The following is a 72,089-nucleotide window of genomic DNA, read 5'->3' on the forward strand; positions in this document are numbered from 1 at the left end:
TTCATCAGATCAATTTCATCAAGCAATAGAACAGATAAGACAGTATGAGGACGTGAGAAATGAGGATTCATTTCTTCATGATTAGCCTGCGTCCTATCAGGCACTTTCAGGTCTCCAGCAAATTCTTCAGACGTTTGAGCACGTCTGGAGACCTGACCCTGCATAAGAGATTAGTTCTTTTTCTTCACCACCTACATCTGAAGGGGTGGCAAAGAGTTCATCACTCTGCGAGCTCCATACGAGAAAGGTGACATAGAAGCCAGTCCACTTCGTTTCACATAAGAGGAGTTAGGATAAGCATATGAATAAGCAGAGAAATTCTTCGAGGACTTATGAATATAATGGTTAGAAGAATAATGCTCATATTCATAGCCCTTAAATCTTCCCTGCGAGACAGAAGTGTTAGCACGATGATGTTCATATGAGGACTTTGATCCTTTTGAGGAATTTTAACCATGTGAGGAATTCGGTCCGTATGAGGACTTGGATCCATATGAAGAATTTTGTCCGTATGAAGAATTTGATCCAGGGTTCCTATTCTTCACAGGTGGTGTCATGATGACATTCACCTGAAGACGTTCAAGGCACCTTTTAGGAACCCAGATTTTCTTCATAGGGGAACCTTTCCTGCAGTTAGTGCCAACATATCTAGCAAATACTTCACCATTCTGATTTTTGAACAGTTTATAGTTGGAGTCAAATGACTCATCAGTAGAATGAGGAGATTCACATGTAAAGCCAGATAAATTAGATGGATTTACTGGAGGTCCCTTCGCAGCAACCCATGAGGTTTTAGGATACTGCTCAGGCTTCCAGTAAGTCACATCAGCGTTGAGTTTCCTCTCAAAGGCAATACCCTCTTTCCTAGGGTTCCTGTTGAGGATCTGCTTTTTAAGCACATCACAAAGAGCATGATGCCCTTTGAGGCTTTTGTACATGCCTGTCATGTACAATTCCTTCAGCCCTGCATCATCAATGATACTAGCATTATCCTCAGATGAGGAATTAGTGATAGCAGAGACATGTGAAGAATTTATAGCAGAAGAAGCATTTGAACATTCAGGTGAAGAATTAGCAGATTCACGTTCAATGCACTTCAAACATGGAGGAACAAATTCTTCCTGAGCAGCGCTGATTTGTTGAGCAAGTAATGAATCACGCTCCTTCTGAAGATCTTCATAACTCACCCTTAGCTTTTCAAGATCTTGCTTTATTTGAAGAAATTCATAAGAAAGCTTCTCATGATCAGATAAGAGAGTGTTATGATGACTTTGAAGGTTGTCAAACTTGGACTGAAGTCTCTGAAGACTTTCAGCCAAAGCTTTTGACTGATCCATTTCTTCACCCAACATATCATCGCTCTTGTTTAGCATGTATTGAACTTTTTCCAAAACTCTTTGTTGTTTAGTGGCAAGGGAAGCAAGTTTGACATAACTGGGTCCAAATTCATCATCACTGGATTCGGATAGGTAGCATTCAGTTACCTTAGCACCTTTTGCCATAAGGCATGGTGTAGAAGATGATGATTCTGGTTCGAATGCCATCGCTTTGAGAGATTCCTTGAAATCCTCAAACCAAGGATCATGACGGGTTCGATGACCTTCATAGACCTCAGAGAGACGGTCCCAGATAAGCTTTGCATGATCGAGATGCATGATATTCCTGAACTGATTTTGAGACAGATAGGAGCTGATGACGTCCTTCACCGTGAGGTTGAGAAGAGTGTACTTACGAATGTCATCAGCTTCCGCCATCTTGCACAGATCGGTAAGACCAGTCTCAGTGACGGTCCACAGCTCGCTGTTCATCGCCATGAGGCGCTTCTTCATCATGGCCTTCCACTTGGGATACTCATGACCGTCAAAGATGGGGCATGACACGGTCTTCATTCCTGTGGTCGACATAACTAAAACTCTAGGCGGTTAAACCAAAATCACACAGAGCAAGGGAGTACCTTGCTCTGATACCAATTGAAAGTGCGTTATATCGACTAGAAGGGGGTGAATAGGCGATTTTTATGAAATCTTCATTAAAGAATTTCAGGGTGAGGAAATTCCTAAGCGAAGAACTACTTGCAGCAGAATAAGTACTCAGATGCATACATGGCAGAACATAAACATGGTCATCATGATGAAATGAAAACAAGCACAGAGTACAGAAAGCGTAAGCACAGGATAACACAGGATGAAGACAAACAGACTGAAGAAATTGAACTGAGGAAATTGAGAAAGTCTTCAGTCAAAGTCTTCAAACAGATATGAACAAGCACACAACACTATAATGAGGAAATGAAAGAGTTGAGGAAATAGAACCAGTAGGCTTGGTGAAGGCAATGATTTGGTAGAGCAGTTCCAACTGCTGTGACAGTTGTACGTCTGGTTGGAGCGGCTAGGTATTTAAACCTGAGGACACACAGTCCTCACCGTATTCTCCTTGAACTAAGGTCACACAGACCTCGTCCAATCACTCGTGGCAAGTCTTCAAGTGACTTCCAAACCTTCACAAACTCGGTCACTCGGCGATCCACAATTTCCTCTTGGATGCTCTAGACCATGACGCCTAACCGTCTGGAAGACGCACAGTCTTCAAAGGTAACAAGCGTCGGATCCACGCAGGATCAATCTCTTCAGTGATGCTCAATCACTTTGGGTTTGTAGGTGTTTGGGTTTGGTTTCCTCACTTGATGATTTTCGCTCAAAGTCCTCGGAGGATGGGATGCTCTCGAATGACAAGTGTCAGTTTCTCTCGGAGCAGCCAACCAGCTAGTGGTTGTAGGGGGGCGGCTATTTATAGCCTAGGGAGCAGCCCGACATGATAAGACATAAATGCCCTTCAATGATATGACCGTTAGGTGGGTAGATATTTTGGGATAGCTGGCGCGTAGCACAGCAACGGTCGGAAATTTGACTATCAAATTCCTCAGAGCTATCATGTTCCTCACTTGTAGGCAATCCGCACTGGCGAATTCCTAACTCCTCAGTCAGAACAAATTCCTTAGAGACCAGAAGAACTTCGTCTCTGTCACTGAAGAAATTGACTGAACTGTATGAGATTTCCAATGGCTTCACTCGAAGGGATTGGTAGGTGTAGGATTTTGAGTTGAGCATCACATGGAAATTTTTCCTTAGTATTTCCTCAACCCCCTTTAACAGTACGGTGTTTCCTATGACTCAAGAAAGAGAAAATGAAACTACGAAAACAAAAGTCTTCATGCTTCATGTTCCTCGAATGAATACCAAGTCTTCAAGGTCACACCAATTTCTTCACTTTCAAAGTCTTCAGAAAGTCTTCAGAAATCCAAAGTCTTCAGTCGAAGACATTCATTTTTAGGGGTCGACATTCTCTGTAAATATCAAACTCCTCATAGACTTATAGTCATGTGTACACTCACAAACGCATCAGTCCCTTAACATATAAGTCTACAATACACCAAAATCACTAAGGGGCACTAGATGCACTTACATTTACGATCCATCTTGGTGAGATATATGCCTCTCTGGCCCGCCGACTGAAAGTGTGTGTGTGGGGGGGGTGCTACATCGCACTTTGCTAGGTGAACCCAGTTGGGGGCATGCATTCATAGCTTAATTAGGATTCCCTTCGTAGCGACACGAGGGGGGTGGGGAGCTGCTAGCTACTTCGCACTTCGCTAGGTGAACCTCATTTGGGGGGAGGGGGCATGCTCATAGCTTAGGATTCCCTTCGTGCCGACACGAGGGGGGCTGCTAGCTACTTCGCACTTTGCTAGGTGAACCTCGGTTGGGGGGGGCATGTGCATTCATAGCTTAGGATTCCCTTCGTGCCGACACGAGGGAGGGGTGGCTGCTAGCTACTTCGCACTTTGCTAGGGTGAACCTCAGTTGGGGGGGAGGGCATGCATTCATAGCTTAGGATTCCCTTCGTGCCGACACGAGGGAGGGGGTCTGCTAGCTACTTCACACTTTGCTAGGTGAACCTCGGTTGGGGGGCATGTGCATTCATAGCTTAGGATTCCCTTCGTGCCGACACGAGGGAGGGGTGGCTGCTAGCTACTTCGCACTTTGCTAGGGTCAACCTCGGTTGGGGGGAAGGTCATGCATTCATAGCTTAGCTAGGATTCCCTTCGTGCCGACACGAGGGAGGGGGGCTGCTAGCTACTTCGCACTTTTCTAGGTGAACCTCGGTTTGGGGGCATGCATTGATAGCTTAGGAATCCCTTCGTGCCGACACGAGGGATGGGGGGTTGCTAGCTCTACTTCACACTTTGCTAGGTAAACCTCGGTTGGGGGCATGCATTCATAGCTTAGGATTCCCTTCGTGCCGACACGAGGGAGGGGGGCTACTAGCTACTTCGCACTTTGCTACGGTGAACCTCGGTTTGGGGGGGGGGCATGCATTCATAGCTTAGGATTCCCTTCATGCCGACACGAGGGAGGAGGGGGGCTGCTAGCTACTTCGCACTTTGCTAGGTGAACCTCGGTTGAGGGGGAGGGGGCATGCATTCATAGCTTAGGATTCCCTTCATGCCGACACGAGGGGGGTGGGGGCAAGCAATACTGTGCGCTTCGCGAGAGAGGTGCCACATCGAAGTTGCATTTGGTATTTGAAAATCAAATCACCCTCTTGATACATAAATTTGGTCCACATGCAAGTGTGTTCGTGTTCTGACCCTCTCCCGCGTCATTTTTCGCCAAATTTATGAACATTAGACAAGTCGAAGGACACAACAGACACGGTTCACTCAAACTAACCGTGTGCCACGCCGATGCACCTGTCACACACACATCCGCACAGTACATTGGGCTCCACGAGGCCCCCCCTCTCAAAAATATCTGCCCGCCTCGAGGGTTTTTCTGTTTCATAACACACGGTTGCTATCTCCGGACCGTGTGCGATGTTTCTTGTTCCCAATCCCGCCTGCATCCCTAGAAAATATCTGCCCGCCTCGAGGGTTTTTTTGTTTCATAACACACGGTTGTTATCTCTGGACCGTGTGCGATGCACTATCATCAAAATTTTCAATAGCCCGTCATTTCACTCCCGCGTTTGACTCCTGTGTAGTAAAAGTTTCAGTACCCGCGTCATTTCCTCAAACACCCCACGCCCCCCTCCACACACACACACACACACCAAAACCTCCTCGGGCGTGCGCGCGCGCACACACACACACACACACCATCCCTCCCTTCCTTGAAACCCTAGCAAAGTCCCCATCATCGTCGTCGCCGCCGCCGCAAGGCCTCCATTGTCAACATCTGCCGGTTTGCCCGTGCAGCTTACCCACCGATCTCCATACCCAGGCCGCCCTGAGTTTCTTAGATGACGCCTACCAAACGCCCCCTTTCCCACAGATCCCCATCCCCCACTCCAGAGCGTCGCAGCCTAAGCCCGGCTACGCTTCCCGTGGAGCTCGAGGAGCGACTGGCCCAAAAGAGGTGTATAGCGGTCTCTTCGCCCGACGTCGCCGAGGAAGCTGACGACCATTACTGGCGGCAGGCACTCAAGCAGTGGGCTAGTGTATGCGGGCATGTCTCGTCCGCCGGCTACGACATCGAGGTCATCGACAGCGATGCCCCGAGGTGGGTTGTGTCACAGGTTAAGTGGCCCACCCCCCACCCCTCGGGTTCAACCGCCGTCGATCTCATCCATGGCCCCGCTGCTGATCTCCTCTGGCTCGCTATCAACAATTTGCCATTCTACATCGCCATCGAGCCCCTTTTGTCATTTCTGAAGGACACGTTCTGCGACGCTGGCTTGGGATCCACAGCTTCCAAGTCATACCTCATCGACGGCGACCACGAGGAGGGCACCCTCTCCGGCTCTTCCAAGGGGAAAGGGCCCATCTGCTCTTCCAAGGGGAAAGCGCCCGTCTGCGACATCAGCGAGGGCACCCTACAGCCGTCCTCTTCCAAGGGGAAGGAGCCCGTCTGCGACAACATGGAGCGCATCCAGGGTCCATGCATTTCCCACGGGAACGAGCCCATCCGTGACAAGTGAGGAAACCCATGATTTGTTTTGTCGTGCCTCTTCACAAGGGGAAACCCATGATTTGTTTTGTCGAGTCCCTTTTGTAGTGTAGTGAGAATATGTCCAGTTTTAATTGCTATATCTGGTTGTTTGCAGTATGCCTTGTTTATTTCAGTTGTTCACAATGTGATGTTCTATATGTGCAATTATTTACTATGCAGTACATTTCATCAATCCAGTTTTAAACATACCGATAGGAATGCATATATTTGCTTGTTGTTAAGCTTGTTATAGCTAGCATATGCCTCTTTTAATTTTTTTTTTGATTGTTTGGTTGTTTGTAGTTAGCATATGTTCGGTTTCAAATGCTATCTTTGGTTGTTCGTAGTATGCCTTGTTTATTCCAGTTATTCACAACGTGATGTTCTATATGTGCAAGTATGAACTGTGCAGTTCAATTTCATCAGTACCAGTTTCAACAATACCACTATGAATGACTACATTTGGTTGCTGCATCTTGTAGTTAACACGCCTTTCCATTTTTATTTAACCATAACCAGTGTACTTAGACCGGCACAATACCAGTTTGAATGACCATGTTTGCTTGTTGTTAAATGTTAGGCATGTTGCAGTTAGCACATCTGTCCACTTGTTTTGCTTTACTAGCGTGCTTAAACCTGCACACTGAAGCTATCTTTTGGAGATTATTTTGTCTGCCATGTGTAATTTTGGTTGATGTTTAGCCTGTTGTGCTTAACATGCTTCTTGATGTACCTACACAGGACAATTTTGGGAACGACTGTTGTTTTCCATCGAGGTTAGTTTCATCCCATGGCTTATATCTGCTCACTGTTCAGGATATTGGTAGCTGGTACCATATAGGCCGGCGGCTGATAAGGGACTAATCGGTGAATCGGACTTTTAACTGAATATATCTGCAACCCATTTTTCCTTAGGTTAACTAGGGCCATATGTAATATATCTGAGGCTACATAGCAACATGCACTGTACTTAATGTCTAAATATGCAATCCTAGGCTACATAGCAACAAGGAAGAGTGTTACATTAATGTTCTAATGATGTCTAGATATACGTAGAAGAGCAGCAGCAACAACAGCAACAACACAACCCTGTTTGGATACTCAACTTAGCTAGAGGTTAGAGTTAGTTTCTAGCTCATTACTAACCCTGAACTAAATCCATCCAAAGAGTTGTTTGGATGGCTGGGTGATTGACAATAAATGCACTAGGAGAACTAGCTCCAAGTAGCACCTCTTGGGTTGGATTCTAGTTTTTTTGGGTGGGTTATAGATGCAACTAGCTCAAACTAGCCCTCATGTTTAGATATACTTTAGGGCTATTTGAGCCCGAACTAGCTCAAACTAACTCTAACCCGTGGATACAGCAGCAGATAATTTATAAGAATGAACTAAACTCCTTCCAGCCCATAATATAAGATGTTAATTCATCTAATATGTGAGTATATTGGATGTTATAAGATACTCCCTCCGTTCCTAAATATTTGTCTTTTTAGAGATTTCAAATGGACTACCACATACGGATGTATATAGGCATATTATAAAAGAGTGTTGTACTACATCACTGTGCAATTGCTGTTTAGCTTCTAATATTAACTTGGTGCTTTTAGGTACATATGTCATTGGTAAAGATCCGCGTTTCGACCCTTTCTGCGTATGGGGCAATGAGATATCGATGAACCAGCATCAAGTGAGGAAGCTGATAAAGATTGTTAGTAAAATGGGTCCAAATATAGCAATTAAACTATTTGTTTACACTTTATCCAAGACAACAGCGAACTGCAGGATGGTAAGTAAGAACTCTGCAGCCTTCTTTTTATTGCCGATAATGAGTTGTGTTAGATGACAATGTCTGAATCTTTTTCCTTTGCAGTGGTTGCCAAAGTAGTTTACTCAAGATTACCTCCCAAACTACATGATTGGTGGGCATGCAAAGGTTAAAGTATTTCTACTAGAACACGATGATTATCTAGATGTTTTCATGAAGACCGTGAAGGATGGGCGGTTGGCCATCACAAGGGGTTGGACTAGAGTCGTGCATGCTTTCTGCATGGAGGAGGGCACAATATGGGCATTCCGCTTCACCTTGTTCAGCAACCAGAATATATTTTGCCTCTTTCTTTACCGTCTTTAATAGTACAAGTATACAATTGTGGTTCATCATTCTTTATTTGGTTCTTATGTAATTCTTGAACATATGTACCTATGAATCGAATAATGCATTGGTTGTTTGAACCTGATGGATATGAATAAAGCTGTAGCATACATTCAAATTCAAATCCAAATCCGGTACAATTTGGAAAAGCAGCAATTAAATTACGGTGAAATTACGCTCTCCAGGTTGTTACGGCACTCCAGGTTGTTACGGCACACACGGTTGGTAAAACACAAACGTTTGCGATATGCACCATAATCCGAGATGGTTCACAGAGAGGAAACGTGTGCAAGCATGCACACGGTTGCCGTTTGCAAAGCGTGTGCGATGTCAAACAATATCACAAATGGTGCGGGCAAACTAAACGTTTGTGTTAGTTGCCTTATCATACACGATTCGCAACCATGAATTGTTTCTGATGAAGTATGCATTGTAAACGTTGCACCATAGAATAGCGTGTACGATAGTTGTCGTGTACGACGATGTTACGACGGCCCGACGTTTGGTAATCCAGTCCGACACTCGTACGACGATTAGCTAATCTTCTTAACGGTGAACCGTTTGTGATGGGCCGCACATCATACACGTTCTATAATAGTGAACCGTTTGTGATGGGTCGCGCATCGTAAACGTAGCACCACAGAATACCGACTGCGATGGCAATGCGAGCAGAAACGAGTAGGAGTACTGCAGGGGCCTTATCCCCGACGGTTTCTGGGTCATGTGGGAAGGACCCCCCTATTGCCCACACTCACTTGGCGACGGTTCCAAATGCCATCGCGGAAAGGGGTTAAAAACCGTTTGTTTGGGACTAACGCGCACCAGTGGCACACGTGAAGGATTCCCGCTGTAGGGTGTTGCAATACGTTCATGATTCGCTTATGGTGGGTTGCTAGAGTGACAGAAGCTTAAACCCGAGTAAGGGGATTGTTGCGTATGGGATAAAGGGGACTTGATACTTTAATGCTATGGTTGGGTTTTACCTTAATGATCTTTAGTAGTTGTGGATGCTTGCTAGAGTTCCAATCATAAGTGCATATGATCCAAGGAGAGAAAGTATGTTAGCTTATGCCTCTCCCTCATATAAAATTGCAATGACGACTACCGATCTTGTTAACAATTGCCTAGGACAATTCCGCACACCGACCCATCATTATTCCACACTCGCTATTTATAATATATAGTAATATATTCTACATTTATGTTAACATCACCTACTTTTATATTTTAGTTCTCCGATATCAAGCAAAGTTATCCTCTTCATACCCACAATGTAGTTTTATTTCTCGTTTCCAGTTGGAAGCAAACGTTCGGTGTATGTAGAGTCGTATTAGTGGCAGATAGGATTTGAGAGAATATTGATCTTACCTTTAGCTCCTTGTGGGTTTGACACTCCATACTTATCACTTCCGCCATTGGAAATTGCTACAATGATTCCTTGCACTTGGGGATTATCAGCCCCCGAGGGGCAGGAGCCCCCTAGATTGGATCTCTCTCTCTGTTTCTTCTTTGTTTTGCATTCCTAATTTTTAGCCGAACACCATTTCTTAAATATCCGGAGATCTGTAACTCCGATTAGGCTGAAATTTTGAGGGGATTTTTCTCCGAATATTAGCTTCCTTGCACAAGAAGGACACCCCCAACTGACTCACAAGATGGCCACAAGTGCAGGGGTGTGTTCCTTGAGCTTGTGGGGCATGTGGGCCACCTCTTTTGTTGATTATTGCGCCAAAAAATCCCACATATTCCATAAAAATTCATTGTAGCTTTTTATCGCAATTCGACTTCGTTGGATATGGATTTTCTACGAAATACAAAAACATGCAAAAAATAGGAACTAGCACTGGGCACTAGATTAACCTAAAAATCATATAAATTGTTGCCGAAAGTATGTGAAAATAGTAGAATAAGGGCATGAAACAATCAAAAATATAGATACGTTAGAGACGTATCAATGAGCCACTAGATTTCCTCGTACAAGAGATATATGTGACCCAATTCAACCATTACATGTAATATTCAAATATTTCGTGGTGCGATCTGATGCGTCATCGAGATGGTCCAATGTGTCTAACTTCTATAAGGAACCATGCATTTGTAGAGTAGATTCCTCAGATTATTGATCTAAGAGCAAATCATCGTGAGGATAGGATAAAATCCATCGAAATGTATAATGCCATGGAATTTAGTTCATGACCATTTGATGATTCCTGCCTAGATTGTGGCTTACCCGTGGAGCTTTTTAGCACTTACTGTACATACCAAAAATGGTCTTGCGGAAGCACTTATCAAAAGGATAAAGTTTATAGCAAGATAGCTCCTATATAACCAAAATCTCCCAACTCCTTGTTGGGGACATGCAATTTTACATACTGCACTGTTGATACAAATTCGTCCAACTACAGATTATATGCCCCCCTCGTTGCAGTTAGTACGTGGAAATCTACAAGTATTTCCCATCTGCGATAATTCAGTTGCGTTGGATACATACCGATTTACCACCGCAATGTACATCTATGTGCTCTCATAGAGAAATAGGGATTTATGTGAGGTACAATTCTCCGTCAAACATAAAGTACCTAAAGTCTCTGGAAGAGGACTTGTTTATGACCTAGTACGCTGGTTGTATTTTGATGAGGGCATTTTTCGGCATTAGGGGGAGATAAGAACCACATTGAATGCTGGGAAATAGAATGAGATGTGAATAGACATCCAGTCCTTAGTTCCACGTACAAATGAATCTGAACCGGAGGTTCAGAAGATTACCAATTTGCAAAGTATCGCAAATAATCTATTAGTTGCATTTAGTGAGTATAAAGGTGTCACCAAGTTAAATATTCCCATAATGAATGTGCCTAAGAGAGTGGATGTGACCCATAGGTCCACTCGGCCACCCAAGAGGGGGAGAAATATGGACACGAGAGGATAAAGCTTTATGGAAGCGTCCGCGGGGAATGAGGAATCCTCAAACACAGTAAATGCAAGTCAACTTCATGTTGACATTGAACCTAGGGTTGAAGGACACCTGAAGGATGTTGGACACATCCAGGATCCAACACGAGTGTGCACACAAATTTTGGTGTTGGGACATCGGAAGAACTTGACTCAATTGTTGTGGAAAATCATGAAAAGTCAAAAGGTAATGATGAAATCTCCACTATGTATATGGATTTGGGAGAATCATATAATAAATACTACATTATGTCGACATTTATTTCTCCTCAAGAATTGTAAAAGACCATGAATTGGATCTAGAACTTAAGTCCACGCATGGTTGAGTGTCTTGAACGCTCATCAATTGAGGAGGCGTCCGCTCTCAAGAAGAGGGGGTATTGACCTGATCAGTATTACCCACTCATCTGAATGTGTTCCCGGGGGGAGCATAATGAGTTTTTGTTCATGAGAGGAATGAAAACAATGAGGTGGTGAGACAAGAAGCGAGGCTTGTAGCACAAGGTTTCACGCAGAGACCCGTCATCTATTAAGATATGAAATATATTCTCCTATTATAAGTGGATAGCATTATGATATTTCATATCACTGGCAATGAATAATGAATTTGTATATCCTACTGATGGATGTTGTGACTGCATAGTTGTATGAGACACTTGATTCAGATATCTTTATGATAGTTCCGAGGGAATAAAGATTCTAGATTTAGTCGCAACATGTATTGCATAAAGCTTCGAAAGTCATTTTATGACTTGAAGTAGTTGGCAAGGATCTAGTATAACCAACTGAGTGAGTTCCTTTGTTAGAAGGATTACTCAAACAATGATGATTGCTCACGTATGTTCATCAAGAAATCCAAAGAAAGATTGTGTATTATTTATGTGTATATTGTTGATTTGAATATCATTAGAACTACATCAAAATTACATGGGATGAGCACATCATCTTAAGACAGAGTGTAAGATGAAAGATTTGGTTAAGACCAAAACTTCGCTTGAGTTTGGAACTTGAGTGTATTCCTTCGGGAATACTTGTTCACCGGTCTACATTTATCCATGAGACTGTTGAAAATTTCAACATGGATAAGTTATGTCCATTAAACAACTATGGTTGTGAGATCTCTTGCAACAGAGATTAAAACCCATTTAGACCTAAGGGCGGTCATGAAAAGATATTGGGATATGAGTTTCCATATCTTGGTGCACTGGAGCACTAGTGTATCTAGTAAACTGCATCAGGCACGGACCATAGACTGGTTTTCTGTTCTAGAATGGAGGTACAACCTTCTCTTGAAAGTCGAATAGACAAACTTTAGTGACTACATCTGCTAATCATTCTAAAATCATTGATTTGTATGAAGCACCATGCAAATTTTTTCACAGAATGATGAACTTTGTTGAAAGTTCAAGTAGGGTTGATTAGTAGGAATCACCCACTATTATCTAAGAAGACAGTGTTGTTAGTATTACGCAGATGCAAATAGGTTATAAAGAGCAACATTAGAATGTGTATTGCTGTTAGAGTATTTTCTTCCCTACGAGTTGAAAAGAGAGAAGATAAATATTTTGCAAAGCAAAGTCATGTGTGATCTTGATTTGATGAAATATGTTAATGGAATTGGCATGAGATGACTTTTTATTGCAAGGCTCAGGGGAAGTGTACTCCTCAACGATAACCTCTTCGAGATGTCTGGATCTTTGATATTGCACTCTTTTCCTGTATGAGTTTTCTCCTATATGGTTTCTCATAGAAGGTTTTTAATGAAGCAATAATAATACAAGCATTGTGATATATCATTTTCTCCTTATTTTCCCATTGGGTTTTTCAAAGGTGTTTTCATGGCATAGACTCTTTCAAGATAATACTGCATGGAAAAGCATGGATTAGGGAAAGTGTTAGGATTAATTATCTATCTAGTTAAGGGATTAATCCCTGCTTGTTATCAACTGTCATGTTGGTTCCATCCCAAACCGAGCCCCCCCCCCCCCCCCCCGCGTACGGGCGCCTGTCCAAGTGCTATATATAACACTTCATCTAATAGAGAGAAGATGACTGTTCATTTATTCTTTCACTTGTTTTTAATAGTTCTGTCACAACCATGACCCTAGGTACATACACTCTCTAGTGTGGTCAAATATACACATAGATTTGAAAAAACTCATAGAAAATCATGTCATAATGCAAATGGAATGTTATGGATATACCACCTTCGTATTAAAATATAAGATGGTTTTGTAGGCAAGGTAATACTAATTAAATTGCGCATTTCATATCATTAGAGATGTCATGAACTCGTGATGCACCGATGACTACGATGCCGCTTGCTCCCCGTCTTCCAATCGGAGTTTAGTTTTTTTAGAACTCGTCTGACTTCATGTGTGCGCTTGATCTAAGAAGAAAGGGGAATCCCATAAGCAGTATACTTAGAGCAAGTCCAATGCGCTGACCCAAATGGTCTGCGCGTGTCCGTTTGCATTGGAACAGACCAAAACAATGGCCCAAACCCAAAAAACGTCTGCTCGTTGTCCGTCTGGACGCACTTCAGGCCCAAATTTGCACCCATTCGTGTCCATGCGGATGCGAGACGGATGTGTTGCATTTTCGTTCGGTGTCTGCCACGGCCCCACCTGTCGGCGGCACAACCACCACCCGCGGTTGTATTAAACTTGACCACCTACCTCGGGCCCGCTTGGTAGTGTGTGGAAGCACCGAGTCACCGTCCTTTTTAATGCAAGCTTGCGGGGGCGGGCGGCCTCATCCACTTCCCATCCCCTCTCCATATCTGGCCACGCTTGCCCCCTCGTCGGGAACAACAAAACCCTAGCCATGGGTTTCTTTGGCAAGAGCAACGGGGAGCTCCACGCCAGCTCCAGCTCGTTCCGTGCGCCTCCTCCTCCGCCGCCATCGGCTCCTCCATGCTGCGGGCCACGGGTCAGGTTGTACATCCCGGTGCACCAAGCGCACTGGCACTAGCAGTACCGCCCATCGCTACCATATCCGGATGTTAACCTGCCCCATAAATGGCATTTGGACACACCGCATCCTGGTGCCGGCGGTGCCGCGGTCTCCGCCGGCGCACGCAGAGGAGGTCCGCAAGCGTTGCGCCTTTCTTATGTCGGAGTAGTGGCGTCTCCATGCCTACACGTCGGACTCCCCTAATTGGGAGGTCTGATTCGCGACAGAGCACGCCATGGCCCGCCGTGGCGGCGTGTAGCTCAACCCCGGCTTCGTGTCGCCGCCCCTAGAGGTCACGCCGGAGGAGGAGGAGGCGGCCTACCAGGCCGCACTGGAGGCGGCGCTGCAGTGCACTCTGGAGGAGAGCCAACACGAGGAGGACGCGCAATGTCAGCGACAGGGGACTGTGTCCACCCCCCGCCACCGCCGCCTACCGTCGAGCCCAAGCCCGAGCCTAAGCGCACGTCCACAGTGCCCACGGAGCCCGCTCCGGAGATGTACATGTAGACTGCCATTATCGTGAGTGGGTGAGCGCGCGAGCCGTCCACATGGACATATCGCCGGAGCAGGAGGCGGCCTACCTCGAGCGATGGAGGCAGGACTGGCTGGCGGAGGAGCGGGCCGACGGACGCTAGCTGCAGGCCGAGCGTGAGGAGGAGGAGCATCGCGCCCGCTGGGCACGGGAAGAGGAGGAGGAGGAGCACCATGAGCAGCAGGAGGAGGAGCGCGCCCGCCGCACAGTGCTACTTGTTAGTTGCGTTGGGATTTTACCCGAAGAGGAGAGGAGATGCAACACAATAGATATAATCATTTCCCTCAGTGAGGACCAAGGTATCAATCCAGAAGAAGAATCACGCAGAGCCCCGTGAACAACACCTGCACACACAAAAGCAAATACTTGCACCCAATGCGGGCAAGCGGGTTGTCAATCACCTTGAACTCGTTACTTGCAAGGATCAAATCTTATATAGGTAGATAGATAAATTGCAAAACAAAATAAAAGATAAAAAATTGCAGCAGAGAATATTTTGGTTATATATATATGATAAAAGTAGACCTGGGGGCCATAGTTTTAACTAGAGGCTTCTCTCACGAACGCATAACATACGGTGGGTGAACAAATTACTACCGAGCAATTGATAGAAAAGCGTAAAGTCATGACGATATCTAAGGCAATGATCATGTATATAGACATCACGTCCGAGACAAGTAGACCGACTCATGCCTGCATCTACTACTATTACTTCATCTATCAACCGCCATCCAACATGCATCTAGGGGATTAAAGGGCTGTTTGGTTTCTAGCAACATCTTGCCACACTTTGCCACACCCCAACTTAGGCAAATTTGACCAAGTTAGGTGGGTGTTTGGTTCTAGTCACACCTAAGGCAAGAATTTTTTATGATAAGTGAACCCCACATGTCATAGACACAGAAAGTGTGGCAAGATTTCCTTAGGCAAGCCAAAGCGTGGCTAACAATTTGAGCAACTCAAGTTAGGCAAGTGTCGCAAAAATAATGTGGCAATATATGACAAACATAGTCACAATCCAAACAGCCCCTAAGTTAATGAAAACAGAGTAACGCCTTAAGCAAGATGACATGATGTAGACAAAGTAAACCCAATCAATATGAATAAACCTTGTCGTTTTACCCTTAAATGGCAACAATACAAATACATGTCTTGTCCCTTTCTGTCACTGGGATAGAGCACCGCAAAATTAAACCCATCACAAAGCACCTCTCTCACCGAAGATAAATCAATCTAGTTGGCCAAACCAAGCGGATAAATCAAAGAGAAATATAAAGCTATAACAATCATGCATAATAAAGTTCAGAAAAGACTCCATTACTATTCATAAATATTCAGATCATAAACCCATAATTCATTAGATCCCAACAAATACACCGCAAAAGAAGATTACATCGAATATAACTCCAAGAACATCGAGGAGAACATTGTATTGAAGATCAAAGAGAGAGAAGAAGCCATCTAGCTACTATATATGGACCCATAGGTTTGTGGTGAACTACTCACGCATCATCGGAAGGCAGCAATGATGATGTAGAAGCCCTCCGTGACCGATTCCTCCTCTGACAGAGTACCGGAAAACACCTCTAGATGGGATCTGGAAGAATAGAAACTTGGAGCGGCGGGAAAACTGTTTCGGATGGCTCTGTTGGTTTTCAAATATTTGAGAATTTATAGAAGTGGAATTATGTCAGATGGAGCCCCATGGGGCCCACAAGGCAAGCCCTGTTGCTTTGCCGTCTCCTCGGTTGTTGTCTGGTATCCTCCTGAAGCTTCTAGGATCTCTCTTGTCCAGGGGAAAATCGTCAAAAAATTTCGTAGCGTTTGGACTCTGTTTGATACTGATTTCCTGAAAAACAAAAACAACCAGAAACAACGACTGACACTTGACACTGGGTTAATAGGTTAGTCCAAAAAATGATATAAAACATCAAAAAAATTATATAAAACATCCAAGATTGATACTATAATAGCATGGAACAATTGAAAATTATAGATACAGAGACGTATCACGCAGCCATGCCACCGTCGGAGTAGACGCTAGAGGAGTTTGCGCGACTGGCGTGGGAGACCGCCTTCCCGTGGGCTGGGGCGCCTCTAGCCTTCGTCGACCTCATCGACGACGACGGCAAGGCCTATGGTAGCGTGCGGGCACGTTTTCAATTTTTTTTATGTTTTCTTAATGTTTAATTGGACTTTGGCCGGCGGTTGACTGACCATTTAATGTTTAGCTATGTTTAATTCGGCCACATATTTTTGAATTTGTTTTTTTGACGCGGAAAAAATGCGTCGGCCATCCATTGGGCGACGCGGCTGATCCAAACTAAAAAGCGAACAATCCTATCCGTTTGGCCGACCCGAACACATGCGTTTTTGTTCGTATAAAGTAGTCTCGAAACCCGTATCACGTGACACATGGGTAAGCCATCCAAACAATTAAGAAAAAAACATCTCGAAACCCACGACAAAAAAGCTTTTGAATTTGTTTGGGCCCACCCAACCCAATCCAACCCATCAAAACATTTCTTTACTGTGCCTACCACCCCACCACATCTACGTTACTGCCGTCTTGACTTGAATGGTTGGCTGCTTCCATCCTTTCCCCGCAAGATTGGTCGTCGGAGCCCTCTCTCCGGTCCGGCCACCCCACCGTAACTTCCTAATTTGCAGCACCGCCCAACTACTAAACGCTTAGCTAAGCAACTACACAAAATCCCCTTTCCGTCCGAGTAAGCGACGCGCCCTCCAAGTCCTTGCTCGCTGGGAGCCTCTCCCGTTCGAAATCGATCTAGGGTTTCGCCCGCCTGCCCGCCGGCCATGGACCTTCCGGCCGGCGCCGGCGACGGCGACGGGAGGGAGCCTGGGAGGGCCGGCTTCGAGCGCGCCTGCCGCCTGCCCAACACCGTCCACTCCGAGATCGCCGCCGCTCTGCCGCTCCCCACCCTCCCCGCTACGCTCGGCACGGACCTCCACGACCACGACGAGCCCCTCGCCGAGCCCGACCGCCCCGACATGATCATGCAGGCGGCTGCCATCGCCCGCATACTCGCCAGCACCGACATCTCCCACCTGTTAGTCACCCTTCCCTCCCCTTCCCTTCTCGCTCGCTCGCTCGCTGCTCCCGCCGGGAATTTCGCCCCACTCAGTTCCATTTTCATGTAAACATCGCAGGGGCTTCACGGAAGCCGATCACGTCGCGGTGGATCCCAGCGAGTGCTCCTTGCTCTGGAGGGAGGTGCTCAAGCACAACCCCGACGCCTTCAAGTTCAAGCCCCGCACTCCCCAACCTCCTCCTTCGCAAGGTAAACGCAGCCTTCCTTAGGCCGCTCCGGCTAGCTAGCTACCCATGTAACACAATGCTCGTTATGTTTCCGCCCATTGAAATGGACAGGGTACTTGTCTGGACTCTTCAGGTTACTAGCTTCTGTGGTTGACTTGATAGCTACTGTACTAGCTTACCAGCTTCAACTCTCGAACTCCTGTATGAACAGTACTTCGATATCACTTTACTTGGACTGGACTTATATGCTGTTGTATCTCTATCATGCTGCCCGAGCGCTGGTGTGAATTTTCATGGTAGGTAGCATCGTGGTTGCTTGTGTTGGAGTTGCTGCTCTGGTAGATATCAAATTTCTTGAGCAAGCTCAGTTTCGTGCCATGGAATTTCGTTGGAAAAAATAACTGCTATGCCACGCCATTCCACTATTTGGTAAACCTAGTGTGGTGTATCATTTTGTTTTTCGTATGTAATGTAGCTAAGCAGAGCAGAATTTAGTGGCTTTCGAGTCCATACTGAACAGAATTTAGTCAGAAGCCATTTCTTGTAACGCTAGGAGTTGAAATGTCAGTGGTTCCTTGTCGGGGACAGGGTTTCCGAATGTCACAGTGCTGAGCTTCTGTTTAGCCCCTTGATGATGTATGGTCGTTAATAAGGTGATGCAGTACAGAATTTGCTGCTTCCTCATCTTTCTTATTGGACATGTCTCTATATCAGTACCTCAAATACTTATAGTTCCATGAATTAACTGGCACGGTAGACAGCGCTTTGACCTAATATTGCCTGAACATTTTCGAATGTGGACTATGGTGTCTGATTTGCAGGGCTTGGTGAAATAGTATCCAGTGGTCCATATTATTTTGGCAGTGGCCCATATAATATAAATAGTTCTCTTCACGATAAATCAAGCCACTCAAGTCCTAGCTTAAGTATTAGTGGTAGTTCCACCACTCCACTGTTGCACTTAGCCGCCTTGACACGCTCATGTGTTGGCATTGCTCACTTATTCAGTATGCAGTGGGTTTCCTTCCTGGAACAGAACTAATTCAAAGGCTGCCCTGTTCATTTATCTAACTTAGTGCATATGCAGGTAAGTTCTATTGTTTAAAACCTTTATTTTTTGTTATTTTGATGCATATATGACCTATACCTAGCACTACTGCTATAAAATATGTCTGTTTCTTTCTAACAGTTTTTGAACCGTCTAGAAGGCAACATGCTGGAATTCTGGAAATATACACCGACAAGTGGAATGAACACTAATTTAAGCTATATTTTAACTATACACACACACACACACACAGTAATGCTATTCATCACCCAGGGTGTTGAATAAGTTTTTTTACACCCAAGGTTTACTTACGTCATTACATTTTGTATACGTATAATTACGTTCATATTGATTAACTACACAAAAATCGGTATAAGAAAGTAAGATATGAGTCATAAAACCACAAAATATACATTTATATGTATATGTTATACTATATTTTACATTCGTAATTTTACGTCAACGTAAAATATCCTTTTCGACCGGCATACATTTTCTTACCTTCTCTTTTCACTTCCGATGTAAGACAAAATTTACAGGACGTAAAAAGGTTATTCTTCATCCTGGGTATGAATAGTCTGACTATATATGTTTCAATTAATGGTTGGCATTAGCTGGTACCTAGCTCTTTGGACTTGTTTAAACGATGTCTTTTGATGGCTTGGATAGTAACTGAAGTCCCCAGATTAGGCCTCAGTAGACTAATGGTAGCACAAGTGGAGAGATCAATTTTTGCTCAACCATTTGATGCCCGCTTTGCTCTTGCCTTCCTCAAATTTATGCACAAACATTACACTTCACGGCTTCTGTCATCTGACCACGGCAGCACCACACAGCTCCATGCTCCATTCTATGTTGGCTCCATTTCTACTCTCTCTTTGTGCAGAAGCTCTGGCCAGTGGCCATCACCAGTTTTCGACTAATTATCGTCTCCTTTTTAGTGAGTTTTTCCAGTTGTTGCCCGGGCGTTAGTCACCTATCTTTCATAGATACTTAGGTTGCGGCAACTTGTTAAAACTATGGTTATTAATTCAGGCTCTATGAAGCTTTTGATAGATAATATTGTTAAGGAGTATTAGTATTCGTCTAGGAGTTCGTATTAGTCTACATTTCTTTCCTTGTACCCCAAGTACACATATATATGCCCCGTGCAATAGAGGTAAGTTGCATCCATAACAAAGGCACAAAAGGAGCAGCCTATTTTCTAGATTAATATGGTAATGTTGCAGTCACTCTTTTAAATCTATTTCAGCATGTTTGTTTGCTGCTCAAAATGGGAATGCAGCATCAGCATTTTGGCCTGCTATGTCACGTCCTGTCAATGGGGATCCCAAATAGTTGACCATTTGCAAATAGAGTTACAGCCTCGAGTTATAATCAAGTAGCATGACCAAATAGGCCTTTACCGGCTTAATGTGCCATTTATGGTTTATTTATCATATCCTCAGAACAATTCTAGTCCTTCTATTACTGTACCAGCAGATACAAAAATAGTATACCGAGAACCATCTAGGTTCTAAAGTTCCTACTTTGCCTTGTGAGCGTTTGCTGTAGTGTGTCTGATAAATGTTTGAGCATGGCAAATTCCACGTGGCAACAGCAGGATGTCTATATGGAGCCAATTCATTATAGGCTAGTAGGTTTTCAATGCAAATGTTTATACATATGCACTAAAAATATTTTATGCTCCAGCTACTCACCTTCTATTTCAGCAGTCCTCCTGAACCTTAGCGCAGCGGTAAAGCTGTTGCCTTGTGACCATGAGGTCACAGGTTCGAGTCCTGGAAACAGCCTCTTGCAGAAATGTAGGGAAAGGCTGCATACAAAAGACCCAAAGTGGTTGGACCCTTCCCTGGACCCTGCGCCAGCGGGAGCTAAGTACACCGGGCTGCCCTTTTTAGTCCTCCTGCGTGATTCTTGTCTTCGGGAAACACGCAAATAATATAATCTAACTAGTATACTCAGATCATCGAGTTTGCAGAAAAGAAAAAAGAAAGCTAATTAATAATTATTATCCAGAGTTGAACCCGAGAATTACGTTGGTGGTTCCTGACCAGGGTTCGATTCCCGAGCAGTTGGGGTGAAGAAGCTCTTTTTAAAGTAAATGGTTGATTCTTTTTGGAAATTTGCTTTCTGTTAATAACGTCGATGGTACATGGCTCTATAGAAGTTGATAGATTGGATGGTGTGCTATTGTTGTAAGTTATTTTTGGGCACTTCTATGTGAACTGTTCCTGGTGCATCACATGCGAACTGTGAAGTAGAAAATTTCTAGTTTTCTTCATTTTGTCTCTTCTTATACTGGCAATATTATAGGAGTACTAATTTGCTAGTTTGGCCCTCAGTATTGTCATGTCAACTTAAAAACATTTTTAGTGCAGTGCTAATGTATATACTCTGCTTGTTCTACCCCGGTGCAACTTCTGTTGAACCTAACATTCAAGCCCACAATTTATTGTCCTAACAAAAAAATGTAGCTTACATATGGATTTTTAATGTGTTGCATATTATTTCTATATTAAGCTTTCTTGTCTCACTATGTAATTCCGTGTTACGTTGGTCAAGTTTTTCAGGTCTGCTTGATGGTCAGGAATATCATAATCGAGAACGCGAGAAGCAATTCGAGGATCTTGCACCTAATCTGACTAAAGCACGGAAGGATCATCCATTTCCTCCAGATGACACCAGCTCACACCGAGAGGATCTTCATGTATGTTAGATACCAATGGTTTTGCGTCTTACCAATGTTCAGTTCCTTGTGACCACTTTGTCTTTGTGCTAACATGCTTTCTGTTGCAGAATGAACTCTCACCAGATTCAGTTGCTTCAAGGAAACCGAAAGTGAGGAAGAAAGATAATTCTGCTTCAAGTTCTGGCCCCAGCATTCCTAGTAGTCAAGGTTTATTTTTTTAATTCATGTATGTCCCATCTTCCTCTTGTTTTACTTCAAACATTCAGCTGATTCGAGTCTGGATTATGTATTCTAGAAGTCATTGCCAACTTCCGTGAGCTGGTGGAGGACTTCTGTGGAAAAGCAGAAATCCCTGATAATGCAGATGGTGATGATTGGCTATCAATTGCACTGAATGATGTGAAGGTTCTTGTAAATGAAATTACATATGTTCGATCAAAGGGGATGTTGCATGAGATTCCCATGGATACGCTTACTTGTCTCTTACATGTGATAGACCGGCAGATCCGGTGTTCTCAAGGATTGTCAATAGACGTGAAAGAAAATGTGAGCTATTCACTATAGCCCTTCCCTCCGTATTCTTTGAATAAAAGATGCTGCATATTGTAGTCTGACTAGTGCTTGGGTGACTTCAGCCTGATGCTGCAGATGCTGAACACTCAGTCTTCTCTGCTTTGGAGTCCATTCATGCGGCATTAGCAATCATGACCAACCCTGATATGCCAAAGCAGCTGTATCGAGAAGAGGTTCACACATTCTGAATTCCTTCCTATCTTGTTATGAATCATATTGTTGAGGTTTCTGACTATAAGAACTTTGGTTGAATCAGCTTATTGAGCGAATTATTGATTTCTCAAGACATCAGATAATGGATTGTATGGCTGCAAGTAACCCAACCTTCCGAGCTCTCTACAAGCCAGCTGGAAATGTCACTAATGATGGTAGTTGTTATACCATCTTTTGAACATTGAAAAATACACAATTCTACATGCACTTGTGGAGTTCTGCAAGTATCATCGTTGGCTTTTCATGGTTCTGCACTCACATTTCTCTAAGTTGGATATATACATCCATGTTCTTGGGGAGTCGGGGCATATATCGTACCTTGTCATTTTCTTCAAAACAAGATTGTTTAATTTTGGCGAAAATTTATTATCCCTGCTTACGTGTATGTACTAATTTAGTGCTTCATGGTGACCATTTGGTGGTTATTGAACTTTTTTTTGTAGAAAATGGAAGCCTACCATGATTAAATTATGTGTTTACACCACAGATTAGCATTTAATACCCGCATGTACTAATTTAGTGCTTTAGTTGTGGTGACCATTTGGTGGTTACTAAACTTATATGTCATGATTAAATTATGTGTGTACATCACAGATTATAGCATTTAATAAATTCTCTTTTGGTCAAATCTAGGAGATGAAGATGAAGACGACATGGAAAATGGACCAGCTAGCAAAAAGAGGCGCACTGCTTCTAATTTAAGTGCGAGGAAATCTTCTGCTAACAAGTATGTGATTAATCTATGCTTGATTTTTCCCTTCTCTAGTTTTTTATGAAGTGTTTGTGGGGAACTAATACAGTTCAGTTGTCCTTTTCTTTGTCAGAGTTTCTGCTTCTATATATTCTGCTGTGCAGAAACTATGCTTGATATTGGGCTTTCTTAAAGAACTCCTCACAACGGTGCGCTTATCAGATAGTTGTATCCTGCAGTTAGCAAAAACCTGCTTTACTACATTCTTGGTGGACAATATGCAGCTTTTACAATTGAAGGCGATCGGTGTTATTTGCATGGTAGCTCTTTGCTTATTGACTCACAATTTCCCACCCTTTCAGTTGTCCAAATAATTTCGTTCCTTACCTTTCAACTCTTGCACAGGTTTTTTCATCATACACACAACACAGGAGTTACTTGGTTGATGAAACACTTAATCTTGTCCGCAAGTTACAGTTCTCAAAAAATGCTATTAGAACTTACCATCTGGCTGACGAAGAACAAAAGCAAATCCAGATGATAACAGCCCTCCTAGTTCACTTGGTTCAGTTCAGTGCAAATGTTCCTGATAGCTTAAAGGGAACAGTAAATTGGAGCACTATCATTGATGCCTCAGTCGATGCTAATTATCCAATTAACTGCCATGAAGCAGCAACGGAGGCTTGTTGCCTTTTCTGGACCAATGTGCTTCAACGTTTCACTGCTGCTAAATCTCAAGATGTGCCAGAAGCCAAAGGGATTATAGAAAATCTTGTTCAGGACTTGCTAACAGTACTAAACTTGCCCGAGTATCCAGCTGCTGCCCCTATACTTGAGGTAAACTGTACACTGACAGTGCTATTGTTGAGATAGTAAATGTCGTTTATGGGCTGCTTTAGCATTAATGCATTTTTGTAATCAAAACTCACAATTGGAATATTCTAGTTCAAGTAGTCAATTTCATAATGCCTACAAGTACTATTCTTATGTATAGGTTCTCTGTGTGTTGCTGCTTCAAAATGCTGGATTGAAATCAAAGGACACTTCTGCTCGCTGCTTTGCTATTGATCTTCTTGGTGGTATTGCATCAAGATTGAAGCGTGATTCTGTCATCTGTAGCAAGGAGAAGCTTTGGATACTGCAAGAGCTCACTGATGCAGAGAATGATAGCTCAAAAATCTTGAAAAATAAATGTTGTGTTTGTCTTGGTGGAAGAGGTATAAATATGGCATGTGATGTATGTGGGAGATGTTTCCATCCAGATTGTATGGGGGCTGGCAGTCAGGAAAACTTACAGCGTGATTCTGTTTGCCCCTTATGCTTTTGCAAGCAACAGCTCAGTGTGCTACAGTCATACTATGAGCTAGAAAATAAAGAAAAGGGCAAAAGAGCATCTACCGCACATAAGAAAAAAACTGCTATACCTGATGAGGTGACAGCAGTGGATACTGTTCAACAAATACTTTTGAATTATCTCCAGGAAGCTGGGCCACAAGATGATGGGAACCTGTTTTCTAGATGGTATGTAGTGTGATACCTTTGTTTTTGTTGTCCAAACGTCACTGGAAATTGATTCCCATTTTGTATGCAGGTTCTATCTCTGCATGTGGTACAAAGAAGACATATCTTCTCAGGAGAAGATTATCTACTATCTTGCCAGATTGAAATCTAAGGAGATTCTGCGAGATTCTGGAAGTGGCTTGGCATTATCCAGAGACTGGGCTAAGAAAATTTGCTTGGCACTTGGCCAGAAGAACTCGTTCTCTCGGGGTTTCGACAAAATTCTTTCCCTCCTTTTGGTATGTATTGCTTCTCGATGTTTGATTTTAATTAGATGTTGCGGCATTAATACCCAATGTTTTATCAGGCTAGCTTGAGGGAAAATTCTCCTGTGATAAGAGCAAAGGCCTTAAGAGCGGTGAGTATACACAAACTTTTAAAACTATATATGATGTACATCATTTTCATTTGGATGTTAGACATCACTAGTTAGCTTTAATTCTGTAGGTCAGCAGTATAGTTGAAGCCGATCCTGAGGTATTAGGTGACAAACGTGTCCAATCTGCTGTTGAAGGAAGGTTTTGTGATTCAGCTATTTCTGTTCGTGAAGCTGCACTTGAGCTTGTTGGAAGACATATTGCTTCACACCCTGATGTGGGTCTTAAGGTTGGTGGATTTATGAAGTTATGAGTTATGACATGTTCTTGGGTGCTGTTATTGCTTTTCTGCAACTAACCTTTTATCTTTCCATTAACAGTATATTGAAAAAGTCGCTGAACGAATAAAGGACACTGGAGTAAGTGTTCGCAAACGTGCGATCAAAATTATCCGTGATCTTTGTGCTTCAAATCCGAATGCGGATACAAGTCATGCCTTTGTGGAGATTATTTCGCGTGTTAATGACGAGGAATCAAGTGTACAGGTAAGTTTATGTACGAAACCATTGACTGGTGCTCCTGAGTCATGGCAGCACGTTATGATACCAGAGTTGATATTGTACTATAGATGTTCCGTTTATTGGTGTTTTCATACTTCAGTGAGATGTATGTTGGTGCATGAGCTGAAACAATCTTCTGTATACCAAAAGAAAGTAGTGGCAGATAGCTAGTCCCTCTTACATGTGAAATTTCCGTACATTTGCAAAATCGAAGTCATCCTCACCAGGAAAATTGTATATTTATTACATAAAGTAAATGACTGGAATTCTGTACACATGAAATCTCTCTTGCAAAATGTCTTTTATTGTGTCCTTAACAATGATGTCTTTAAAAGTAAATCTGATATTAGAGGTTAAGCATGTGACACAAAAAGTGCTATGCAACATCTTTGAACCTGCAAGCTTTGAGTTCCTTTTCATGTCCATGTTAGTTAATTTTGAACATATATATCTTCATTTTTCCTCTGTAGGATCTTGTATGCAAAACATTTTATGAGCTGTGGTTCGATGAACCATCTGGGAGTCATAAACACTTGGTTGCTGATGGTAGTTCAGTTCCTATGGAGATCGCAACAAAGACAGAGCAAATTGTTGACATGTTGAGAAAGATGCCCAATCATCAACCCCTTATTACCATTATAAAACGCAGTTTGACTCTCGAGTTCCTCCCGCAGTCAAGTAAGGCTGCAGGCATTAACTCATCCATGATGACATCGCTCCGGAAACGATGTGAATTGATATGCAGACGCTTATTGGAAAGGATATTGCAGGTATTTGTCTGACATTTTTTTTGCACTAGCTAGATCTTGCATAATTGAGTTTGGTTCTTAATCATGTTTGTTGTCAAGGTTGAGGAGGGAGCTGATAATGAGACCAAAATCCACACGCTTCCTTATGTTCTTGTCTTGCAAGCATTTTGTATCGTGGATCCCACCCTCTGCACTCCAGTTACCGATCCCTCTCAGTTTGTTGTGACACTTCAACCATATCTTAAGAATAAGGTGAGCGTGGGTTTCCTTCTCTTGAACTATGTGCCGTCTCCTGTAAAAGTAATTTGTGCTTATTACATGAACTTATAGCACATTTCGGGTAGCATTAAGAAAAAAAAGTTGAGATTTCTGGCTATGTTTGTCATGTCCTCACAAAGGAGTGCTGGGTGGTGACATCTGAAGTGGGATACGTTTTTGTTAGAAAGATGGGGTTATACATTATAGACTGAGATGCTGAAAAGTAGATGGGAGAAAGAACAATTCGTTGTTTTTGCTTAATACGGTAGCTTATGTCTCTTCTTTTATGGATGTTAGCCTAACAATTTATCTCTAATACGAAGGGAGGAATCTAATCTAAACTACTGGCTAACTTATAGATGATGAAATATCACAACCGAACTATTCTTATTCCAGTCTGTTGCAGCCCTCTTATGTCACTTGCATGGGGATCAGGCGTGCACATGACCATGAGGTTTTATGATTTTTGACTGTTGGATCTGGAAGCCATCGATATTTCTTACCATAGCTTTGGACCTGAAAGCCATGTTACCAGTTTAACAACTGTAGCTCATTTTTTTGTGTGCCAAAATTGGCCAAAACAGGGGCAACCAAAACATTGCTAGCCAATTTTTTGTTGGGGTTGCCTTGGGCTCAAATGAAACACACCCTATATTTTAGCTCCTCACATGCTATTGTGATGCATGGGTTATTCCTGCCTGTTCTTTCTGATGGCCAGGGTTCACCCATGCTCTGTTGCTGCACAAATGCACATGCCTTCCGAATTGTATTTTTGTTTCACGTTCCCCTACTAGTTGTGCTGCAGACATGAGCTGTAGAGCATAAATGTCTATATTGGCAAGTTGTAATGTCACATGTAACAGCCTAATATAACTTTACTGAAAATGGTAGAGCCTTGGTTTTGATTATGCTTCTTAAAATGATATTGTTGTTCATGTGAGCAAGTAATAATTTATGCATTGTGAGTTTGAATGTCTTTTTCTACTAGAAACAAGAAGATTCTCAAGTTTTTCCTTTCATTTTCTTACCGTGATGAAATTCCGAGATATATCTTTTGCGGAAGTGAATGTAAAGGGCTATGTGAATACATTACAGTCTGCCTCTTCTGTATCTGCAGGTCGACAGTAAATCAACTGCCCAGTTACTTGAAAGTATAATTTTTGTGATTGATGCTGTTATTCCACTCATACGGAAGCCACCACAAACTGTGGTTGAGGAACTCGAGCAGGACCTGAAGCAGATGATAGTTCGCCACTCTTTTTTGACTGTTGTACATGCCTGTATCAAGTAATTTTATTCGTTCCATTGCTTTTAGTTTTTTTATCAGGAACTTTGACAGTGTCTACCTTACATCGTTTCATCTTGCAACTGCCACATCATTACTCTCCATTTCTAAATAGAACAGAAATGGACTGGTACCATACTTATCCTGGCAAAACCATATCCGATACCCATTTACAAAAAAATTGGGTTATACTCCCTCCGTTTCTAAATATAAGTCTTTTTAGACATTTCAAATGGACTACAACATACAGATGTATGTAGACATATTTTAGAGTATAGATTCACTCATTTTGCTCCGTATGTAGTCACTTGTTGGATTGTCTAAAGACTTATATTTGGGAACGGAGGGAGTAGTTTTTATAGCCATGGAAAATTAAATATGATGTTTAGCTAAATTTGTATAAATATATAAAAAGCGAATAAAGACGCAGATCTGACTGTCGTAAATATCCCAAAGTTCAAATAAATTTTTATGGGCGTGGCTCTGGGCCCTACAGCCTGGCAGTAGCTGTAAAATGGCGATTGGATTAGTTAGTAGGAAACTAGGAACAAATCAAATGAAGTTAGAGTTCTATCCGGTAGGAAAGATATTTTTTTGGTTATCAATTTAAAGACGGAGATAAGCTTTGTTAGGAAATTACAGATAGAGGTTTGGGTCTTGCGGAGCAAGTCAGTTGTCCTATATATAGTTCTTTGATCAAGCAATGACAATTTAGAAGTTAAACTAAGCCTCAGAGCCTGTCTTCCGTGGGCAAGTCAGTGTTCAGACTCTTAACCTACTCAAGTTACACTGTTGTGAATCAACAAAGGTTAATAACATTTACTTATCTCCCTTGTCATGGTTAAGCACTCACAAAATGCTGTAGTCTGTACCTTTTTCAAGTATGAATAATTACACATAATATCTAGAAGTGAAGTAATCCATACCTTTTCCATCTATGCATCATCACAATCTGCATCTTGGGTATTATCTAATGAAAATCTGACATTAGATGCAATACTGCAAATCTCATTTAATTCTTGCATGAATAGTTGAGCTTGCTTGCTTTTCTGTGGATCATGTTTACTTATCTCTATTGCTCATTTTCATGAACAGGTGTCTTTCTGCCCTTAGCAATGCAGCAGGCAGAGGTCCGAGGTTGTTGGAGTACCTCGTTAACCTTTTCTACAAGCATCTGTCAGGTCCTAATTCGGATGGTCAGGTATTGTACGATTACCTGATTGATTGAGTGAACTGCAATCTGAAATGTACTATGCATGCTACATTTGAATCTTATATTGTTCTCTTCATTTACATCCTTTCATCCTTTCTAGTGCCCTGTATGTCTCAAAGTCAAAACAGATTTACATCATAACATGTAACACCATATAAGCTTCTCTTTATGATAACTCTACTTATTTGCATTTCCATTGTTGGTGAATTGCATAGAAATATTCTATGCAAGCATAGTTTAGGATGGGTTTGATGGAGTGGTGAAGTACTCACTTGTGCCAAGAGGTCCTAGATTCGACGCAGCCTCTCTGCATTGCGCTGTGCAGGGGTAAGTAGGCTTGCCTCGTATAATCCTCCCCAGAACCCACTTGGTGTGGGAGCTTCTAGAAATATAGTTTATGACATTCTTTTGGAAGTAGTTTTGAGCAATTGGCATAGTTGTATGGTGTTATGTGGCAGTAATTTGATGAACATGTGATTATTGAGTACATTTGCATATGTTGCTTGCTTTTACCTACTTTATTTTACTTGCAATATCATGTAGGTTGGTGCTTTTTTACAATTATCATGTAGCTTAGTTATAGCTGACAGTTTGCCTTGTTGAAACTCAGGTGTTGGGTCGATCATTATTCTGTCTCGGCCTGCTCCTTAGATATGGTTATAAACTGTTGGCAGCATCGGAAAACCAACTTGATTTTCCAAAGATTCTTGAATTGCTCAAGAGAAGGTATCTCCGCAGGGATGATTTCAGCTTGAAGGTTCGAGCTATGCAGGTGTGTGTGCTCAGCATTATTACACTCAATATTTGACTTGATGATACTCGTAGCTAGAAACATGCAACGACTCAAGTAACTTAACCTGTCTATTTGACTGTCGCTTTAGTTCTTTAGGGTGCTTGGATATTTTTATATGAAATTTTCCTTATTAAATGACAATTTTCATGTGTGCATGCAGGCTTTGGGATACATACTTATTGCAAAGCCTGATTTTATGCTACAGAAAGATATTTTGAATCTGATAGAGGCATCGCTATCTTCTGATGTCGATTATAGGTTAAAGGTATAGACATTTTCCTGTAATGGGTTCTGCTCCGCGTAGCTTTTTCTGTATATAATTGGACCTACTTGTCCAGATTCAAGGATTGCAAAACCTTTATGAGTATCTCCGTGATGCGGAAAGCCAACTCACGGCTGACAGTACTGGCAAGCCTACTGTACCCTATGCAACTAATGGTGGGAGTGAAGTGCCTGTTGCTGCTGGAGCGGGAGACACCAACATCTGTGGTGGTATTATCCAGTTGTATTGGAATTCTATTCTTGAGAGATCCTTGGATATGAACGATCAAGTTCGCCATGCTGCACTAAAGGTGAATTAGTTCAACTAATTTCCGCACTTTCCTGCTTTTCATTTTAGAGTAGAAAACTGTGATTTTTTTTTTTTTTGCAGATTGTTGAAATTGTTCTTCGCCAGGGTTTAGTTCATCCAATTACTTGTGTTCCACACCTTATAGCACTTGAAACTGACCCTGTGGAGGGGAACTCAAAGTTGGCTCATCATTTGCTGATGAACATGAATGAAAAGTACGATGATTCAACTTCTCATTTCTCCATTTCTTTATTGGATAAAATGATCTGACCTATTGGCGTTATTTTGCAGGTATCCTTCATTTTTTGAAAGCCGCTTAGGTGATGGCCTACAAATGTCGTTCAGATTCTTCGAGACCATAGTCAGCAACCATAACGTGGTGGCAACCAACATGAAATCAAATCCGATTGCATTTGTTAAACCTGGCATATCCAGAATATATCGTCTTATCCGTGCAAATCGAAATTCAAGAAACAAATTTGTACACTCAATAGTCCGCAAATTTATATCTGACAGCCGGAGTTACCCCACAATTGGTTTTCTTGTGTAAGTTATTTAGTTATGTGCCTGTTGATCCTCTTATTCTTAAAATTTGGTATCTGACTCTCCAAGTTGTGTGAATATTTCAGTTACTGTGTAGAAGTTCTTGCATCTCTCCCTTTCACATCTCCTGATGAACCACTTTACTTGGTCTATGATATAAACCGAGTTATTCAAATTAGAGCCGGAGCAATCGAGGCTAATTTGAAGAATTGGACTTCCATGGATCAGCAGCAAGATGTGGTGGGTCAGCAAGATATTGTGGGTCAGCAAGATGTGGTGGGTCAGCAATATATGGTGGATAATGTTATGCATGAACCTGGGGGATATCCTGACCAAAATCTGGCAGATAGTCCTCAAAAGATGCTTAATAATTCATGCAGCACGTCAGATGTCGACATGGCCAAACTTCAGGTGAGCTTGATATGTTTTGGGTTGAGGGATTTTGGTAGAATATAACTGATGCGGAGATGGTTGCAATCCTTGCATGTTTGCATCTCATCTTCTTCAACTAAATAGGCCTTTGTTTTCAGGAAGATTGCCATGATGCGATAGCTATGCAGCTCCTTCTCAAACTGAAGAGACATTTGAAAATGGTCTACAGTTTAACTGATGCTCGCTGTCAGGTGTGTGTTTTCCCTTGTTTGGAAATTAGTCCTCGGAAGACACGTTGCATGACAGATTTATTTCCAATTTCAATACAGGCATTTTCTCTGAAGGATCCACCAAAACCTGGTGAAGCAATCTCCAAGCAGAATATCCCGCTTAACATTAACAACACTAACATCAGTTTGCCGAGCTGCCTGCAGGATGTAGCACTCGTGTACCAGGTAGCATTTCTGAAAATGTAATTGCATTGGGCCTGGGCTTGATGATCCTACAACTCTTTAACATCTGATGGGACTTGTGATGCACAGGATTTCAAGACATTGCTGCGAGAAGATTCCATGGACTACGTACTGTATACTTCTGCCACGGTCCAGAAGAAGCGTCTGACTCCAAGAAGTTCGTCGAAAGTTAGAAGGCCAGTGGCTGTTACAAGAGGACGTCGTGGTCGTGGTGGTCGTGGCGGCGGTGATGATGATGATGACACTGATGATGATGACTGGACTGGCGGGCCGAGGGTGCTAGAGTTCGGCGCTCAGGCAGTGACTGGTGGCCGAGTAACGAGACAAAGGGTCCAAGTATGACTGGTGATTGGTGCTCTGTACATTGTAGGGAAGTTTATAGGTGACTGACACGCAGGGGACATAGGTCATCGTTTAGGGCTCATACCATCACTGATACCATCACTATTCGGTAGTGGTAGTCGAGATTCTAGTATATAGAAGCAGAAAGGGAAGGGAGATAGCTTTACCTACTTAGAGCCATTAACTTGGAGAACTCCTTTTCTTGCTGTGCCCATTTTATTGTATTTTTGTATTTTTGTGCTGGGCTTTTGCAAAACTTCAAACAGGTTGTGCTCCATGTCTAATTCAATGGAAAAAGATAGATAGAAAGGATCTCATTTGCTTTCCGGGTTGGTCATTGTACCAATAATGTGTACTACTCCCTTCGTTCCTTTGTATAAGGTGTATCTTTTTTTGAAAGTCAAATGAGTGCATGTTTGATCGACTTTTTAGAAAAATATATCGATATCCACAATATGAAATTTATATCATTTGATCAATCATGAAAAATAGTTTTATATTTTATCTATTAGGTATTGTAGTTATTGTTATTTTATGCTATAATTTTGGTCAAACATTTAAATGGTTGACTTGCATGGAAACCAATACATCTTATATTCTGAAATGGAGGAAGTAAATCAGTAAACTTTCTAGTTTTGAACTAAATCAAACTTCTTACTCTGAAAAGCCCATAGAAAGATACATGTAACATCTACTACAACACTAAGTTAGTTTTATTAAATTCACCATAAACCTTAAGTAATTTTTTACCTACTATGCATATTTTTGAAGGAAGGGTGAGCTGGATCAGGTAACAACGCTCATACAATCACGCTCGAACGAGGCTGAAGCGTAGGAAGGCACCGACTCGGTGGGATAACCCACTGGACTCACGCTTGCATGATTGTGCTAGACTATGGGCTATGTCATGGTTTTTTTTTGGGGTATGTCATGGGTGTGTTTGGTTGTTCGCGCCCACTTCAAACAGGTCCACCAAGGCCCCGCTTGGAATGCAGTTTTTCTGCCACCCTTGTAATAGTTTACACATGTATTATACTAGCCTCCAACCAAATACATTCCGCAGGGTGGCATTTTCAATCCGGTTTAAATCTGTGCTTGGCTGCGAGTTTCAATCCACTTGTAAAATGCATGTCGCCCAGGTTGCAACACGAGACTTTCCAAGCGGGGCTTAATAGAGGAGGTCGTTTGGAGGAGTGATTCGCCGTCACGGCGGCCAACGTCGCCATCGCGGCTAGGAGCAAGTCATCGTCGCCGTCGCGGCCAGGAGCGAGTCACGGTTGTCGGCGCACCTAACCCCGTCCTGGCCAACGTCTTCGGTGCCTCACCACGTTGCCGTCGCTTCACCCCCTCGTGGACACCGGCGCCAATGCCTCCCGGTGGCGCAACCTCAATCTAAGCCTCGAGCAAGAGGCGAGGTGGGGAAAAAGGATGGGCGCTGGTCTGTATCGAATACCAGCCTAATACGGGTGTAAGTGTGAAAACCGGTGTAAAATTTACAGCCTAAAAACGCCCATCTGTTTTTATTTCACATGGGTATATTTTACAGATGTATTGGGCCCCAAAACGAGGAACCAAGGGGGGCCTAAGTGCAAAAGTAGCCTTTTGATGCATTGACATGTAGACACATGATGTGTTGGCCTGTAGACACACGATACTGAAAGCAGATATCCTGGTACCGCCTCTGTCTCGTCCGCCTTGTCTCTGGCACTGGCAGGCCGTCGCCGCTGTCTCCCATGATGGTAAGCATCTGTACAACCACCCTCCATCCCTTCACTTTTAAGTTGTTGGGTGAGGTGTGTGGTTGATTTTGCCGTTACTTACCGCAACATTGATTTCACTAGGACAAACAAATGAAGATTACCATTCAGGCATCACATTCATAGCTGTAATTCATGCTTGGCTCCTATGGTGATATACTCCAATGTTTCTTTGAGATAGGGAGATGATGATGAATCTAAACTACATCTTACAACCGTAACGATGTAAAAACCATGAACATGCTTCGAATGAGGAGAGCCCACTTTGTTAAGCTTGTGAAGACATGTAGGGAGAGGGAGTTGCTAAAAGATAACATCCACACTGTTGGGGAACGTAGTAATTTCAAAAAATTCCTACGCACACACAGGATCATGGTGATGCATAGCAACGAAAGGGGAGAGTGTGTCCACGTACCCTCGTAGACCGAAAGCGGAAGCGTTAGCACAACGCGGTTGATGTAGTCGTACGTCTTCACGATCCGATCGATCAAGTACCGAACGCACGGCACCTCTGAGTTCTGCACACGTTCAACTCGATGACGTCCCTCGAACTCCGATCCAGCCGAGCTTTGAGGGAGAGTTCCGTCAGCACGACGGTATGGTGACGATGATGATGTTCTACCGACACAGGACTTCGCCTAAGCACCGCTACGATATTATCTAGGTGGACTATGGTGGAGAGGGGCGCCGCACACGGCTAAAAGATCCAAGAGATCAATTGTCGTGTCTATGGGGTGCCCCTCTCCTCCGTATATAAAGGGGGGAGGAGGAGAGGGCCGGCCTAGGGGAGAGGCGCGCCCAAGGGGGGGCAATCCTACTCCAAGTAGGTTTGCCCCCCCCTTTCCTATTCCAAGTAGGAGAAGGGGGAAGGAGGAGGTGGAGAGAAGGAAGGAGAAGGGGGGTCGCCGCCCCCTTCCCTTTCCCAATTCAGATTTGGGCAAGGGGGGCCGCGCGCCACCTCCTGGCCTCCCTCTCTCCTTTCCACTAAGGCTCATAAGGCCCAATAGCTTCGGGGGGGGGGGGGGGGGGTTCCGGTAACCCCTGGTACTCCGATAAATGTCCGAAACCTCCCGGAACCATTCCGGTGTCCAAACATAGTCGTCCAATATATCGATCTTTACGTCTCGACCATTTCGAGACTCCTCGTCCTGTCCGTGATCACATCTGGGACTCCGAACTACCTTCGGTACATCAAAACTCATAAACTCGTAATATAACCGTCATCGAACTTTAAGCGTGCGGACCCTACGGGTTCGAGAACTATGTAGACATGACCGAGACACGTCTCCGGTCAATAACCAATAGCGGAACTTGGATGCTCATATTGGCTCCCACATATTCTACGAAGATCTTTATCGGTCAAACCGCATAACAACATACGTCGTTCCCTTTGTCATCGGTATGTTACATGCCCGAGATTCGATCGTCGGTATCTCAATACCTAGTTCAATCTCGTTACCGGCAAGTCTCTTTACTCGTTCCGTAATACATCATCCCGCAACTAACTCATTAGTTGCAATGCTTAAGTGATGTGCATTACCGAGTGGGCCCAGAGATACCTCTCCGACAATCGGAGTGCCAAATCCTAATCTCGAAATACGCCAACCCAACAAGTACCTTCGGAGACACATGTAGAGCACATTTATAATCACCCAGTTAAGTTGTGACGTTTGGTAGCACACAAAGTGTTCCTCCGGTAAACGGGAGTTGCATAATCTCATAGTCATATGAACATGCATAAGTCATGAAGAAAGCAATAGCAACATAGTAAACGATCAAGTGCTAAGCTAACGGAATGGGTCAAGTCAATCACATCATTCTCCTAATGATGTGATCCCGTTAATCAAATGACAACTCTTTGTCTATGGCTAGGAAACATAACCATCTTTGATCAACGAGCTAGTCAAGTAGAGGCATACTAGTGACACTCTGTTTGTCTATGTATTCACACATGTATCATGTTTCCGGTTAATACAATTGTAGCATGAAAAATAAACATTTATCATGATATAAGGAAATAAATAATAACTTTATCATTGCCTCTAGGGCATATTTCCTTCACACACCTCCGTGGAAGAGCAAATAACAATGTTCCTTCATATTGTAGGTCATAACTAGAGGTTCAGAGTGAATCACAACACATTCAGGAGATCCAATGAGATAACTGATACGTCTCCAACGTATCTATAATTTTTGATTGTTCCATGCTATTATATATTCTGTTTTGGATGTTTAATGGGCTTATTTATACACTTTTATATTATTTTTGGGACTAACCTATTAACCCAAGGCCCAGTGCAAATTGCTGTTTTTGCCTATTTCAGTGTTTCGCAGAAAAGGAATATCAAACGGAGTCCAAACGGAATGAATCCTTCGGGAGCGTGATTTTTGGAACAAACGTGATCCAGAGGACTTGGAGTGGACGTCAAGAAACGAACGAGGAGGCCACGAGGCAGGGAGGCGCGCCCCCCACCCTCGTGGGCCCCTCGTAGCTCCACCGACCTACTTCTTCCTCCTATATATACCTACGTACCCCAAAACCATCCAGGAGCACCATGAAACCCTATTTGCACCGCCGCAACCTTCTGTACCCGTGAGATCCCATCTTGGGGCCTTTTCCGGCGCTCCGCCGGAGGAGGCATCGATCACGGAGGGCTTCTACATCAACACCATAGCCTCTCCGATGATGTTGTTGGAAATATGCCCTAGAGGCAATAATAAAATGGTTATTATTATATTTCCTTGTTCATGATAATTGTCTATTGTTCATGCTATAATTGTGTTATCCGGAAATTGTAATACATGTGTGAACACATAGACCATAACATGTCCCTAGTGAGCCTCTAGTTGACTAGCTCGTTGATCAATAGATGGTTACGGTTTCCTGACCATGGATATTGGATGTCATTGATAACGGGATCACATCATTAGGAGAATGATGTGATGGACAAGACCCAATCCTAAGCATAGCACTAGATCGTGTAGTTCGTTTGCTGAAGCTTTTCTAATGTCAAGTATCATTGCCTTAGACCATGAGATCGTGCAACTCCCGGATACCGTAGGAATGCTTTGGGTGTACCAAACGTCACAACGTAACTGGGTGGCTATAAAGGTGCACTACAGGTATCTCCGAAAGTGTCTGTTGGGTTGGCTCGGATCGAGACTGGGATTTGTCACTCCGTATGACGGAGAGGTATCTCTGGGCCCACTCGGTATTGCATCATCATAATGAGCTCAATGTGACTAAGTACTTAGTCACGAGATCATGCATTACGAAACGAGTAAAGTGACTTGCCGGTAACGAGATTGAACGAGGTATTGGGATACCAACGGTCGAATCTCGGGCAAGTAACGTACCGATTGACAAAGGGAATTGTATGCGGGATTACTTGAATCCTCGACATCGTGGTTCATCCGATGAGATCATCGAGGAGCATGTGGGAGCCAACAGGGTATCCAGATCCCGCTGTTGGTTATTGACCGGAGAGTCGTCTCGGTCATGTCTGCGTGTCTCCCGAACCCGTAGGGTCTACACACTTAAGGTTCGGTAACGCTAGGGTTGTAGAGATATTAGTATGCGATAACCCGAAAGTTGTTCGGAGTCCCGGATGAGATCCCGGACATCACGAGGAGTTCCGGAATGGTCCGGAGGTAAAGATTTATATATAGGAAGTCCAGTTTCGGCCACCGGGAAAGTTTCGGGGGTCACCGGTATTGTACCGGGACCACTGGAAGGGTCCCGGGGGTCCACCGGGTGGGGCCACCTATCCCGGAGGGCCCCATGGGCTGAAGTGGGAAGGTAACAAGCCCCTGGTGGGCTGGTGCGCCCCCCATGGGCCTCCCCCTGCGCCTAGGGTTGGAAACCCTGGGGGTGGGGGGCGCCCCACCTGACTTGGGGGGCAAGTTCCCCCCTTGGCCGCCGCCCCCCCCTTGAGATGGGATCTCCAGGGGCCGGCGCCCCCAGGACCCCTATATAAAGGGAGGGGGGAGGGAGGGCTGTGCACCTAAGCCCCTGGCTCCTCCCTCTCCCCCGTAACACCTCTCCCTCTCGCTGAGCTTGGCGAAGCCCTGTCGAGATCCCCGCTGCTTCCACCACCACGCCGTCGTGCTGCTGGATCTCCATCAACCTCTCCTTCCCCCTTGCTGGATCAAGAAGGAGGAGACGTCTCTCCCAACCGTACGTGTGTTGAACGCGGAGGTGCCGTCCGTTCGGCGCTAGGATCATCGGTGATTTGGATCACGACGAGTACGACTCCATCAACCCCGTTCTCTTGAACGCTTCCGCTCGCGATCTACAAGGGTATGTAGATGCACTCCTTCCCTCTCGTTGCTAGTAAACTCCATAGATTGATCTTGGTGATGCGTAGAAAATTTTAAATTTCTGCTACGATCCCCAACAGTGGCATCATGAGCTAGGTCTATGCGTAGTTTCTATGCACGAGTAGAACACAAGTTGTTGTGGGCGTTGATTTTGTCAATTTACTTGCCATTACTAGTCTTATCTTGATTCGGCGGCATCGTGGGATGAAGCGGCCGGACCGACCTTACACGTACGCTTACGTGAGACAGGTTCCACCGACTGACATGCACTAGTTGCATAAGGTGGCTAGCGGGTGTCTGTCTCTCCCACTTTAGTCGGATCAGATTCGATGAAAAGGGTCCGTATGAAGGGTAAATAGAAATTGGCATATCACGTTGTGGTTTTGGCGTAGGTAAGAATCGTTCTTGCTAGAAACCTATAGCAGCCACGTAAAAGTTTGCAACAACAATTAGAGGACGTCTAACTTGTTTTTGCAGCAAGTGTCATGTGATGTGATATGGCCAGAAGGATGTGATGAATGATATATGTGATGTATGAGATTGATCATGTTCTTGTAATAGGAATCACGACTTGCATGTCGATGAGTATGACAACCGGCAGGAGCCTAGGAGTTGTCTTAATTTATTTATGACCTGCGTGTCAACTGAAACGCCATGTAATTACTTTACTTTATTGCTAACCGTTAGCCATAGTAGTAGAAGTAATAATTGGCGAGACAACTTCATGAAGACACGATGATGGAGATCATGATGATGGAGATCATGGTGTCATGCCGGTGACGATGATGAACATGGCGCCCCGAAGATGGAGATCAAAAGGAGCAAAATGATATTGGCCATATCATGTCACTATTTGATTGCATGCGATGTTTATCATGTTTTACATCTTATTTGCTTAGAACGACGGTAGCATAAATAAGATGATCCCTCGCTAAAATTTCAAGAAAGTGTTCCCCCTAACTATGCACCGTTGCGAAGGTTCGTTGTTCCGAAGCACCACGTGATGATCGGGTGTGATAGGTTCTAACGTTCGCATACAACGGGTGTAAGCCAGATTTACACACGCAATACACTTAGGTTGACTTGACGAGCCTAGCATGTACAGACATGGCCTCGGAACACAAGAGACCGAAAGGTCGAACATGAGTCGTATAGCAGATACGATCAACATGAAGATGTTCACCGATGATGACTAGTCCGTCTCACGTGATGATCGGACACGGCCTAGTTGACTCGGATCATGTATCACTTAGATGACTAGAGGGATGTCCGTCTGAGTGGGAGTTCATTAATAATTTGATTAGATGAACTTTATTATCATGAACTTAGTCTAAAAATCTTTACAATATGTCTTGTAGATCAAATGGCCCACGCTAATGTTGCCCTCAACTTCAACGCGTTCCTAGAGAAAACCAAGCTGAAAGACGATGGTAGCAACTACACGGACTGGGTCCGTAACCTGAGGATTATCCTCATAGCTGCCAAGAAAGCATATGTCCTTGAAGCACCGCTAGGTGATGCACCTGTTTTCCCAGCAACTCAAGACGTTCTGAACGCCTGGCAGTCGCGTAGTGATGATTACTCCCTGGTTCAATGCGGCATGCTTTACAGCTTAGAACCGGGGCTCCAAAAGCGTTTTGAGCAGCACGGAGCATATGAGATGTTCCAAGAGCTGAAAATGGTTTTCCAAGCTCATGCCCGGGTCGAGAGATATGAAGTCTCCGACAAGTTCTATAGTTGTAAGATGGAGGAGAATAGTTCCGTCAGCGAACACATACTCAAAATGTCTGGGTTACACAACCGCTTGTCTCAGCTGGGAGTTAATCTCCCGGATGACGCGGTCGTTGACAGAATTCTTCAGTCGCTCCCACCTAGCTACAAGAGCTTTGTGATGAACTTCAATATGCAGGGGATGGAAAAGACCATTCCTGAGGTATATTCAATGCTGAAATCAGCGGAGGTGGAGATCAAAAAGGAACATCAAGTGTTGATGGTGAATAAAACCACTAAGTTCAAGAAAGGCAAGGGTAAGAAGAACTTCAAGAAAGATGGCAAGGGAGTTGCCGCGCCCGATAAGCAAGCTGCCGGGAAGAAGACAAAGAATGGACCTAAGCCTGAGACTGAGTGCTTTTATTGCAAGGGAAACGGTCACTGGAAGCGGAACTGCCCCAAGTACTTAGCGGATAAGAAGGCCGGCAATACCAAAGGTATATGTGATATACATGTTATTGATGTGTACCTAACCAGCGCTCGTAGTAGCTCCTGGGTATTTGATACCGGTGCGGTTGCTCATATTTGTAACTCAAAGCAGGAGCTGCGGAATAAGCGGAGACTGGCGAAGGACGAGGTGACGATGCGCGTCGGGAATGGTTCCAAGGTCGATGTGATCGCCGTCGGCACGCTACCTCTACATTTGCCTACGGGATTAGTTTTAAACCTCAATAATTGTTATTTAGTGCCAGCTTTGAGCATGAACATTGTATCTGGATCTCGTTTAATGCGAGATGGCTACTCATTTAAATCCGAGAATAATGGTTGTTCTATTTATATGAGAGATATATTTTATGGTCATGCCCCGCTGGTCAATGGTTTATTCTTAATGAATCTCAAACGTGATGTTACACATATTCATAGTGTGAATACCAAGAAATGTAAGGTTGATAATGATAGTCCCACATACTTGTGGCACTGCCGCCTTGGTCACATTGGTGTCAAACGCATGAAGAAACTCCATACAGATGGACTTTTGGAGTCTCTTGATTATGAATCATTTGACACGTGCGAACCATGCCTCATGGGCAAAATGACCAAGACTCCGTTCTCCGGAACAATGGAGCGAGCAACCAACTTATTGGAAATCATACATACTGATGTGTGCGGTCCAATGAGCGTTGAGGCTCGCGGTGGCTATCGTTATGTTCTCACCCTCACTGATGACTTGAGTAGATATGGGTATGTCTACTTAATGAAACACAAGTCTGAGACCTTTGAAAAGTTCAAGGAATTTCAGAGTGAGGTTGAGAATCAACGTGACAGGAAAATAAAGTTCTTACGATCAGATCGTGGAGGGGAATATTTGAGTCATGAATTTGGCACACACTTAAGGAAATGTGGAATTGTTTCACAACTCACGCCGCCTGGAACACCTCAGCGTAATGGTGTGTCCGAACATCGTAATCGCACTCTATTGGATATGGTGCGATCTATGATGTCTCTTACCGATCTACCGCTATCATTCTGGGGTTATGCTTTAGAGACTGCCGCATTCACTTTAAATAGGGCTCCATCAAAATCCGTTGAGACGACACCGTATGAATTATGGTTTGGAAAGAAACCTAAGCTGTCGTTTCTTAAAGTTTGGGGATGCGATGCTTATGTCAAGAAACTTCAACCTGAAAAGCTCGAACCCAAGTCGGAAAAATGCGTCTTCATAGGATACCTGTAACATCCCAAATTTTCAATTTGGAATGTTATACATTAGATCATCATTGCATAGCATATTTTATTTGCATTCTGGCAAATCCTCGATAAATCCTAAGCAGCTCAAGGACCCTCGGAGAGAGTTGGGGATTTTCCCGGTTTTTCATATTTGATTTTTATCAAATAGTAAAACGAGGATTTTTGGTTTTAATTATTTTTCTCTCCAAAAAATATTTCATATTAAAATAAATGAGAGGAGAAAATATGACTTCTCCAAAATAATGGAAATATTGGAGGAAAAAATACTAAAATCACATATTTGATTTTATCGGATTTTATTTGCAATTTTAATTGCATTTAAAAAATTGCACGTTTTCAAAACTGCATTTTTGGGCCAAGAAAATGTTCATCTCGTTCTAATTATTTTAATTAGACGAGGAAATTTTGTTTTAACATTTTTGGATTTTTATTTATTTTTCTACGATTTTTTTAGATAAGGCGAATATTTAAAAAAAAACCCGCGCCCGACTGGGCCGAGGCCCAGCCGAGCCAGGCCGGCCCGTCCCCGCGTCGTCTCCCTCCCGAGCACGCTCGCGCGCCGCCGCCCGAGTCCGGCTCGAGCACGCCGCCCCGCCGCCGCCTTGCCCACTCCTCCACGCCACCCTTCCCCCTCCTTAAATACCCCCTGCCCCGCCACCTCTCCCCACCCCGCCGCCCAACCCGCACCCGCCGCCGCCGCCTGTAGCGCCCGCGCCGCCGCCGCCCCGGAGCCCGTGCGCCGCCGCCCGACGCCGCCCGAGCCCCGCCGCCCCTCGCCCGCCCCGCCGGAGCTGCCCGCCGAGGTAGCCGAAGCCGCCGCCGCCGAGTCCGGTTTAAAAAAAAACCGATTCGGTTTATTTTTTTTCTAAACCCTAGTTTTTTTAGATCGGTTTATTTTTTTTGGTTTTATTACTTAGTGAACGTTCACCGACCCGTTCGTTTTAAGGAACGTGTTCGTCGGATTGTCGCTGGTAACGAATGTTCGTTCATTTAACTGTTCGTCAGTTTTCTTTTTCGTCGGATTTTCCGCGATTATTCCAGATCGCGATTTCTGATCAGATCTTCGTTTTCGTTTAACTTTTCGCTCGTTTATCGGAATCAGGCGATTCAAGCGCCTAGAGTTTCGTATCGAAATTCTCTTTCCGTTTAACCCAAGTTTTTGCTACTGTAAAATTTGACCTAGATCCAGATTAGTAAACAAAGCTTGTTTCTTTCGCCGTTTGACTTTCGTTGCTTCGTTTGAGTTGAATCTTTTTGCAAACCGGAGTTCTTAAGTTGAACTTTCTGGTTGGATCTTTTATTTGAGTTTTACTTGTGCATTAGATGAGTACTTATTGTTTGCTTGTTTGTTTGCGATAGAGTACCCGGAGTGCGCCGCTTGCTACTTCGAATCTCTAGGTTACGCGGATCATCAGCAAGGCAAGTAACACTTTGATCATACTCTTCCATACCCAGTTTTTATTGCATTAGATCAATCCTCAAACATTGCATGGTTAGGATCTAATTAAATTGTGGGTATTGGGAAGTAGTTGAGGTAGTACCTATTACCTGTTTTATTATCAAACCCTTGGGAGTTACTTCTACGTTGCTTATATTGCCATGCTATGCTTGTAGACGTGGATTGGGTTTGAGAGATATTCACGACAGATGTGAGATTGTTAATTAATGGTTTACTTAAGGTGGCAACTAAAACTCACATCTGGGTGGATTGAGGCACCTGGAGAACCCAATGCTGCCTGTATTTTTGGATATCCCGGAGTACCCGTGTGATCATCCTATGGACCGCCACCCAGGCTCAAAGGGATCATGAGATTATTCATGCTAGAAACTTCCGTGTGCAGCCACAAGCTATTATGGGCTCTAGCATAGTTGATTAAGTTGTGTGAGCTCTTGAAGAGGTAGACTAGCAGATGTAGGGGTTGTAGGTGGTACGGTCTACCCGGAGTAGAGAGTTTACGCTTCTGAAAGACTGTGTCTCGGTCATCCGTTTCTCAAACATCATGCAGTGCGAGAAATCAAGCGGAGGCGATCGAGTCTTGTGGGGAAAAGTGCACAAACCTCTGCAGAGTGTATAAACTAATCATGGTTAGCCGTGTCCCCGGTTATGGACAACTTGAGTATCTAGTACTTGGATTATCATATGAATCTCATCACCATGTTACTTTAATTAATATTGTTGGGTTAATGATGATACTTAATTGGGATTGAGTTGGAGGTACCTTCTCAATGTTTCACAACCACCATGATAGTTAAATAAAATTTATTCCTTTGCAGTAGGGAAAAATTGGCTTTTCGCAAAACTGTAACCATAGAGCCTTCTACCAGCCATATATGCATGTAGTATAGCATTATTATGTTCATTATTCTCTATGTGTTACATTGCCAGCATATTCCATGTGCTGACCCGTTTTCGGGCTGCAAAGTTTCATGTTGCAGACTTTTCAGACGACGAGTAAGGTGCCTTAGGTCGTGGTCTTATACTCAGTGATGCCGTTGGAGTTGATGGACTCACTTATCTTCCAAGCCTTCCGCTGTTATCGTATTTAGATGGCCTTAAGCCATATTTATCATACTTATTTCTCTCTTGAGATATTCGTTGTAATAAGTGTGTGATTGCTACTCTGTTATAAATCCTCCATTTGTACTGTGCGTGTCAGCATTACTGATCCAGGGATGACACTGGTGCACAGCAGCACAGACTGTTTGAGGTCTGGTCGCTACAAAGGTGGTATCAGAGCACACGCTGACTGTAGGACACGACCACTAAGCTTAAACCCTAGAACACTTCTCTCTTCTCATTTCTGACCCCTCTCCACTTTCTACTCTTTTAGGAATGGCGGATGCAAGGAGCAAGTTCATGCAACCAGATGAAGATACGCCTTTTGGACGACACTTGAAGGAAGTCACTAAGTACTTGAACATTGGAATACCAAGCATCACCGGAACCTACAACGCCACATTACCTGAAGAGGAGAGCTGGAAGATTCAAGTTCAAGTTCCAGGAAGGACGTTTGCGCCAGTCACTGAGCCTATAAAGTTGGCTTTTGAAGCACCAACCTGGAGCTTAGGGAAGAGCATGGCATCCCACATCTCTATGGGACGCATTGGAGAAGTCTACCACAGGGAGCTTAAGGATACTATTTATCAGATTTGTGGACGCCGAGACGAGCAATGGGAGATGATTAGCACCAAGAAGGATGGATCAATTGCAGCTTTCATCCAGGAGCAAAACCAACACATTCGTCGCCAGGAGAATCAGATGTGCTCAGACAAGATAGATCTGAAGAAGGCATTGACGAAGATCAAGGAGTTGGAGGAAGAACTCAAGGCTACACGCGAGGATTATTTGGAGGAAATCGTCGCGCTAGTAGGGAAGAATGACGACCTGGAGAAGAAGATTGGAGTATTCATGGGAAATCCAGTGTCAAAAGCAGAAGATGATGAATGCGCTTGCCCGGATAACTACATCATCATTGACGACACCGACTCGGACCCCAGTGAAGATGACTTTGTTGATGAAGCTGGAGCAGATATCATAGAGTCTTCGACTGATCAGAATTTCTAGTAGACCACCATATCAGTAGTAGTTTTCCCCCATATATATAGTATAGTTCAAGCACTTTTGTAACGCTAGTTAGATCGATTGTATGCCTTGTTTGAATTGATTGAGTGTTATTGATTGTGTTTGTCTCATGAGCATATGGGTAGTGTTTTCTCTCTAGACCTCATTCTATTCCAAACTCTCAACTTTTCTAACCTATCAGATGCCTCCGAGACGCGACACCGGATTTGTTTTCCCACCGGAGATCACCCAGTTGATTCAGCAACAGAATGCCCTGATGCAAGTGTTAGTACAGAACCAAGGCAACAACAACAACAACAACCCACCACCACCACCTGTTGATCACTTAGCCCGTTTCTTGAGGCTAAATCCGCTGGTGTTTTCCAGCAGCACCGAGCCGATAGTTGCAGATGATTGGCTCCGCAAAGTTGGAAGGGAGTTGACCACTACAGGATGCACAAATGCGGAAAGAGTACGTTTTGCCGCACATCAGCTTGATGGACCCGCATCATCATGGTGGGAGAATTATATAGCCACACATCCTATTGACACTGTCACATGGGACCAGTTTCAGCAAGCTTTCCGTACAGCCCATGTTTCAGCAGGAGCTATGGCTATGAAGAAGCGTGAGTTTCGCAACCTACGCCAAGGAGGATGCACCGTAGGCCAGTATGTGGAGGATTTCAGTAAGTTAGCACGTTATGCACCAGATGACGTTGCCACAGATGCAGCCAAGCAGGAGAAGTTTTTGGAAGGAATGAATGATGAGCTGAGCATGCAATTGATGGTAGCAACCTTCAACAACTACCAGGAGTTGGTAGATAGAGCGCTCATGATTGAAGGGAAGCAGCAGCAGATTGAAAACCGTAAGAGGAAGTATGGACAAGGGAAGTATAATTCTGGAGCTCAGCAGAAGCCACGTTTTACCCCGAAACCAGGAGGACAGTTTCAGCATACCCATGGAGGAGGTAGTTCGCACAACCATAGTGGCTCCAAGAATGGAAATGGGAACGGAGGAAGCAACGGACAGAACCGTAATAACCCATCTACCCCAGCCAAGAGGGATCTAAGTCACATTACTTGTTTCAAGTGCCAGAAGACTGGACATTATGCAACTGACTGTCCTGAAGCCCAGAATGGAAATGGCAATGGAAGCTCTGGGAAGAAGCCGAACCCTTTCAACAAAGGACAAGTGAACCACGTGAGCGTGGAAGAGGTTGAAGCACAGCCTGATGCAGTAATAGGTAAGTTTATGGTTAAGTCATTTACTGCACTTGTTCTTTTTGATACTGGTGCATCGCATTCATACATATCAAGGGGATTTGTGGATAAGTATAAACTGCCAACCCAAGCCCTTAGGTCGCCCATGTTAGTAACCTCGCCAGGAGCAGAGTATATGGCTAGTTTATGGTGTGAACGGTTACCATTAAGGATTGGTAACTACCTGTTTCCCTCAGACCTAATAATACTGGAATCGCAAGGATTGGATGTGATATTAGGCATGGATTGGTTATCAAAGTATGAAGGGAACATTGAGTGCGCCAGTAAGTCGATTTTGCTTACCACCCCAGAAGGAAGAAGGATTAAGTATGTATCCCGGCATGTGCGAAGAGGACTCAAGTGAATTCCTTATCAGGAGTTGTACAGGAGGAAGTACCAGTGGTGAAGGATTACCCGGATGTATTTCCAGAAGAGTTGCCAGGCATGCCATCGGATAGAGACATTGAGTTCTTGATTGAACTTTTGCTAGGCACAGGGCCAATATCTAAGAGACCGTACAGGAAGCCCGCAAAAGATTTGGAGGAAATTAATAAACAGATTAAGGAGTTACTGGATAAAGGCTATATTCGCCCAAGTTCGTCACCTTGGGGATCACCAGTACTTCTAGTGGAGAAGAAGGATGGATCGTTGAGGATGGTTGTTGATTATCGTGGATTGAATGAAGTGACCATCAAAAACAAGTACCCACTGCCGATGATCAATGATTTGTTTGACCGCTTACAAGGAGCTAAGGTATTTTCCAAGATCGATCTACGATCAGGATACCATCAGTTAAAGATTCGAGAGCAGGATATACCTAAGACGACTTTTACCACCAGGTATGGGCTATATGAGTATACCGTTATGTCATTTGGTCTGATTAACGCACCTGCCTATTTCATGAACCTGATGAACAAAGTGTTTATGGAGTTTTTGGATAAGTTCGTCGTGGTGTTCATTGACGATATTTTAGTCTACTCCAAGAATGAAGAAGAGCATAAGGAGCATTTGCGTTTGGTACTTGAGAAACTCAGAGAACATCAGTTGTACGCCAAGTTCAGCAAATGTGAATTTTGGCTGAAGGAAGTTGGATTCCTCGGACATGTTATATCCGGAGAAGGAATAGCAGTAGACCCCACCAAAGTTGACACAGTAACAAGCTGGGAATCACCCACGTCAGTTGGAGAGATCCGGAGTTTTCTTGGACTTGCAGGATACTACCGGAGGTTCATCGAGAATTTCTCGAAGATTGCTAAGCCCATGACAGAGCTGTTAAAGAAGGACACCAAGTTCTATTGGACTGAGGAATGTGAAGCTAGTTTCCAAGAGTTGAAGAAACGATTGGTTACATCACCAGTGTTGATTCTGCCAGATCAATGCAAGGATTATGAAGTTTATTGCGACGCTTCTCGTCGAGGACTTGGAGCAGTGCTTATGCAGGAAGGAAGAGTTGTGTCATATGCTTCACGACAACTTAAACCCCATGAGAAGAATTATGCCACGCATGATTTGGAATTAGCAGCCGTAGTGCATGCGTTGAAGACATGGATACATTTTCTCATCGGAAACCATTGTGAGGTGTACACGGATCACAAGAGTTTGAAGTACATTTTCACGCAGAAGGAGTTAAATCTCAGGCAGAGGAGATGGTTGGAGCTTATTAAGGACTATGATATGAGATTGCATTATCACCCAGGGAAGGCTAACGTAGTAGCAGATGCGTTGAGCCGCAAGAGCCATGTCAGCACACTCATGACAGGAGAGTTACCCCAGGAGTTATCCGAGGATCTTCACGATCTACGTCTGGAGATAGTACCGAGGGGCTATTTAGCAACGTTGGAGATTCAGTCTACCTTGATGGAAAAGATCAGAGAAGCTCAGAAGACAGACAAGGAGATTGACGAGATAAAGGTAAAGATGAGCAAAGGAAAAGCCAAGGGATTTCGTGAGGATGAGCATGATACCTTATGGTTTGAGGACCGCGTTTATGTGCCCAATGACCCGGAGATCAGGAAGTTGATCTTGCAAGAGGCCCATGATTCACCGTATTCGATTCACCCAGGAAATACCAAGATGTATTTGGATTTGAAGGATACTTTCTGGTGGACCGGAATGAAGAAGGACATTGCGGAGTATGCAGCAGTTTGTGATGTATGTCAGAGAGTGAAGGCAGAACATCAGAAGCCAGCGGGATTGCTACAACCATTGCCGATACCCGAATGGAAGTGGGATAAATTAGGCATGGATTTTATCACGGGATTGCCCAGGACTCGTTCATGCTATGACTCAATATGGGTTGTAGTCGACCGTTTGACGAAAGTAGCTCATTTCATCCCAGTGAAGACCACTTACACCAGTGCTAAGTTGGCAAAGATATACATGACCAGAATCATATGTTTGCATGGAGTTCCGAGGACCATCGTATCAGACAGAGGAACCCAGTTTACCTCGAAGTTTTGGAATCAGTTACATGAAACCTTGGGAACCAGGCTAGAATTCAGTACAGCCTTTCACCCACAGATAGATGGACAAACCGAGAGACTCAATCAGATTTTGGAAGACATGTTGAGAGCTTGTGCGCTAGATTATGGATCTAGTTGGGACGACAATTTGCCATATGCAGAGTTTTCTTACAACAACAGTTATCAAACCAGTTTGAAGATGGCCCCTTTTGAAGCTTTGTACGGAAGGAGGTGTAGAACACCATTGTTATGGGACGAAGTTGGGGACCGTCAGTTGTTTGGACCAGATTTGATTAAAGAGTCTGAACAGAAAGTGAGGTTAATTCGCGATAGGCTCAAGGTAGCCCAGTCCAGACAGAAGAGTTATGCGGATTCAAAACGTAAGGAGACAGTTCACGAAGTCGGAGACAGAGTTTATCTTCGAGTATCACCACTTCGAGGAGTGAAGCGCTTTGGAGTTAAGGGAAAGTTAGCGCCTCGATTTGTAGGACCATACAGAGTTTTGGAACGTATGGGAGAAGTTGCCTACAAGCTGGAATTGCCTGAAGGATTGTCAGGAGTTCATGATGTATTTCACGTTTCCCAGTTGAAGAAGTGCCACGCAGAGATGGCTGAGATACCGCTGAGAGATACAGTGCCACTGGAAGCGATTCAGCTGGAAAGTGATTTGACCTATGAGGAGAAGCCAGTTAACATTCTTGAGTATGCCAGCCGAGTCACCCGCAGTAAGGTTATCAAGTTTTGCAAAGTCCAGTGGAGTCACCATACGGAAGATGAAGCCACCTGGGAGCGAGAGGAAGATCTACGGAAGAACCACTCTCACCTATTTTCTAGCCAACCCGAATCTCGAGGGCGAGATTCATCTTAAGGGGGTAGGTTTGTAACATCCCAAATTTTCAATTTGGAATGTTATACATTAGATCATCATTGCATAGCATATTTTATTTGCATTCTGGCAAATCCTCGATAAATCCTAAGCAACTCAAGGACCCACGGAGAGACTTGGGGATTTTCCCGGTTTTTCATATTTGATTTTTATCAAATAATAAAACGAGGATTTTTGGTTTTAATTATTTTTCTCTCCGAAAAATATTTCATATTAAAATAAATGAGAGGAGAAAATATGACTTCTCCAAAATAATGGAAATATTGGAGGAAAAATATTAAAATCACATATTTGATTTTATCGGATTTTATTTGCAATTTTAATTGCATTTAAAAAAATTTGCATGTTTTCAAAACTGCATTTTTGGGCCAAGAAAATGTTCATCTCGTTCTAATTATTTTAATTAGACGGGGAAAATTTGTTTTAACATTTTTGGATTTTTATTTATGTTTCTGCGATTTTTTTAGATTTGGCGAATATTTAAAAAAAAAAACCCGCGCCCGACTGGGCCGAGGCCCAGCCGAGCCAGGCCGGCCCGTCCCCGCGTCGTCTCCCTCCCGAGCACGCTCGCGCGCCGCCGCCCGAGTCCGGCTCGAGCACGCCGCCCAGCCACCGCCTTGCCCCTCCTCCACGCCACCCCTCCCCCTCCTTAAATACCCCCTGCCCCGCCACCTCTCCCCACCCCGCCGCCCAACCCGCACCCGCCGCCGCCGCCGCAGCCGCCGCCTCCCGCCATCGCCCCGCCGCCGCCCGAGCCCCGCCGCCCCTCGCCCGCCCCGCCGGAGCCCCGCCGAGGTAGCCGAAGCCGCCGCCGCCGAGTCCGGTTTTTTTAAAAAAACCGATTCGGTTTATTTTTTTCTAAACCCTAGTTTTTTTAGATCGGTTTATTTTTTTTGGTTTTATTACTTAGTGATCGTTCATCGACCCGTTCGTTTTAACGAACGTGTTCGTCGGATTGTCGCTGTTAACGAACGTTCGTTCGTTTAACTGTTCGTCAGTTTTCTTTTTCGTCGGATTTTCCGCGATTATTCCAGATCGCGATTTCTGATCAGATCTTCGTTTTCGTTTAACTTTTCGCTCGTTTATCGGAATCAGGCGATTCAAGCGCCTAGAGTTTTGACTCGAAATTCTCTTTCTGTTTCACCCACTCAAACAAGTTTTTGCTGCTGTAAAATTTGACCTAGATCCAGATTAGTAAACGAAGCTTGTTTCTTTCGCCGGTTGACTTTCGTTGCTTCGTTTGAGTTTAATCTTTTTGCAAACCGGAGTTCTTAAGTTGAACTTTCTGGTTGGATCTTTTATTTGAGTTTTACTTGTGCATTAGATGAGTACTTATTGTTTGCTTGTTTGTTTGCGATAGAGTACCCGGAGTGCGCCGCTTGCTACTTCGAATCTCTAGGTTACGCGGATCATCAGCAAGGCAAGTAACACTTTGATCATACTCTTCCATACCCAGTTTTTATTGCATTAGATCAATCCTCAAACATTGCATGGTTAGGATCTAATTAAATTGTGGGTATTGGGAAGTAGTTGAGGTAGTACCTATTACCTGTTTTATTATCAAACCCTTGGGAGTTACTTCTACGTTGCTTATATTGCCATGCTATGCTTGTAGACGTGGATTGGGTTTGAGAGATATTCACGACAGATGTGAGATTGTTAATTAATGGTTTACTTAAGGTGGCAACTAAAACTCACATCTGGGTGGATTGAGGCACCTGGAGAACCCAATGCTGCCTGTATTTTTGGATATCTCGGAGTACCCGTGTGATCATCCTATGGACCGCCACCCAGGCTCAAAGGGATCATGAGATTATTCATGCTAGAAACTTCCGTGTGCAGCCACAAGCTATTATGGGCTCTAGCATAGTTGATTAAGTTGTGTGAGCTCTTGAAGAGGTAGACTAGCAGATGTAGGGGTTGTAGGTGGTACGGTCTACCCGGAGTAGAGAGTTTACGCTTCTGAAAGACTGTGTCTCGGTCATCCGTTTCTCAAACATCATGCAGTGCGAGAAATCAAGCGGAGGCGATCGAGTCTTGTGGGGAAAAGTGCACAAACCTCTGCAGAGTGTATAAACTAATCATGGTTAGCCGTGTCCCCGGTTATGGACAACTTGAGTATCTAGTACTTGGATTATCATATGAATCTCATCACCATGTTACTTTAATTAATATTGTTGGGTTAATGATGATACTTAATTGGGATTGAGTTGGAGGTACCTTCTCAATGTTTCACAACCACCATGATAGTTAAATAAAATTTATTCCTTTGCAGTAGGGAAAAATTGGCTTTTCGCAAAACTGTAACCATAGAGCCTTCTACCAGCCATATATGCATGTAGTATAGCATTATTATGTTCATTATTCTCTATGTGTTACATTGCCAGCATATTCCATGTGCTGACCCGTTTTCGGGCTGCAAAGTTTCATGTTGCAGACTTTTCAGACGACGAGTAAGGTGCCTTAGGTCGTGGTCTTATACTCAGTGATGCCGTTGGAGTTGATGGACTCACTTATCTTCCAAGCCTTCCGCTGTTATCGTATTTAGATGGCCTTAAGCCATATTTATCATACTTATTTCTCTCTTGAGATATTCGTTGTAATAAGTGTGTGATTGCTACTCTGTTATAAATCCTCCATTTGTACTGTGCGTGTCAGCATTACTGATCCAGGGATGACACTGGTGCACAGCAGCACAAACTGTTTGAGGTCTGGTCGCTACAATACCCTAAGGAAACCATTGGGTATACCTTCTACCTCAGATCCGAAGGCAAGATCTTCGTTGCCAAGAACGGGTTCTTTCTGGAGAAAGAGTTTCTCTCGAAAGAAGTAAGTGGGAGGAAAGTGGAACTTGATGAGATGACCCTCTCGAACCGGAAAGTAGCGCAGCACAAGAAAATGTTTCTGTGGTGCCTGCACCGACTAGAGAGGAAGTTAATGATGACGATCATGATCAAGTTACCGCTGAACTTCGTAGGTCCACAAGGACACGTTCCGCACCAGAGTGGTACGGCAACCCTGTCTTGGAAATCATGTTGTGGGACAACGGTGAACCTTCGAACTATGAAGAAGCAATGGCGGGTCCAGATTCCAACAAATGGCTTGAATCCATGCAATTCGAGATAGGATCCATGTATGAAAACAAAGTGTGGACTTTGACAGACTTGCCCGATGATCGGTGAGCGATAGAAAATAAATGGATCTTTAAGAAGAAGACGGACGCGGATGGAAATGTTACCATCTATAAAGCTCGACTTGTCGCTAAGGGTTATCGACAAGTTCAAGGAGTTGACTACGATGAGACCTTCTCACCCGTAGCAAAGCTGAAGTCCGTCCGAATCATGTTAGCAATTGCCGCATTCTACGATTATGAAATATGGCAAATGGACGTCAAAACGGCATTCCTTAACGGCTTCCTTAAGGAAGAATTGTATATGATGCAGCCGGAAGGTTTTGTCGATCCTAAGAATGCTGACAAAGTATGCAAGCTCCAGCGCTCAATCTATGGGCTGGTGCAGGCATCTCAGAGTTGGAACATTCGCTTTGATGAGATGATCAAAGCGTTTGGGTTTACACAGACTTATGGAGAAGCCTGTGTTTACAAGAAAGTGAGTGGGAGCTCTGTAGCATTTCTCATATTATATGTGGATGACATACTATTGATGGGAAATGGTATAGAATTCTTGGAAAGTATAAAGGCCTACTTGAATAAGTGTTTTTCAATGAAGGACCTTGGAGAAGCTGCTTACATATTAGGCATCAAGATCTATAGAGATAGATCGAGACGCCCCATAGGTCTTTCACAAAGCACATACCTTGACAAGATATTGAAGAAGTTCACTATGGATCAGTCCAAGAAGGGGTTCTTGCCTGTATTGCAAGGTGTGAGATTGAGCACGACTCAATGCCCGACCACGGCAGAAGATAGAGAAAAGATGAGTGTCGTCCCCTATGCCTCGGCCATAAGGTCTATTATGTATGCCATGCTGTGTACCAGACCTGATGTAAACCTTGCCGTGAGTTTGGTAGGAAGGTACCAAAGTAATCCCGGCATGGAACACTGGACAGCGGTCAAGAACATCCTAAAGTACCTGAAAAGGACTAAGGATATGTTTCTCGTTTATGGAGGTGATGAAGAGCTCGTCGTAAAGGGTTACGTCGATGCTAGCTTTGACACAGATCTGGATGACTCTAAGTCACAAACCAGATACATGTATATTTTGAATGGTGGGGCAGTCAGCTGGTGCAGTTGCAAGCAAAGCGTCGTGGTGGGATCTACATGTGAAGCGGAGTACATGGCAGCCTCGGAGGCAGCACATGAAGCAATCTGGATGAAGGAGTTCATTGCCGACCTAGGAGTTATTCCCAATGCATCGGGGCCGATGACTCTCTTCTGTGACAACACTGGAGCTATTGCCCTTGCCAAGGAGCCCAGGTTTCAAAAGAAGACCAGGCACATCAAGCGTCGCTTCAACTCCATTCGTGAAAATGTTCAAAATGGAGACATAGATATTTGTAAAGTACATACGGATTTGAATGTCGTAGATCCGTTGACTAAACCTCTTCCACGGGCAAAACATGATCAACACCAGAACTCTATGGGTGTACGATTCATCACAATGTAACTAGATTATTGACTCTAGTGCAAGTGGGAGACTATTGGAAATATGCCCTAGAGGCAATAATAAAATGGTTATTATTATATTTCCTCATTCATGATAATTGTCTATTGTTCGTGCTATAATTGTGTTATCCGGAAATCGTAATACATGTGTGAACACATAGACCATAACATGTCCCTAGTGAGCCTCTAGTTGACTAGCTCGTTGATCAATAGATGGTTACGGTTTCCTGACCATGGATATTGGATGTCATTGATAACGGGATCACATCATTAGGAGAATGATGTGATGGACAAGACCCAATCCTAAGCATAGCACTAGATCGTGTAGTTCGTTTGCTAAAGCTTTTCTAATGTCAAGTATCATTTCCTTAGACCATGAGATCGTGCAACTCCCGGATACCGTAGGAATGCTTTGGATGTACCAAAGGTCACAACGTAACTGGGTGGCTATAAAGGTGCACTACAGGTATCTCCGAAAGTGTCTGTTGGGTTGGCTCGGATCGAGACTGGGATTTGTCACTCCGTATGACGGAGAGGTATCTCTGGGCCCACTCGGTATTGCATCATCATAATGAGCTCAATGTGACTAAGTAGTTAGTCACGGGATCATGCATTACGAAACGAGTAAAGTGACTTGCCGGTAACGAGATTGAACGAGGTATTGGGATACCGACGATCGAATCTCGGGCAAGTAACGTACCGATTGACAAAGGGAATTGTATACGGGATTACTTGAATCCTCGACGTCGTGGTTCATCCGATGAGATCATCGAGGAGCATGTGGGAGCCAACATGGGTATCCTGATCCCGCTGTTGGTTATTGACCGGAGAGTCGTCTCGGTCATGTCTGCGTCTCTCCCGAACCCGTAGGGTCTACACACTTAAGGTTCGGTAACGCTAGGGTTGTAGAGATATTAGTATGCGGTAACCCGAAAGTTGTTCGGAGTCTCGGATGAGATCCCGGACATCACGAGGAGTTCCGGAATGGTCCGGAGGTAAAGATTTATATATAGGAAGTCCAGTTTCGGCCACCGGGAAAGTTTCGGGGGTCACCGGTATTGTACCGGGACCACCGAAAGGGTCCCGGGGGTCCACCGGGTGGGGCCACCTATCCCCGAGGGCCCCATGGGCTGAAGTGGGAAGGGAACCAGCCCCTGGTGGGCTGGTGCGCCCCCATGGGCCTCCCCTTGCGCCTAGGGTTGGAAACCCTGGGGGTGGGGGACGCCCCACCTGACTTGGGGGGCAAGTTCCCCCCTTGGCCGCCGCCCCCCCTTGAGATGGGATCTCCAGGGGCCGGCGCCCCCCAGGACACCTATATAAAGGGGGGGGAGGGAGGGCTATGCACCTAAGCCCCTGGCGCCTCCCTCTCCCCCGTAACACCTCTCCCTCTCGCTGAGCTTGGCGAAGCCCTGCCGAGATCCCCGCTGCTTCCACCACCACGCCGTCATGCTGCTGGATCTCCATCAACCTCTCCTTCCCCCTTGCTGGATCAAGAAGGAGGAGACGTCTCTCCCAACCGTACATGTGTTGAACGCGGAGGTGCCGTCCGTTCGGCGCTAGGATCATCGGTGATTTGGATCACGACGAGTACGACTCCATCAACCCCGTTCTCTTGAACGCTTCCGCTTGTGATCTACAAGGGTATGTAGATGCACTCCTTCCCTCTCGTTGCTAGTAAACTCCATAGATTGATCTTGGTGATGTGTAGAAAATTTTAAATTTCTGCTATGATCCCCAACAGATATGTGAGTAGTTTACCAAAGACCTTCGGGTCCATAGTTATTAGCTAGATGGCTTCTTCTCTCTCTTTGGATCTCAATACGAAGTTCTCCTCGATCTTCTTGGAGATCTATTCGATGTAACTCTTTTTGCGGTGTGTTTGTCGAGATCCGATGAATTGTGGGTTTATGATCAAGATTATCTATGAACAATATTTGAATCTTCTCTGAATTCTTTTATGTATAATTGGTTATCTTTGCAAGTCTCTTCGAATTATCAGTTTGGTTTGGCCTACTAGATTGATCTTTCTTGCAATGCGAGAAGTGCTTAGCTTTGGGTTCAATCTTGCGTTGCTCGATCCCAGTGACAGAAAGGGAAACGACACGTATTGTATTGTTGCCATCGAGGATAAAAAGATGGGGTTTATATCATATTGCTTGAGTTTATCCCTCTACATCATGTCATCTTGCCTAATGCATTACTCTGTTCTTATGAACTTAATACTCTAGATGCATGCTGGATAGCGGTCGATGTGTGGAGTAATAGTAGTAGATGCAGGCAGGAGTCGGTCTACTTGTCGCGGACGTGATGCCTATATACATGATCATGCCTAGATATTCTCATAACTATGCACTATTCTATCAATTGCTCGACAGTAATTTGTTCACCCACCATAATACTTATGCTATCTTGAGAGAAGCCACTAGTGAACCCTATGCTCCCCGGGTCTATTTTCCATTATATAAGTTTTCAATCTATTTTTATTTTGCAATCTTTACTTTTAGTCTTTATCATAAAAATACCAAAAATATTATCTTATCATCTCTATCAGATCTCACTTTTGCAAGTGGCCGTGAAGGGATTGACAACCCCTTTATCGCGTTGGTTGCAAGGTTCTTATTTGTTTGTGTAGGTACGAGGGACTTGCGTGTGGGCTCCTACTGGATTGATACCTTGGTTCTCAAAAACTGAGGGAAATACTTACGCTACTTTGCTGCATCACCCTTTCCTCTTCAAGGGAAAACCAACGCATGCTCAAGAGGTAGCAAGAAGGATCTCTGGCGCCGTTGCCGGGGAGTCTACGCACAAGTCAAGACATAACAAGTACCCATCACAAAGTCTTATCCCTCGCATTACATTATTTGCCATTTGCCTCTCGTTTTCCTCTCCCCCACTTCACCCTTGCCGTTTTATTCGCCCTCTCTTTCCGTTCGCCTCTTTTTTTCGCTTGCTTCTTGTTTGCTCGTGTGTTGGATTGCTTGCTTGTCACGATGGCTCAAGATAATACTAAATTATGTGACTTTGCCAATACCAACAACATTGATTTTCTTAGCACTCCGATCTCTCCTCTTACCGATGCTGAATCTTGTGAAATTCATGCTGCTTTGCTGAATCTTGTCATGAAAGATCAATTCGCCGGCCTTCCTAGTGAAGATGCCGCTACCCACCTAAATAGCTTTGTTGATTTGTGCGATATGCAAAAGAAGAAAGATGTGGACAATGATATTGTTAAATTGAAGCTATTTCCGTTTTCGCTTAGAGATCGTGCTAAAACTTGGTTTTTGTCTTTGCCTAAAAATAGTATTGATTCATGGAATAAGTGCAAGGATGCTTTCATCTCTAAATATTTTCCTCCCGCTAAGATTATCTCTCTTAGAAACGATATTATGAATTTTAAGCAACTTGATCATGAACATGTTGCACAAGCTTGGGAGAGAATGAAATTAATGATACGTAATCGACCTACACATGGTTTGAATTTATGGATGATTATACAAAATTTTTATGCCGGATTGAATTTTGCTTCCAGAAATCTTTTTGATTCAGCCGCGGGAGGCACTTTTATGGAAATCACTTTAGGAGAAGCTACTAAACTCCTAGATAATATTATGGTTAATTATTCTCAATGGTACACTGAAAGATCTACTAGTAAAAAAGTGCATGCAATTGAAGAGATTAATGTTTTGAGTGGAAAGATGGATGAACTTATGAATTTTTTTGCTAATAAGAGTGTTTCTTATGATCCTAATGATATGCCTTTGTCTACTTTGATTGAGAATAATAATGAATCTATGGATGTGAATTTTGTTGGTAGGAACAATTTTTGTAACAACGCTTATAGGGGAAACTTTAATCATAGGCCGTATCCTAATAATTATGGTAATGCCTACAACAACTCTTATGGAAATTTTAATAAGATGCTCTCTGATTTTGAGACTAGTGTTAAAGAATTTATGATTTCTCAAAAGAATTTCAATGCTTTGCTTGAAGAAAAATTGCCTAAGATTGATGAGTTGGCTAGGAACGTGGATATAATTTCTCTTGATGTTGATTCTTTGAAACTTAGATCTATTCCACCTAAGCATGATATCAATGAGTCTCTCAAAGCTATGAGAATTTCCATTGATGAGTGCAAAGAAAGAACCGCTAGGATGCGTGCTAAAAAGATTGCTTTATGAAAGCGTGTTCTTCTAGTTTTCATGATAATAAGGATGAAGATCTAAAAGTGATTGATGTGTCCCCTATTAAAGCTTTGTTTTGCAATATGAATCTTGATAGTGATGGGACTGGAGATGAGTCAACTTTAGTTAAAAGGCGTCCCAATGATTCAGAGTTTTAGATCTTGATGTAAAAATTGGTAAAAGTGGGATGGAAGAGGTCAAAACTTTACATAGCAATGAACCCACTATTTTGGATTTCAAGGAATTTAATTATGATAATTGTTCTTTAATAGATTGTATTTCCTTGTTGCAATCTGTGCTAAATTCTCCGCATGCTTATAGTCAAAATGAGGCTTTTACCAAACATATCATTGATGCTTTAATGCAATCTTATGAAGAAAAGCTTGAATTGGAAGTTTCTATCCCTAGAAAACTTTATGATGAATGGGAACCTACTATTAAAATTAAAATTAAAGATCATGAATGCTATGCTTTGTGTGATTTGGGTGCTAGTGTTTCCACGATTCCAAAAACTTTGTGTGACATGTTAGGTTTCCGTGAATTTGATGATTGTTCTTTAAATAAACTTGCACCTTGCGGATTCCACCATTAAGAAACCTATGGGAAGAATTAATAATGTTATTATTATTGCAAATAGGAATTATGTGCCCGTAGATTTCATTGTTCTTGATATAGATTGCAATCCTTCATGTTTTATTATCCTTGGTAGACCTTTCCTTAGAACGATGGGTGCAATTATTGACATGAAAGAAGGGAATATTAGATTCAAATTTCCGTTAAGGAAAGGCATGGAACACTTTCATAGAAAGAAAATTAAATTACCTTATGAATCTATTATGAGAGCCACTTATGGATTGCCTACCAAAGATGGCAATACCTAGATCTATTTTTGCCTTTGTGCCTAGCTAGGGGCGTTAAACGATAGCGCTTGTTGGGAGGCAACCCAATTTTATTTTTGTTTCTTGCTTTTTGGTTCTGTTTAGTAATAAATAATTGATCTAGCCTCTGGTTAGATGTGTTTTTATGTTTTAATTAGTGTTTGTGCCAAGTAAAACCTATAGGATCTTCTTGGATGATAGTTATTTGATCTTGCTGAAAATGCCAGAAACTTTCTGCTCATGAAAATAATTGTTTAAAATCACCAGAACATGATAAAATACTGATTCTAATTGCAGTACATCAATAAACAAATTATCTAGGTCTTCCTATTTTGGTAGATTTTTCTGAGTTACAGAAGTTTGCGTTAGATACAGATTACTACAGACTGTTCTGTTTTTGACAGATTCTGTTTTTCGTGTGTTGTTTGCTTATTTTGATGAATCTATGGCTAGTATCGGAGGTTATGAACCATAGAGAAGTTGGAATACAGTAGGTTTAACACCAATATAAATAAATAATGGGTTCATTACAGTACCTTGAAGTGGTGTTTTGTTTTCTTTCGCTAACGGAGCTCACGAGATTTTCTGTTAAGTTTTGTATTGTGAAGTTTTCAAGTTTTTGAGTAAAGATTTGATGGATTATGGAACAAGGAGTGGCAAGAGCCTAAGCTTGGGGATGCCCAAGGCACCCCAAGGTAAAATCCAAGGACAACCAAAAATCCTAAGCTTGGGGATGCCCCGGAAGGCATCCCCTCTTTCGTCTTCGTCCATCGGTAACTTTACTTGGAGCTATATTTTTATTCACCACATGATATGTGTTTTGCTTGGAGCGTCTTGTATGATTTGAGTCTGTGCTTTTTAGTTTACCACAATCATCCTTGCTGTACACACCTTTTGGGAGAGACACACATTAATCAGAATTTATTAGAATACTCTATGTGCTTCACTTATATCTTTTGAGCTAGAAAATTTTGCTCTAGTGCTTCACTTATATCTTTTAGAGCACGGTGGTGGATTTATTTTATATAAATTATTGATCTCTCATGCTTCACTTATATTATTTTGAGAGTGCTTTAGAACATCATGGTAATTTGCTTTGGCTATAAAATTAGTCCTAATATGATAGGCATCCAAGTTGGATATAATAAAAACTTTCATATAAGTGCATTGAATACTAAGAGAAGTTTGATGCTTGATTGTTTTGAGATACAGAGATAGTGATATTAAAGTTGTGCTAGTTGAGTAGTTGTGAATTTGAGAAATACTTGTGTTGAAGTTTGCAAGTCCCGTAGCATGCACGTATGGTAAACGTTGTGTAACAAATTTGAAACATGAGGTGTTCTTTGATTGTCATCCTTATGAGTGGCGGTCGGGGACGAGTGATGGTCTTTTCCTACCAATTTATCCCCCTAGGAGCATGCGCGTAGTGCTTGGTTTTTGATGACTTGTAGATTTTTGCAATAAGTTTGTGAGTTCTTTATGACTAATGTTGAGTCCATGGATTATACGCACTCTCAACCTTCCATCATTGCTAGCTTCTTCGGTACCGTGCATTGCCCTTTCTCACCTTGAGAGTTGGTGCAAACTTCGCCGGTGCATCCAAACCCGTGATACGATACGCTCTATCACACATAAACCTCCTTATATCTTCCTCAAAACAGCCACCATACCTACCTATTATGACATTTCCATAGCCATTCCGGGATATATTGTTATGCAACTTTCCACCGTTCCGTTTATTATGACACGCTTCATCATTGTCATATTGCCTTGCATGATCATGTAGTTGACATCGTATTTGTGGCAAAGCCACCATGCATATTATTTCATACATGTCACTCTTGATTCATTGCCCATCCCGGTACACCGCTGGAGGCATTCATATAGAGTCATATTTTGTTCTAGTATCGAGTTGTAATCATTGAGTTGTAAATAAATAGAAGTGTGATGATCATCATTTATAGAGCATTGTCCCAAAAAAAAGAGAAAGGCCAAATAAAAAAACGGGAGGCGCAAAAAAAAGAGAAAAAAGAAGAGAAATAAAAAGGGGCAATGCTACTATCCTTTTTCCACACTTGTGCTTCAAAGTAGCACCATGATCTTTATGATAGAGAGTCTCTTGTTTTTTCACTTTCATATACTAGTGGGAATTTTTCATTATAGAACTTGGCTTGTATATTCCAACAATGGGATTCCTCAAATGCCCTAGGTCTTCGTGAGCAAGCAAGTTGGATGCACACCCACTTAGTTTCTTTTGTTGAGCTTTCATACATTTATAGCTCTAGTGCATCCGTTGCATGGCAATCCCTACTCCTTGCATTGACATCAATTGATGGGCATCTCCCTAGCCCGTTGATTAGCCGCGTCAATGTGAGACTTTCTTCTTTTTTGTCTTCTCCACACAACCCCCATCATCATATTCTATTTCAACCATAGTGCTATATCCATGGCTCACGCTCATGTATTGTGTGAAAGTTGAAAAAAGTTTGAGATTACTAAAGTATTGTGACGCCCGGATAATCAAGCTACAGTGAACCTCTTCTAATGATGCCATGTCATCTCGGTTACTTTTGATAAACTCGCGTCGGTTCGAAAACCCAGTTCAATTTTTTAATAAAGTCAAACAAATAAAGTATTGAAATGTCAAATAAAAAATGTTCGTTGGGTTGCAAATATTCTTTATCATGTGGCAACCAACATCTTTTGGCTCTCCCTTTAATCCCTAGGAAAATATAAGTAGCCACCAGCATATTAATTGACCTATTCAATTTCTAAAAATGCTTGAACAATTCCGCTGGCTCTAAAACTTTTTATGCAACACCACAGTGTTGTTCTCAAATTGTGTGCCAAATTTTCAAGTTTTACTAAATTCAATTTGTCACTCAAATAAATACAAACAGTAGCTAACTGAAATACATAAAGGGAAAAATAGAAAGTGGCCTAACTAACAGCGGTGCCACTGGGCCTTTGATGACCACAGTACTTTTGGCCCAGCAGACCAAGGCCCAACCCAACCGCACCCCCCCGCTGCCTTCTTCCCCAGTTCATCAGAGGCGCCGTGGCTTCGCTCACGACGTCCATGGCCGGGGATGGCCACGTGCCGCTCATCCGCCGTGCCCCGAGCCGGATAAGGTCTCCGTCGAGCCCTTTCCTAGCCCTAGCCCCCACACTTCTTCCCCACCTCGCGGCGCTCTCCCCCCACCATCGCGAGCGCCACCGTCGTCGTACGCGCTGAGATCCCGCGGCCACAGCCATCTCCACGCGCGCAGCCCGTGTCCACGAGCTCCGCCTCGTCCTCCCCTCCAGCCCCGTCGAACCACGGGACCCGGAGCACTCCACAACGCCGGCGCCAGCATCGTCTTCCACCTTCGGACGCGTCGGAGCTTGCCGTCGATCCGCGCCGCCCCGAGCACCTCGAGCCGTCCCCGGGCCTTCTCTGCAACGGCCGTGAGCCCCCGATCCTCCTCCCTCTCTCCCCGGCCTCTCCTCGTAGCCGTAGCCACGCCGCCACTGCGCCATGCTCTGCCGTCCGTCGCGGTCGACGCCGTCGTCGGCACCGTCCATCCTAGCCTCAGCTGAGACCTTGAATGGGTGCGCCCGAACCCCGGACTATTGAACGCACCACCCCGCGCGCCTTTTGAGCTCCCGTAGCTCCGTCCCCGACGAGGCTCGAAGCCAACCGCCGCCCACGCTCACCGCCGGCGCTGCTCCGGCCAAGCCACCCCCGCGTCTGCTTCTTCTGACCTTGTCGCGCCGCTCGCTGCTCCCTGCTCCCTACGTGCGTGCGCCCGCAGCCGCCTACTGCCGCACCCTGCTCGCCCGGCCGGCTCCCCGCATGCGTCGTCCGCCGCGAGCCGCCCGCCTCATGCCATGGCTGCCACCGCCTGCTCGCGCCCGCCGCTCCGGCCGCCCGCTGTGCCGCGTTTCCGCGCCCTGCCCTCCGCGTGCCACGGCTTGTTGCCTGCGTAGCTCCTGCTGCCGCTGCTCATAGTGGCCGCCGCCTTCTACCCGCGTAGGTGCTGCTGCCGCTGCTATTGCTTCCTGCTGCTCTTGCCGTCACCGTTGATCTTGCACTGCTGCTGCTCTTGCTTGCTGCACCGCTGCGGCCTTGCTTGCTTTGCCTGCTGCCCCTTGCTATTGTTGCTGCTTGGCCATGGCCACCAGATGCGCCCATGTGTGTAACAGTGTAAGGCACAGCTGTGCCTTGGCATTTGTGGCCGGCCCAATCTGATTAGGGGTAGGATTAGTTTAGCACTAATTTCAGTTTAGGTCTGTGAAGTAATTAGGGACTAATTTAGTCTAAGCTAAGTGGCCCCATGTGTTTGGTTAGGCTAGTTAATAAAGTAATTAGTCTAATAGCCAATGACATGTAGACCCACGGTTAGTTTAAAGAGAATCACATTTTAACAAAAATCTAAGTTAATGACACGTGGCCCCCTACACTGTTCATTTGTTGACTAGTCACCATTTGACTGGGTCAACCCAACCCCTCTGGCCCACTGTCAGCCTCTCTGGCTGAGTATAATAGTTGGTACACTTAGTAAATTCCCGTTTTAATACGAATTAATAAAATTTTAGAAAAACTTTAAAACCTTAGAAAATTCATAGAAAATAATCTGTAACTCGGATGAAAAAGTTTTATACATGAAAGTTGTTCAGAACGACGAGACGAATCCGAATACGCGTTCCGTTCATCTGTCACATATCCCTAACATAGAAAACCTGCAACTTTTCCCCTCCGGTCATCTGTCTGACACAGGTCCGGAACCGGGAAAACCTTCCCGGTTGAATTTCCCCTTCACCTTTATCGTGTAGCACCGCGTTAGAACACCCCTAGCGCTGCTTTTGACTTGGCATGCATAGTATTGCACTTGTTTGCTTTTATATTTACTGTTTCTTCCCCCTCTCTCCGGTAGACCCCAAGACCGATGCTGCCCCTGTGATCGACTACATCGACGACGGCCCCTCCTTGCCAGAGCAACCAGGCAAGCCCCCCTTTGATCATCCCGATATCGCCCATTCCATTCTCTCATGCTTGCATTAGATTTTGATACTGTTATTGTTTGCTCCTATTCTGATGCATAGCCTGCTTTTGTAACCTGCTTATCGTTACCTACCTGCTTATCCTAAACTGCTTAGTATAGGTTGGTTAGTGATCCACCAGTAACCCCCACCTTGTCCTTCTTGCCCCTGCTTCATCATCGAAGACCCGATCAACGGGATCGAAGACCAGGCCCCGTCACCGCACATCACTTTCCCTTTAGTTGCTCGACACTACTGGGTTACTATAGAGTGCCGAGGGTGAGGCCTCATCAGCACTTCTGATGTTAACCTGTAGTGTAGCTATTCGGTCGTGGTCATCGAGGGTGATTTCCTCCTTAACCACTTCCGATACGGCTCTGTCGTGCAACCCCTCAAGTGTGAACCTCGAGGGTGGATCCTCTAATGTTCACCTTGATGATTACATCGAGTGGAATTCACCGGGGGTGATTCCTCGGGTTTCCCCTTGATGTTTGGACACACGGATACTTGGACTTTACAACTGTTACTTGGAAAGGCGGGTCGATCCTGAGGGGTACCCGCGAGTGATGTGGAGACGGGTTGACCTGGAGGGTGCCCGCGAGATAATTACGAGGCATGGCCGAGCATTCCTAGCCCTTGTCGCAAGTCCTCGAGACGGGGCAACGGGGTCACATCTTTCGTGAGTCTCTGCTTGTTACCGCGTGCTCCTAATCCACTACGATTTGGATATTTGATCCGAGGGGCCTCTGGCCTGATAGCACTAACCATCACGTGGGCATAATATGGGCGTTCTGCATCGTATGCATCAGCCGAAGCTTAATAGACGTCAGCGACTGAGCGGCGCGCGCCGGGTTGGACTGGTAAGCACCTGCCTTTTTTGAGGAGGTAGCTAGGTCTGCTCACCGGCCGCCCTCGCAACGTGCAGGAGTTCCCGGGGCGATGGTCCATGACCCCTGGGGGCATAGGTTTAGTCCGGCGTGCTGACCTCTCTATTAAGCCTAGGTCGGGTTGCGGCGTATTGTTTGGCCGAGGCCGGGCATGACCCAGGAAAGTGTGTCCGGCCGGAGTTAATCGAGCGTGGTGGGTAAGTTGGTGCACGCCTGCAGGGAAGAAAACATCTACCGATAGCCTGTCCTACGATAACAGACACTTGGAGTTGTATCCCGATCGATACAACTAGAACTGGATACTTGTGATGAGAATTGGATTGTGATGAGAATTGGATAGTATGGCTCTGGGATTGCTTTCTCGCAGGGAGTCGAGAAAGGATTTCTGGCCGAGGTTGATAACACTACTACTACTTTACTTTATACTACTCTTATCTCTCTTCTGATGCTGAAAGATGCTTGGTGCTGCTTGAAGATGCTAGTCTTCGATAGGCTAGGCTTTCCCCTTCTCTTCTGGCATTCTGCAGTTCAGTCCACATATACTACCCATTTCATTGACACCGATGCATATGTAGTGTAGATCCTTGCTTGCGAGTACTTTGGATGAGTACTCACGGTTGCTTTGCTCCCCCTTTTCCCCTTTTCTTCTTTCTGGTTGATGCAACCAGATGTCGGAGCCCAGGAGCCAGATGCCACCGTCGATGCCTACTACTACGTGAAGACCGACGACGACCAGGAGTAGTTAGGAGGCTCCCAGGCAGGAGGCCTTGCCTTTTCGATCGTTGTTGCTTTTGTGCTAGCCTTCTTAAGGCAAGCTTGTCTAACTCATGTCTGTACTCAGATATTGTTGCTTCCGCTGACTCTTGTGTTTTCGAGCTTATGTATTCGAGCCCTCGAGGCCCCTGGCTTGTAATACAAAGCTTGTATTATTTTAATTTGTGTCTAGAGTCGTGTTGTGATATCTTCCCGTGAGTCCTTGATCTTGATCGTACACATTTGCGTGTATGATTAGTGTACGATTGAATCGAGGGCGTCACAAGTATGAAACAATTGTTTGGCTTGTCATCGGGGTTGTGCATGATGAGAGCATTATTGTGTGATGAAAATGAAGCATGGTCAAACTATATGATTTTGTAGGGATGAGCTTTCTTTGGCTATGCTATTTTGAGAAGACATAATTGCTTAGTTAGTATGCTTGAAGTATTATTATTTTTATGTCAATATTAAACTTTTATCTTGAATCTTTTAGATCTGAACATTCATGCCACAATAAAGAAAATTACATTGAGAAATATGTTAGGAAGCATTCCACATCAAAAATTCTGTTTTTATCATTTACCTACTCGAGGACGAGCATGAATATTAAGCTTGGGGATGCTTGATACGTCTCCAACGTATCTATAATTTTTGATTGTTCCATGCTATTATATATTCTGTTTTGGATGTTTAATGGGCTTTATTATACACTTTTATATTATTTTGGGACTAACCTATTAACCCAAGGCCCAGTGCAAATTGCTGTTTTTTTGCCTATTTCAGTGTTTCGCAGAAAAGGAATATCAAACGGAGTCCAAACGGAATGAAACCTTCGGGAGCGTGATTTTTGGAACAAACGTGATCCAGAGGACTTGGAGTGGATGCCAATAAACGAACGAGGAGTCCACGAGGCAGGAAGGCGCGCCTGCCCCCTGGGCACGCCCCCACCCTCGTGGCCCCCTCGTAGCTCCACCGACCTACTTCTTCCTCCTATATATACCTACGTACCCCGAAACCATCAAGGAGCACCACGAAACCCTATTTCCACCGCCGCAACCTTCTGTACCAGTGAGATCCCATCTTGGGGCCTTTTCCAGCGCTCCGCCGGAGGGGGCATCGATCACGGAGGGCTTCTACATCAACACCGTAGCCTCTCCGATGATGCGTGAGTAGTTTACCACAGACCTTCGGGTCCATCGTTATTAGCTAGTTGGCTTCTTCTCTCTCTTTGGATCTCAATACGAAGTTCTCCTCGATCTTCTTGGAGATCTACTCGATGTAACTCTTTTTGCGGTGTGTTTGTCGAGATCCGATGAATTGTGGGTTTATGATCAAGATTATCTATGAACAATATTTGAATCTTCTCTGAATTCTTTTATGTATGATTGGTTATCTTTGCAAAACTCTTCGAATTATCAATTTGGTTTGGCCTACTAGATTGATCTTTCTTGCAATGGGAGAAGTGCTTAGCTTTGGGTTCAATCTTGCGTTGCTCGATCCCAGTGACAGAAAGGGAAACGACATGTATTGTATTGTTGCCATCGAGGATAAAAAGATGGGGTTTATATCATATTGCTTGAGTTTATCCCTCTACATCATGTCATCTTGCCTAATGCGTTACTCTGTTCTTATGAACTTAATACTCTAGATGCATGCTGGATAGCGGTCGATGTGTGGAGTAATAGTAGTAGATGCAGGCAGGAGTCGGTCTACTTGTCGCAGACGTGATGCATATATACATGATCATGCCTAGATATTCGCATAACTATGCACTATTCTATCAATTGCTCGACAGTAGTTTGTTCACCCACCGTAATACTTATGCTATCTTGAGAGAAGCCACTAGTGAAACCTATGCCCCCCGGGTCTATTTTCCATTATATAAGTTTTCAATCTATTTCTATTTTGCAATCTTTACTTTTAGTCTTTATCATAAAAATACTAAAAAATTTTATCTTATCATCTCTATCAGATCTCTCTTTTGCAAGTGGTCGTGAAGGGATTGACAACCCCTTTATCGCGTTGGTTGCAAGGTTCTTATTTGTTTGTGTAGGTACGAGGGACTTGCGTGTGCGCTCCTACTAGATTGATACCTTGGTTCTCAAAAACTGAGGGAAATACTTACGCTACTTTGCTGCATCACCCTTTCCTCTTCAAGGGAAAACCAACGCATGCTCAAGAGGTAGCAATAACTTCCTAGTATTTCAAGCAAGTCTTGTATGCGGTTTGAGAGCTCATAGGAGAGATGATCAAGGCACCTATTGGTCAAACTTCTTCAAAGATATGAACTTGCTACAGATGGTATCCATATCTCAAGTTGAGCAGTACTAATTGGTAGTTCATGACATGATTGTATTGTTGTGAATCATAACAGTTCCTTCATGCTATCAGATGATTGTATCCTCATAGCTGATGGTACTCCAGTGATTGCTAGAGTGTGGAGGTCACATGCTGCATCATATAGGGGTAGAAAGGACTACACTGGTGCAGAGACCAACTGGAGCTAGGAAGTTAAGCGAACTATGTGAAACATAAAATGGAAGTCTATTTGAAGAGTTGGCGCACAGACCAATTGCAAGCCAGTGAAGTTAAAGGGAACTATTTGAATGACCCCCCTAACTACCTGATCACTGCCCAATTTTTTCCACAACTGCGCAACGACCAAATAAAACCTGAAGTTAAGCAAGCTATGGCCGGTGGTCAGTTGCTGATCCGCTTAGGGTGTTCGGTACACACCTCTGTCATGCTCCAGGCAGGTTAAAATAAAAGTTGAACGCTACGTGGTCATCATCCAACTCCTGCCCTTAATAGTACCATTATTAGCATGCTTACTTACAAACTCAGTCAATTGGAGGACGAACCCGACCAAAGGCATTGACACGTTTGTCCCCATTTCTATTTCCCTTCCATAATGTACCTACAACTCGGAAGTTAAGGGAACTATTGAAAATATAAAATATAAGTTAAGTGAACTATTTGAAGTGACCAACTGTAGCCATCGGCGCATAGACCAATTGCAACCTAAAAGAGAAGCAACTAATAGGACTCAAAGTAGGGGCCTATGTCATATGTTCCTAACATCATTATGTAGACCAACCACAAACCAGAAGTTAAGCAAACTATTTGAAACTGCAGCTGATACGTCTCCGGCGTATCTATAATTTTTGATTGTTTCATGCCAATATTCTACAACTTTCACATACTTTTGGTAATACTTTATATTATTTTTGGGACTAACATATTGATCCAGTGCTGAGTGCCAGTTCCTGTTTGTTGCATTTTTTTGTTTTGCAGAATATCCATATCAAATGAAGTCCAAACACGATAAAAATTTATGGAGATTTATTTTGGAATATATGTGACTTTTGGGAAGAGGAATCAACATGAGATGATGCCCGAGGGGTCCACAAACCAAGAGGGCGGCCCCCCCAACCCAGGGCGCGCCTGGCAGGCTCATGTGACCCTTGTAGGTTGGTTGGAGATATCATTTGGCCACAATGAAGCTAATATCCGGATAAAAATCCCGTCAAATTTTCATCCCAATCGGAGTTACGGATCTCCGGGAATTTAAGAAACGGTTTTCGACCAGAAAACAGAAACCCGAAACAGAAGAACAGAGAGAGATCCAATCTCTGAGGGGCTCCTGCCCTCCAGGAGCCATGGAGACCAAGGACCAGAGGGGAAACCCTCCTCCCATTTATGGGGGAGGCCAAGGAAGAAGAACAAGGAAGGGGCTCTCCCCCCTCTCTCCGAGTGGCGCTGGAACACCGTCGGGGCAATCATCGTGTGACGGTGATCTACTCCAACAACTCCGTCATCTTCACCAACACTTCCATCACCTTCCCTCATCTATATTCAGTGGTCCACTCTCCCGCAACCTGTCGTACCCTCTACTTGAACGTGGTTATGCTTCATATTATTATCCAATGATGTGTTGCCATCCTATGAAAATCAGCCCAGATTTGCTTCTAAAAGGTGCCCAGTGCCAGTTTCTGTTTTTTTCCTTGTTTTTGACTTCTACAGAAAAGGTATATCAAATGGAGTCCAAATGGAATACAACTGTACGGTGATTTTTCTTGGACCAGAAGAAACCTACGAGACTTGGAGAGGAGGCCAGAAACCCTATGAGGAGGCCACAAGCCATAGGGGCGCGCCCCAGGGGGCACGCCCCCAGGGCTTGTGGGCCCCTAAGAGACCTTCCAACCCTAACTCCAACACCATAAATCCTCAAATATTCTCCCTGTACCAGAGAGCACACCAAAAATAATTTTCCACCGCTGCAAGCTTCTGTTCCCGTGAGATCCCATCTTGGGGCCTTTTCCGGCACTCCGCTAGAGGGGGATTCGATCACGGAGGGCCTCTACACCAACCTTGCTGCCCTTCAGATGACGCGTGATTAGTTTACCACAGACCTAAGGGTCCATAGCTAGTAGCTAGATGGCTTCTTCTCTCTCTTTGATCTTCAATACAATGTTCTCCTCAATGTTCTTGGAGATATATTCGATGTAATCTTCTTTTGTGGTGCGTTTGTTGAGATCCGATGAATTGTAGATTTATGATCAGATAATCTATGAATATTATTTGAGTCTTCTCTGAACTCTTTTATGCATGATTAAGATAGCTTAGTAATTCTCTTCGATCTATCGATTTGGTTTGGCCAACTAGATTGGTTTTTCTTGCAATGGGAGAAGTGCTTTGTGATGGGTTCAATCTTGCGGTGTCCTCTCCCAGTGACAAAAGGGGCAGCGAGGCACGTATTGTATTGTTGCCATTAAGGATAAAAAGTTGGGGTTTATATCACATTCTTGAGTTTGTCCCTCTACATCATGTCATCTTGCTCAAGGCGTTACTCTGTTCTTACAAACTACTCTAGATGCAGGCAGGAGTCGGTCGATGTGTGGAGTAATAGTAGTAGATGCAGGCAGGAGTCGGTCTACTTGTCACGGACGTGATGCCTATATTCATGATCATTGCCTTAGATATCATCATAACTTTGTGCTTTTCTATCAATTGCTCAACAATAATTTGTTTACCCGCCATATGCTTTATTCAAGAGAGAAGCCTCTAGTGACACCAATGGCCCCCGGGTCTATTTTTCATCATATTATTTTCAGATCTATAAAACCAAAAACCCAAAAATACCTTGCTGCAATTTATTTGTTGATACGTCTCCAACGTATCCACTTTTCCTAATGCTTTTCCTCTTGTTTTGGACTCTAATTTGCATGATTTAAATTAAACTAACCCCGGACTCATGCTGTTTTCAGCAGAATTACCATGGTGTTGTTTTTGTGCAGAAATAAAAGTTCTCGAAATGGAACGAAACTTTGCGAGGAAGTTTATATCAATAAAGAGAATTTCTGGAGCCAAGATCCACCAGAGGGGGGTGATACGTCTCCAACGTATCTATAATTTTTGATTGCTCCATGCTATTATATATTCTGTTTTGGATGTTTAATGGGCTTATTTATACACTTTTATATTATTTTTGGGACTAACCTATTAACCCAAGGCCCAGTGCAAATTGCTATTTTTTGCCTATTTCAGTGTTTCGCAGAAAAGGAATATCAAACGGAGTCCAAACGGAATGAAACCTTCGGGAGAGTTATTTTTGGAACAAACGTGATCCAGAGGACTTGGAGTGGACGTCAAGCAACCAACGAGGAGGCCACGAGGCAGGGGGCGCGCCTACCCCCTGGGCGCGCTCTCCACCCTCGTGGGCCCCTCGTGGCTCCACCGACCTACTTCTTCCACCTATATATACCTACGTACCCCGAAACCATCAAGGAGCACCACGAAAACCTAATTCCACCGCCGCAACATTCTGTACCCATGAGATCCCATCTTGGGGCCTTTTCCGGCGCTCTGCCGGAGGGGGCATCGATCCTGGAGGGCTTGTACATCAACACCATAGCCTCTCCGAT

The 72,089-nt window shown here is 43.9% G+C and overlaps 1 protein-coding gene and 1 long non-coding RNA gene across 3 annotated transcripts; both read left to right on the forward strand.

Annotated features, from left to right (window-relative positions):
- The first annotated feature begins 17,133 nt into the window (after window positions 1-17,133).
- Window positions 17,134-32,437, forward strand: LOC109780515 (sister chromatid cohesion protein SCC2). 2 transcript variants are annotated; one of them, XM_020339097.4, is made up of 28 exons: window positions 17,134-17,649; window positions 17,750-17,880; window positions 21,480-21,616; window positions 21,706-21,805; window positions 21,894-22,144; window positions 22,234-22,344; window positions 22,428-22,539; window positions 23,018-23,111; window positions 23,209-23,395; window positions 23,481-23,912; window positions 24,070-24,596; window positions 24,667-24,874; window positions 24,943-24,993; window positions 25,083-25,241; window positions 25,333-25,497; window positions 25,983-26,282; window positions 26,361-26,513; window positions 27,637-27,806; window positions 28,900-29,005; window positions 29,628-29,789; window positions 29,971-30,075; window positions 30,149-30,382; window positions 30,463-30,596; window positions 30,673-30,927; window positions 31,011-31,335; window positions 31,455-31,547; window positions 31,626-31,751; window positions 31,839-32,437. In XM_020339097.4, exons 1-28 carry the CDS (start codon window positions 17,396-17,398, stop codon window positions 32,109-32,111), a joined length of 5,355 nt encoding a protein of 1,784 aa, XP_020194686.1. In that variant the 5' UTR covers window positions 17,134-17,395; the 3' UTR covers window positions 32,112-32,437. The 2 variants fall into 2 exon arrangements, with proteins under 2 accessions (XP_020194686.1, XP_073364617.1); XM_073508516.1 differs by having other exon boundaries at window positions 17,317-17,649; window positions 21,472-21,616.
- Window positions 32,438-62,371: 29,934 nt separating this feature from the next.
- On the forward strand, window positions 62,372-66,354 carry LOC141041665 (uncharacterized). The gene is made up of 3 exons (XR_012202603.1): window positions 62,372-62,947; window positions 64,417-64,485; window positions 66,078-66,354. It is a non-coding gene; the product is annotated as an uncharacterized lncRNA (long non-coding RNA).
- The last annotated feature ends 5,735 nt before the right edge of the window (window positions 66,355-72,089 follow it).

This window comes from Aegilops tauschii, chromosome 2 (assembly GCF_002575655.3).
Source record: "Aegilops tauschii subsp. strangulata cultivar AL8/78 chromosome 2, Aet v6.0, whole genome shotgun sequence".
NCBI classification, from domain to species: Eukaryota; Viridiplantae; Streptophyta; class Magnoliopsida; order Poales; family Poaceae; genus Aegilops; species Aegilops tauschii.

Bases quoted from the DNA above. Each gene is read 5' to 3' on its own strand.
- LOC109780515 (XM_020339097.4), top strand. From the start codon at position 17,396: ATGGACCTTCCGGCCGGCGCCGGCGACGGCGACGGGAGGGAGCCTGGG. The intron at 21,806-21,893 runs GTTTATTTTTTT...TATGTATTCTAG, and splicing joins CAGCATTCCTAGTAGTCAAG to AAGTCATTGCCAACTTCCGT. The intron at 29,006-29,627 runs GTATTGTACGAT...GTTGAAACTCAG, and splicing joins GTCCTAATTCGGATGGTCAG to GTGTTGGGTCGATCATTATT.